The sequence below is a fragment of the Rhinolophus hipposideros genome, assembly GCF_964194185.1.
Source record: "Rhinolophus hipposideros genome assembly, chromosome: X".
In the NCBI taxonomy this organism is placed as follows: Eukaryota; Metazoa; Chordata; class Mammalia; order Chiroptera; family Rhinolophidae; genus Rhinolophus; species Rhinolophus hipposideros.
The window spans coordinates 88,291,774-88,360,220 of NC_138046.1; the positions used below are offsets into that span (position 1 = coordinate 88,291,774).

General features: G+C 47.3%; 2 protein-coding genes across 3 annotated transcripts; both read right to left on the reverse strand.

The window, feature by feature from the left end:
- Nucleotides 1-22,434: 22,434 nt before the first annotated feature.
- On the reverse strand, nt 22,435-35,677 carry SUV39H1 (SUV39H1 histone lysine methyltransferase; the record flags this gene model as incomplete). Of its 2 annotated transcripts, XM_081043529.1 has the most annotated exons (6): nt 22,435-23,867; nt 24,592-24,721; nt 24,803-24,949; nt 30,996-31,658; nt 33,253-33,398; nt 35,451-35,677. In XM_081043529.1, 6 exons carry the CDS (start codon nt 35,467-35,469, stop codon nt 23,734-23,736), a joined length of 1,239 nt encoding a protein of 412 aa, XP_080899655.1. In that variant the 3' UTR covers nt 22,435-23,733. The 2 variants fall into 2 exon arrangements, with proteins under 2 accessions (XP_080899655.1, XP_080899654.1); XM_081043528.1 differs by lacking the exon at nt 35,451-35,677 and having other exon boundaries at nt 33,253-33,435.
- A 4,147-nt stretch (nt 35,678-39,824) lies between these two features.
- WAS (WASP actin nucleation promoting factor) lies at nt 39,825-46,844 on the reverse strand. Its single transcript, XM_081042880.1, has 12 exons — nt 46,497-46,844; nt 45,991-46,131; nt 44,922-45,008; nt 44,717-44,819; nt 44,563-44,604; nt 44,416-44,469; nt 43,566-43,740; nt 42,556-42,598; nt 42,201-42,354; nt 41,579-41,994; nt 41,209-41,323; nt 39,825-40,125 (listed from the first exon to the last, which is right to left on the reverse strand). Exons 1-12 carry the CDS (start codon nt 46,626-46,628, stop codon nt 40,070-40,072), a joined length of 1,518 nt encoding a protein of 505 aa, XP_080899006.1. The 5' UTR covers nt 46,629-46,844; the 3' UTR covers nt 39,825-40,069.
- Between the last annotated feature and the right edge of the window lie 21,603 nt (nt 46,845-68,447).

Genomic DNA, 68,447 nt, shown 5'->3' on the forward strand with positions numbered 1-68,447 from the left:
TTGGTTGGCTGAATCTCTGGAGATGAGATCACTGAGGTACGTGCTTTCTGTGCCCCATGGTGAATTGTTTGAGCTGTTTGGGGGTGTGGGTCCTAGGATAAGAGTTGTCGGAGCTACTTGGGGTACGTGTCCAGTCTGAAGGACTATAAGGTATTAGAAGTCTGTGGGACAGGATGTGAGATCTCTGTTTTTCAGTTTCTCCCTCATCATGAGGTCTGTGAGTTTGGACGGGTGGATGGGGCAGAGGGAGTGGTCCTTGGGCAAAGCTTAAGGCCTCAGAATTGTTTTGTGCTGTGCCCCATGTGTGAGAGCGCTGAGCTCTTTGGGACACTGTGTCTCAGGGTGTGAGGTCTCGGAATTGTTTTATGTCCTGGGTCCAAATGTGAGTTCTTCATCATCTTGGAATCCAGTACCACAGAATGAGATTGCTGAGGAGTGTGTACTTCTCTTTGGCTCAGTGTAAGTTTTCTGAGCTCTTGGGGTGTCCTTTACCCAGCATGTGAGCTTTTTGAGCTCTTTTGGGATGTGGGTATAGGGTTGAAGTTTCTGAATTTGTGAGAGTCTCTGTCAAGGGTGTGAGACCTCATATCGCTTGTGAGTCGAAACCCCATCATGTGAGATCTTTGAGCCATTTGGTGGGTGTTTCCAAGTGTGAGGTCTCTGCTGTCTGGGTGGATCTTCGTTACAAGACTGAGCTCTTCTATTTATTTCTGGGTATATTTATGCCTGTGTAAGCCATGGTGTGACATCTTTAAGATGTTTCAGGGTCTGTGTCCTGAACTCTGAGGTGTCTGAGCTGTTTGGGGCCTCTGTGCCGGTGTCAGTCCCAGAGCTGTTTCAGACTGTGTTCCAGGGTGTGAAGTAACTAAGCTCTGAATTCCAAATTCTATGAGGTGATATCCTTGAACTGTTTGGGATGTAAAATCTCTTTTCCTTTCAGAAATGTCAGTCCCAGGGTGTGGTGTTTCTGTCTTATTTAAGGGATTACTTTCTTCATTGGGATGATCCCTGCCTTATTTCCGGTGTTTCCAGAATTATTTATGGGGATGTGTCACAAGATGTGACATCGCTATTTTCTTGGCAGTCAGTATCCTGGAGTATGAGCTCTTTGAAACGTTTTAGAGGTCTGTGTCTAGCGTATAAAGTCTGTGAGGTGTTGAGTACTGTATCTGGAGATCTGCGAGTGGTTTGAGATTCTCGGTCTTAGTCTGCAAGTTGTCCAAGCTCCTGTGGATCCTGATTTTCATGATGTGAAGTCTTTGAGTAATTTGGGTTTTGTTTCTAGGCATGAAGTTTCTGATCTTTTTGCTGGTCTCAGTTTGAGAGTGATTATGTCTGATCTAGGAGGGTCTGTTTCCAGCGAGGTTACTGAGCTGTATCAGCGTCTCTTTTCCAAGGTGTGAGGTGTCTGTGTTTTGGAGTGTCTGTGTTCTTGAGTATGAAGTCTCATAGGCTATTTGGGGTTTGTTTCTAGGGTCTGAAATCTTTGATCTATTTATTTATTTAATCTGTGTGCCAAATTGTAAGGTTTCTGAAATATGTCTAGGTCTGTGTCCAAGGTTCCAAATAGTCTAAGGTGTGAGGTCTTTATGTTGTTGTGAAGTCTGTGTCCCAGGTTTTGCGGGGTCTGAGATGTTTAGGGGCCTTTGTTACAGGGTATTAAATCTCCACACTATTTGGAACCTTTCTTCCAGGGCGTAGGGTCTCCGAGTGTTTGAATGTCTATGTTCCTGAGTACAAAGTCTTATAAGCTATTTAGAGATGTTTCCCAAATCTAAGGTCATTGTACTATTTTTGGTTCTGTGTCTTGTCCCAGGCTGTAGGTTCCTGAGTTGTTTGGATACTTATGCACAGGGTGTCACCTTTCTGAGCTGTTTGGGGTCAATATCCCAGGGAGTGGAGTCACCAAAGTGATTATGATTTGGGTCCCAAAGTTTGTGTCACAGCTCTGTGAGTTGTTTGGGTGTGAGGTCTCAGAAACACTTTGCAGAGCTGGTGCTCACCTCATGTCTTTGTGCATTTTTTCCTACTTGCTCCTCCCGCCCCATTAACAGCGCGTCTTTTACACCGTCCTTCCAGCCAGTACATGTGTGTCGCCTTCATTCTGTTTGTGTCTAGCTTCTGTTTTGTGGTCTACAACAATAGTGCAAGGTCTTTGTCCAGATTTTTTATGTATACACCTGGTGGTGAAGTCTCTGAGCTGTTTTGGGGTCTGTGTCTATGGTATTAGATATGAGATCTGACAATTAAGTTCGGGAACTCATCCTAGAAAAAGTGCTACATACCTCATTGCTGACTATCACTATGGTCACCTTCAAAGTACTCCCCTTGGGAAGCTATGCACGGACACCAGCTCCTAGTCCACCCTTCAAAGCAATTTTGGAACTCTTTTTCTGGCATGGGCATCAGAGCTGTCGTCATATTACCCTTGATGTCCTGAATGTCATCAAAATGTCTTCCTTTCAGTATTTCCTTTATCTTAGGGTAAAGAAAGAAGTCACTGGGGGCCAGATCAGGTGAGTAGGGAGGGTGTTCCAATACAGTTATGTGTTTACTGGCTAAAAACTCCCTCACAGACAGTGCTGTGTGAGCTGGTGCATTGTCGTGATGCAAGAGCCATGAATTGTTGGTGAAAAGTTCAGGTCGTCTAACTTTTTCACGCAGCCTTTTCAGCACTTCCAAATATTAGGTTGGTGTAAAAGTAATCGTGGTTTAAAAGGTTAAAAATAATTGCAAAACCTGCAGTTACTTTTGCACCAACCTAACAGTAAACTTGATTAGCTTTTTGTCCAGTTCGTATAAATTCATAACGAATAATCCCTTTGATAACAAAAAAGGTTAGCAACATCATTGCAACAAGTTCGTGAACTTAATTGTCTAACCTCGTATGTAAGCTGTTTGGCGTTTGTGTATCAGTGTAGAAGGTCCCTGAGGGTTTTTTGGTGTCCCAGGTTGTGAGGTCTCTGAGATATTTGTAGGAATCTGTGACCAGAGGGTGAGATCTGTGAAATAAGAGATTATCTATGTCTCATTATGAATTCTCTGAGCTTTATGCCAGCCTTTGACCAGAGTGTGAGGTCTCTAGGCTGTTTTGTGGTCCGTGTCCACATTGTGAGGTCTCCAAACTCTTTGTGCTCTGTGTTCAAGCATGTGACATTCCTGAGCCATCTGGGGTATGTTTCCCCTGATGAGGTCTCATTCTGTTTCAGTGCCAGCTAGTACTCCATGGTATAACATGAATCACCTTTTTTTCATTTACCATTTTCCTCCTAGGTGTTTGCTCCCCCCATTCTTGTTCACACAGACCTGAGCATGTGCATTACCTTAGAACACATATTTAGAGGTGGAATCACCAGGTCAAAGGAGGCATTTATTTAACAAACCCCTTTTTAAGCAGCTATTGTGCACAGGGCAGTTTTAGGGGCTGTGGAGATATGGGGAAACTAGAAATGCACATACACCCAGGTGGTACTGACATGCTAGTGGGGAGGGGTTCCTGTTTTTTATTTTGATAGATGCTGCCCCACAAATTTACATTTCCATCAGTGGAATCAGGGGAATCAATGCCTGTTAATGGACCAGGGCACTGCAGCAAGGGGTTGGACACCTTGGCCTGGTTCTTGACGACCATCAGAGTATGGGGCTGGGATGGTACACTGGGGGACATGTGGAGGGGAGTCGGGGATGGAACGTGGTGGGGGGAGGAAGACATAAAAGAGTCCATTCAGTCGTGTTGAGGTGAACCGAAGATTGAATGATTCCTGGAACAGTGACATGAAACAGCCCTTCCTAGGTCGCACACACAAGGAGAACGTGAGGGGTGGGGAAGAAGAGTTAATGGCATTGCTCTCCAGGACATACCTTAGTGCGATGCAGAGATGGAACAGCCCACTCCGGGAGGTACCACGGGAGTAGGGGAGAGGGATCGTATATTTTGGAAGAAACCACTTTATGTGTGGGGACACAAAAAGTCTCATCCCGCGCGTGGATCGGTTCCCACCCCAGACGGAGGAGAGAATGGTGCTGCCTCGACCAACCCCACCCTTGGCTAAAAGCCGTCAACGTCACGATCCCGCCCGGTTGGTTGGCTTTGTTCACTCGAATCAACAGCGGAGTGGGTGGGGTGGAAGGCCGTGGAGCGGTGATTGGCTTCGGGACGGGTAGGGCGGGATTAAGTCCTATACCGAGTTCTGATCGGTCGCCGCGAGAGGCCTGTCCAACCTCTTCCAGGGTAGTGAGAGTTTCCGTAATTACTTACAGGCGACCAGCCGGGTCCTCCGGCTCAGCGCTGCCATTGGCTGCTGGTTCGGCGCAGGCGCTATGGCTGCTGGGCTGGCGTTCGAGGTTGCAGAGGCAGGGCTTTGGCTACTGGAGACCACAGGTTCGAATCCTGTCTAGGAACTTCAGTTTGCACGCCTGTAAAAGAAGCTGACATTATTAGCTGGCACAGAATGTGTCGGGTAATCTTTTCTATTATCTTCTACCTATTCTTTCTCTTTTTAAAGCAATGCTTATTGCATCCCATTATATTAATTTCATGACCCACTCACCGTTCACAACCGCACTGAGAAAAATTCTCCCGAGTTCCTGACAGCTGTATTTCAGGCAGCCTGCGGGTCTGAGTCCCGCAGAGATGGTTCAAGGTGATCTGATCTCATGATCCTCCTCCAAGCCATACCCACCTTCCCCTGGAGAGGATGGCCTGGAGGTGTCCTGCCCACTCTGGACCAGGCCGGACTAGGGGTGTGTGGAGGTGTGTGTGTGTGGAGGAGTAAGGTGATGGGGTGCGCGGTAAATAACTAAAGAGAGATGCATGATTTCATGCTTTGGGCTGGAGGGATGGGTGGCAATGAAAAGGAGAATTTGGCCAGGGGAGCGGGGGTGGGGGGGGAGACTTAACTCAAAGGAGTAAACTTTCTAATGATGGGATTGTAAGCATCAGGCAGGGGAGGTGTTTGGCTGAGTGTATAGGTAAGTGGGAAGAAAGTGGTTCTCAAGTCAGTTAACTCCTAAGGTGGTTATTACACACTAGGTGCAGTTTGGAGGACTGTGTCCAGGATGGGAAATCTCAGAGTTGTTTTGGAATGTCAGTTCAGGGTATAACATCTCAGCTGTTTGGGGCCAGGGGTCTTTGTCCCTGGATGTGCAGGCTTTTTTTCTTTTTTTCTTTCTTTCATAAAGTTTAATTTCATTTTTGTTTTATTGGCATTTCTCTGATTACTAGAGTGGCTTAATACTGTTTTCTGAGCTTGTTGGCAAGATGTATTTAAGTTTTATAAATTCCCTTTTATGTCTTTTGATCTTTTTTCCTTTTAAAAAATTTAAAATCATTTTAGACTTAGAGAAAAATTGCAAAAATTGTGCAGAGTTCTTGTATACCCTTCGTCCTGTTTCCCCTAATGTAAAGAATGCACATACCCATAGTACAATTTGAAAACCAGGAAATGATACTATTGTTCCTGAGCTGTCGTTTACCTGTTTGGTGTCTGTGTCCCCGAGGCTGTGGGGCCAGAACGCTTGTGGGTTCCGTGTCACATGCTGCAGTGTCTCTGAGCATTGGTGTATGTTCCAGGATGCTCGGTCTTCCATCTTTTTGGTGGTCACTGTCACAGAGAATGATGCCTTTGACCTATTAGGGGATCTCTTCAGGGCATGTCTTCTCTGAGCTGTTTGGGTTTCCGTGTTCAGGGTATGAGGTCTCTGAGCACTTTGGGTGTCTATGTCCAAAGCTGTGTGTACTCTAAGTTTTTATGGGTCTCTATCAGAGATTCTGAGGTCAGTAAGTACTTTTGGGTTCTGTGCCTAGGGCCAGGTTTCTCAGCCTCAGCACCACTGACGTTTTGGGCCACAAAATTCTTTGTTCTGGAAGGCATTGTAGGTTGTTGTGTTAGTTTGTTAGGGCTCCATATCACAAACTAGGTAGCTCAAACAATAGACATTTATTTTCTCACCATTCTGAAGGCTAGAAGTCCGAGGTCAAGGTGTCAGCAGGGTTGGTTCCTTCTGAGGGCTGAGGAGAATCTGTTTCATGCCTCTCTCTTAGCTTCTGGTGGTTCGCTGGAGTCTGATGTTTCTTGGCTTCGGCTGCATCACCCCAATCTCTGCCTTCATCTTCACTAGGCGTTTTTCCTGTGTGTGTGTGTGTGTGTGAGTCCAAATTTCCCCTTTTTATAAAGACACCATTCAGAGTGGATTAGGGGCCCACCCTACTCCACTGTGATCTCATCTTATATCTGCAATGACCCTATTTCCAAATAAGGTCATATTCGGAGGGGTTAGGACTTCAACATATGAATTTTGGGGGGACAGGAATTCAATCCATAATAGATGTTTAGCATGAAAAAGAAAGGAAAGGAGGGCAAGAGGGAGGGAGCAGCCTCCAACATCCAGGAGCTATCTTGGCACTCACAACTAGGCCATGTTATTCTCCTGTTAGACATAAACAATCTCACAGAACAGTAACCCCAGATGAGGTTACTCTGAGACCATGATACAATGAGACAAAGCAAACCTACTTTATAATGTTGTCTAAGCACAGACGAAAACAAGGTCACCGTTCCACTCACAAGATACCAAATATCCACCTCTGTTGATTAAAATGAGTGACTGCTGCTTCTTTACCAGTGATCGCTTTATCCTCACCGTCGTCTGCCCTCCCTGTAGGTAAGATTTATTGGGGCATCCAGTCATAATATTGCCCTCACTTTCTGACAGCATCTAATCTAGAGTGAGCCCCCACTTCCTTAGACTCTCCCCCAAACCACTCAACTGAAGCCCAGGGCCTATAATCACTTCTAACACCCTCTCACTAAGACATGGCACGGTTCCCCACGGCGCGTGCGCTTCCTCACTGCAATGAATCATAAACCCACTTGTTCAACTACAGGTATGTTCTTGGGGGGTGTTTGGCTGAAGGGCACTGATAAGCAGCTTCTTTGATCTCTACTCACTAAATGCCAGTAGCACCCTCCCCCCCGCAGCTGTGACAACCAAAGTTGTCCCTAGATGTTCCCAGATGTCCCCTGGCGGCTAGGGCATGCGGCTATTTGAGTCATTTGGGGGTCTTTGACGTTTGTGTTCTCTGAGAGGTGTTTGGGTCTGTGTCTCAGGATGGGAAGTCTCTGGTGTGCGTCTGGGTCTCTGCCCCAGTGTGTGAAAGCTCTGAGCTCTTTGCATGCTGTATCAGGAACGAGTGACCTCATCATGTACCCATATCCCGACGTGAGGGGTGTGTGGCACCTGCCCCCGCCCTAGCCCTATGCCTGTTCAGGAAGGCAGTGAGAAGTGCGAGTCACGTGACTGGATGTGACCTCCTCCACACTGGCCACAGCAACCCTGGCTTCTGCGTCTAGACCATGAAGTTTAGGGGGCTGCTTCCTTCAGAACCTCTTCTTGCCTGTTGTTCTAGAAGTCACTGTCTCCTTGACTCCGTTCGCGGACATGGTATTGTTGAGAGGCACTTGTTGGGTTTCCTGACACCAGCCCTGGAGTGGAAACCGTGTATCAGGCTGTGGACGTTGGGAGTCCATCTCCCCTCGGGCTTCGTTCATGCTCCGTGTGGTTCATACCTAGTGCACATGGGTTTTACGGCCTGGTAGACCCTCTTTGAGAGCCCGGGACCCCCAGGTCCTGGTTGGACGGTAGGAGAGTCTAGCTTTTTGGATCGTCTTTCGAAGCCTTTACTTGACCTGCTGAGGTTTTACAACATGCCATCCACACAGCTCCACGCCCCGAATTTCAGCCCCATCCCCCTAATCACACATTCCTTCTGAAAACAGAATTCAGGGCTGGGGGAGGGGATGAGATCCAGATAAATGCCATCTCGGGTCAGGGGCCCGTGCGGGTCCGAGGCTGTCTCAGCTGAAATGTTGGAGTCACGTGGACATGTTGTTTCACAGAAATGTGTGTTGGGTTCAAGAGAGAGTGAACACTCTCCAGAATTGTGTCTCCATTTCTAGTAAACCTGCAATTTGACGTCAGCTGTTCTCCTGAGAACATGTATAACAGGCTGTGCACCGCCAGGCAAGGGTGCACGGTGAGCAAAACCCTTTTTCCTCTTAGGAAAAGTGTAAATCTGGTTCGAAGAGAGACAGGTTTGTACATTGATGCAAGAGGCAGGATCTGAGCTCTGGAGAGAGGCTTTGGGGGAGGTTGCAGGGCCTCAGTGGGTCCAAGAAGCCTTAAGAGAAATTTAAAAAATTGTTTGAACTAAATAAAAGTGCAAAGGAATCTTACCAAACCTGTGGGATACAGCAAAACAGTGCTTGCTTAGAGGGAGATTTAACAGGCATTTGGGCTTCCACCTTGCTCGTTCTTGGATCACTCGCTCTAGGAGAAGCCAGCGACCATGTTGTGAGGACACTCAAGCAGCCCCACGGAGAAAGCCACATCCCGCACGAGGGAGGCACTCCCGCCAGAAGCCAGCACTGACTCGCCAGCCACGGGACGGATCCGACAGGGACGCGGGCCCCAGTTAGATGGCTGCCGCCTGAGAGGTCCCAAGTCAGAACCGCACAGCTAAGCATCTCCTGAATTCCTGGCTCCCCACTACTGTGTAAGATAATGAATGTGCACCGTTCTTTTCAGCTGCTACCTTTCGGGGTAATCTGTGGTGGTCCTGAGGTCTTTGAGAGTCTCTGTCCAGGGTTCGAGATTTCTGAGCTTTTTGTGACCCGTATCCATATTGAGGTGTTTTAGGTACTCTGTTTCACATTTTTCGATCTCTTTGAGTTCTCTCTCCAGGTTTTCATATCTTTGAACTATTTGGGGTTCTATACCCCTAAGTGTGGGGATGCTGGGCTGTTTTCTGTTTATATCCAGAATGTGATCATAACTGTTTGGGATACTTCATCCCAGGGTCTGATGTCTCTAAGACATGCTTTGTCCTTGGGGCCCGTCTTTGGAGTCGGGGAGCTCTCTGGCAGTCGGTGTCCTGGCGGTGAGAGCATCGAGGTGTTTGGGAGTCTGTGTCTCAGGTTTCACAGCCATGGGCTCTTTGGAGGGTCCTGTCCAGGTTTGGTTTGTTTTTTGAGGTGAATGGATTTATAAGTCCCAGGAAGAGACATCACCGAGATGACCGGAGTCTGCGTCCAGGGTGTTAGATGTCAGAGCAGTTTGGGCCACTGACTCCCTGGATGTGACGTCTCTATGGCGTTTGAGAATCTGTGTCCAGATATTGATATTATTGATTTTGAGGGTAGGGGGAATCCGTGTCCCAGGGTGTGAGCCCTCTGAACTGTTTCTGGCTGTACATCCCAGGACGCAAGGTTCCTGAGCGGTTTGGGGGTGTATGTCCCAAATGTATGGGGTCCCTGGTATGCTTGTGGCTGTCGCAGTATATGAGGTCTCTGTTCATGGGTGAATGCACAGGTAGGAGGTATATGAGCACTTTGAGTATATGTCTGAGATCGTGAGGTCTCTGATCTGCTTGTTTCCCAGGATGAGAGATTTCTGATTTGGTTGTAGGTGTAGATTTCAGGCTGTGAGTTCTCTGATCTATGTGGATGTGTGTGTCCAGGCTGTGAGGTTTCCTCTCTGTTTGTGAATCTATGTCCCAAGGTATGAGGTCTCGGATCTGTTTGTCATTATATGTCCCAGGGTGTGAGGTCTCTGTCTCCCTGGCTGCATGTCAAGGGTATGAGGTTTCTGATCTGTTTCTGATTTTGTGTCCCTGGATGTTAGAGCTCTGATCTCTTTCTGTGTGTATGTGCCAATGTGTGAGCTCTCTGACCTGTTTGTGGGTGTGCGTCCCAAGGTAAAAGGTATCTGAGCTCTTTGTGGATATATTTCCTTGGTTGTTATACTTCTGAGCTTTTTTGCTGGTGTTTTCTGGGAGTGTGAGTACTCTGATCGGTTTGTTGTGTGTGTGTTATAGGAGATGAGGACAGTTTGGTCTGAGGGTATCTGATCCAGAGTATGAAGTCTCTGCTGTGTTTGTGGGTGTATGTCTCCGGGGGTGAGATGTTGAAAACGTTTGTGAGTGGAGTTCCTTGGACGTACAAGTAAGTTCCCTGAACTCTTTGTGGGTGTATATCCCAGAATGTGAGCTCTCAGCTCTCTCTATCCCTGTATACGTCCCAAGATGTGTGGTCTCTCTGTGTGTGTCAAGAGGATGAGCTCTTTGATACTTTTGTGTTGATATGTCTCAGGGGCTGAGGTCTCTGATCTGTTGTTTTTTTCTGGGGGGAGGGCAAAGGGGGAATTTTGCATAATGTGAGTCCTCACGTTTCTTTCTGGTGATATGACCTAGGGTGTAGGTCTCTAGTCTCTTTGGGTGTGTATATCCCATGGTGTGAAGTTTCTGAGCTCTTTGTTGGTGTGAATCCCAAGGTGTGAGGTCCCTGGTCTGTTGGGTGGTACATTTCCCAGGATGTGACGTCCCTGCTCCGTTTGTTGCTGTACTCTAGTACGTGAGTCTGTCTTCATTGATGTATGTGTCAAGGTCTGTTTGTGGGTATATTTCCTGGGGTAGGAGGTCTCTGATCTATTTCTAGGTGTGTGTCTCAGAGTAAGAAGTCCCTGATATGTCTCTGTATGTAAGTTGTCTGATCTTTTCCTAGCTGTAGCAAAAGTTTGAGTTCTTTCATCCCTTTGTGGTTGTAATTCCCGGGCGTGATGTCTGTGTTGTGTTTGTGACCGTATGTCCTAGAATTTCAGGTACGTGGATTATTTCTGCAAGCATGTCCCAGGTTGTGAGGCCTCTGGTCTGTTTGTGGGTGTATTCACAATAGTGGGAGGCCTCTGGTATGTTTGCGGGTATACATCCTGGAGTGTGAGGTCACTGATCTGTTTGTGTACGTAGGCCCCAGGATTTGAAGGCTGTGATCTGCTTGTGACTGGAATGATCAGTGTGTGATGAGAATGTAAGTTCTCTGATATGTTTGCGATTGCATGAACCTGGCTGTGAGGTCTCTTGTTTTTTTGTGGGTGTGTGTCTCAGTGGGTGAGCACCACGAGGTCTTTTTGGGTGTGTGTCCCATGGTGTGAGGTCTCTGATCGGTTTGGGGGTTTATTTACTGGGATGTGAGGTTTATGACTTTTTTGTCATTGTATGTCCCAGGACGTGAGGTCTATGACTGTTTGAGTGTATGAGGTCTCTTTCACGGGTGCACATAAAACATCTGCGTCTGAGGCCTCTCAGCAGTTTATGGATTGATTTCCTAGAGTTTGACATCGGCATCGCCAATCTGTTGCGAGTATGGTGTCCCATGATGTGTTTCTCTGATATTTTTGAGGGCGTCTCATCTAGTCCTCAGTGTATTTCCAAACATGGGAGGTCTCTCCGCTGGGGGAGGGTGTACGTCTGATGAGGCAAGGCCTCTTATTTATTTGCAGGTGTATTTCTAGGATCTGCGCTCTCTCCTCTCTATGGAATGGTATGTCCCAATTTGAGAGGACACTGCTTCGTTTCTGAGTGTGTTTCCTGGTATGTGAGGTCTCTGAGTTCGTGTCTACTGCAGGATTTGAGTTCTCTGGTCTATGTTGCAGGTGTGTCTCAGGTTGTGAGGTTGCGAATATTTTCATGGGTGTATATCACAAAACGGGAGTCTCTGATCTGTTTGTGTGTTTTTGTCAAGGGTGTAAGGTGTGATCTGGTTGTGTGTATATGTCCCAGGACGGAAAGACCACAGCTGTTTGCCAATGTTTGTCCCAAGTTGTGTGAGCTGTTTATGGGTGTATGTCCCAGGATGTAGAGTCTCTGATCTGTTTGGGTGTTTGTCCAGGAAATGAGATTGCTAATCTGTTTTGGGTATATGTCCCAGAATGTAAGGACTCTGATGTCATCGTGAGTCAAATTCCCATGATTTAAGGTCTCTGATCATTTGTAGGGGTATGTTCCAAAATGTGTGTTTCTCTGGTTTTTATGGATGTTTGTCCCAGGTTGTGAGTTCTCTCATCTGTCAGGAGGGTTAATTTTCCAAGATTTGAAGTTTCTGATCTGAATTTTAATGTTCCAAGATTTGAAGTTTCTGATATATGTTGCAGAGTTTGAAGTCTGTGGTCTTTTTGTGGGTTATGTGGTCTTTTTGCACAGGCTGTGAGGTCTCTAATCTGTTTGTGGGTGCATATCCCAGAATTTCAGCTCCCTGATCTGTTTGATGGTATATGTCACGTGGTGTGAGGGCTCTGAACTATCTGACATTTGAAGTCTCTGATCTGTTGGTGGCTACATGTCCAGTTTGTGAGGTCTGTAATCTCCTTATGGGTATATGTCCCAGGATGTCGATTCCCTGATCTGTTTGTAGGTAGTGTCTGATGGTGTGAACTGTCTGGTGTGTTCACTGCTAAGTGAGCCAGAGTGTGAAGTATCTGACTGAGTGAGGGTGTCTGCGCAGGATGTGAGTTCTCTCACCATTTTGCTTTCAGCATGCCCTGGGGGTTGTTTGGTCTCTGGCTCCTGGTGGATGTACATCCCAGGGTGTGAGTTCTCTGAGCCGTTAGGGCGTGCGTGTTCCGGGCTGTCACTTCTCTGAGGTTTGGGGATGTACTTCCAAGCATATGAGATTTCTGGTTTGTTTGCTGATATACTTGTGTGTCGATGCCTATATATCTAATATCTATATCTGTCTGTCTGTCTGTCTGTCTGTCTGTCTGTCTCTCTCTGTCTCTCTCTCTCTCTCTCTCTCTCTCTCTACATATATATATATATATATATATATATATATATATATATATATATATATACTTATATATATATGTATTTATTTATTTGTTTACTTATTTATTTGATCTGAAGATGTGTATGTCCAGGCTGTGAGGTTACTGGACTCTTAGTGGGTCGTTTCCCCTGGTTTGAAACCGCTTTGGGAGTTTGAAACCTGTTTGGGAGTGTGTCCCAGACTACAAACACTCTGATCTTCTCATGAGTGTCTGTTGCAAGCTCTCAGGCCTCTGATCAGTTTCCGGCTCGTTTTCCTATCCTCTGAGGCCTCTTACTTGCTTGTGGATGGATCTATACTGCAGGATCTGAGATCTCTGATTTGTTCGTAGGGATCCACCTAACTCAGGTTGTGAGGTCTCTGATGTTTGTGGATCAAGCTGTCAGGATTGTGTGCTTAATCTGGGTGTATTTCCTCCATATAAGGTCTCTAAGCTGTGTGTAGTCTCATGGTACAAGGTTTGAGGGCTGGGGTCTCTCTTTGGTTGTACTTCTCACGTCAGGCCTTTGACGTGTGTGTGAGTGCCTGATCTCTTTGTGGGGGTTTATCAAGGGTGTGAGGTCTCGTGATTTTACCGTTACATGTCCAAGTTTGTGAGGTATGATGTGTCTGTGGGCTTAGGTTGAAGAATGTGTTTCTTTTTGCAGTGTGTGTGTGTGTGTGTGTGTGTGTGTGTGTGTGTGTCCCAGACAGTGAGTTCTCTTATGTGTTTGTGAGGTTAATTCCCAGTGATTAAGGACTCTGGGCATTTTTTGGTGTATATGTCCCAAAATGTGTGTCTCTCTGTTCTCTTTGGATGTACGTTACTGGGTGGGAAGTGTCTTATCTGTATGACAATGTGTGACTCAGAATGTGAGCTCCGTGAGCTGTTTGTACACGTATGTCTCTAATGACTGAATAACAGCACCCCAAAGATGTCCACTTCATAATTCCTGGAATGTATGATTATGTTAACTTACGTGGAAAAGGGACTTTGCAGATATGATTAAGCTAAGCGTCCTGAGATGAGGAGATTCTCCTAGATTATTTGGGTGTGCTCAGTGTCGTGGCTAGTGTCCTTATATGAGGGAGTCATGAAGGCAGGAGTCAGAGAACATGATGGAGTGACACAAGCAGAGTCAGAAAAGGTGATGTGGTGACATAAGCAGAGATCAGAGAAAGATAGAAGTAGAGATGGATAGAGAGTGAGAGAGATTTGAAGATGGAGGAAGGGGCCACAGGCTCAGGAATGAAGGTTCCTGGAGGAACTGGATTCTTCCCTAGGAATGCCGAAAGGAAATCAGCTCTGCTGACACCTTAACTTCTACCCTAGAAGACACCTTGTCAATCTTCTGACCTGAGGAAATATAACAATAAATTTGTGTTGTTTTGTGACAGTGAGATTGTGGTGATTTGTTACAGCAGCAAGTCCAGAGCCCTGAGGAGAAAAAAGGCCTGCACCTTCAAGAAATGGAATACATGTGGTCTTCTTTTCTAAGAAAAAAAAAAGAAGAAGGAAAAGAAGAAGGAAGGAAGGAACGGAAGGAAGGTGGGAGGGAGGGAGGGAGGGAGGGAGGGAGGGAGGGAGGGAGGGAGGGAAGGAGGGAGGGAGGGAGGGAGGAAAGTAATTGTTGTGATGCCTCTACCTGGCTGTCGGTGCGCATCCCCGGATGTGAGGTCCACATTTGTTTGAGTGTGTCCGGTGCTGGGAGGCGTACGTCTGTGTGCAGGTGTATGAACCAGGGCATGAGGTCTCTGATCTCTGTGATGGTGTGTGTCCCAGAATGGGTGGGTCCAGCTGTTTGGGGGTGTATATCCTAGGAGAAGAGGTCTCTGATCTGATTTTGTGTACAGGTCCCAGGATATGAGTTCTCTGACCTGCTGAGGTGTATGTGTTTAGAGTGAAAGGATTCTGAGTTCTTTGTGGTTCTATTTCCCTTTGCTTGAAAGCTCTGATCTGTTTCTGGGTTTATATCCCAGGACGTGACCTCCTGACCTGTTCGTTTGTCTCTGTCCGGCGGCGTGAAGCCACTGGTATGTGTGCTGGTAAAGGAAGCGGGGAGTGAGTGAAGCAGGGTGTGTGTCCCATGATGAGAATTCCCCCATCTGCTTGTGGGTATTTGTGGGATAATGGGAAGTGTCTGATCTTTTCACTGGTGAATACACAAGGGTGTGAGGTCTCTGACTTGCCTGAAGGTGTTTTCCCAGGAGGTGAGACCTCTGATCTGTTTCTCAATGCATGTCCTAGGGTGTGAGATTGGATATCATGTGACTGCACAGTCCAGAGTGGGAGGTCTCTGAGCTGCCTTTGGGTGTATGTTCCAGGTTGTCAGAAGTCTGATGTCTTATGGGGATATTGGCAAGCATTTTTGATTTGTTTGCTGGGATATATGCCATGAAGTGAAATTTGTATCTGTTAAGGGGTGTGTGTGGACGTATCTGTATCTATATCTATTTATATCGATCTACCTGTGTATCTATGTAGCTATATATCTGTATCTAGCTAGCTAGCTATATAGCTACATATCTATTAATCTATGTATCTATGAGATTTCTGAGCTTGTTCTGTGTGTGTGTTTCGGGATGTAAGGCCTCTGATCTATTTGGGGGTACATGTCCACACTGACAGCTCTCTGATGTGTTTCTGAGTGTATTTCCATGCATATTGTTTCTGGGAGGATCTCAGTTCGTGGGTGTCTATCCCGTGATGTGAGCTGTCTGATCTCCTTGAGTCTGTGTGCCCCAAGATTGCAGGTGTCTGTCTTTATCTGGTGCATTTACCAGCATGTGAGAGCTGTGATTTGTTTGTCGGTCCGTGGTGCAGGATTGGACGTCCCTGGTGTGGCTTGGGTTGTATTTCTCAGATCAGGTCTTTGATCTGTTTGTGTGTACCTGTCACATATGTGGGTGTGTCATCTCCTTGGGCGTGTTTGTAAAGGGTATGAAGTAGAAGTCTGTTCTATTCGTGATTATGTGTCCCAGTTTGTGAGGTCTCTGATCTGTTTGTATGTGTATGTCAGAGAATGTGGGTGTTTTCCTGCTCTTTGTGTCAGAGGTCTGTTTGGGGGGGTCCTAGAATGTGGGTCTCTGTTCTCTTAGTGGGTGTATGTTCCAAAGAGTGAGTGCTCTTATGTCTTTGTGGGTTTGATTCCCAGAGTGCGAGGACTCTAGCATTCTAGGGTGAATGCCCCAGAATGTGTGGCTCTCTCATCTCTTGCATGTATGTCCCAGGGTGGAAGGTCTCTGATCTCTTTGGAGGTGCATGACTCCAGATGTGAAGTCTTTGAGCACTTCACGGGTGGATGTCCCAGGATGTGAGGTTTCTTTTTGTTTGTGCACGTATGTTCTATTTATTTAAATAATGGATCACCAAATATGTCCTCACCCATTCCTGGGACTTCTTAATATGTTGTCTTACCTGGAAAAACGGACTTTGCAGAAACATAGTAGGTAAACATCCTGAGACGGGGCGGTTATCCTGGGAGGGCCCATGGTCATCACAGGGGTCGTTAGAGGAGGGAGGCAGAGCCTTCAGGATCAGAAAAGACTAAGCCACCATGACAGGGAGGGCCATGTGATGATGGAAGTGGAGTCACAAAATGTCCTTCGATAGATGAATGGATAAAGAAGTTGTGGTATATATATACAATGGAATACTATTCGGCAATAAGAAAGAAAAGAAAAGATGACATAGGAGCATTTGTGACAACATGGATGGATCTTGAGAGTATAATGCTAAGTGAAATAAGTCAGACAGAAAAAGCAGAGAACCCTATGATTTCACTGATATGTGGTAGATAAACCAAAAACAACAAAAGAACAAGACAAACAAATGAGAAACAAAAACTCATAGACACAGACAGTAATTTAGTGGTTACCAGAGGGTAAGGGGGTGGGGGGTGGGTGATGAGGGTAAGGGGGATCAAATATATGGTGATGGAAGGAGAACTGACTCTGGGTGGTGAACACACAATGGGATTTATAGACGATGTAATACAGAATTGTACACCTGAAATCTATGTAAATTTACTAACAATTGTCACCCCAATAAATCTAATTAAAAATAAAAATAAACTGCTTCTAACAACAACAACAACAACAAAAGGTGATGTGGTGGCAGAAGCAGAGGTTAGAGAGAGATCTGAAGCTGAAATGCTGACTCCTCTGATCTCTCTGTTGGCTGTGCCACAGATGGCATGTCTGCCATCTGATGTATTTGCTGGGTGTATTTTTCAGCACGTGGAGTGTCTGACTTGATTGTGGATATGTGTTGCAGGATTTGAAGTCTCTGACCTGTTTATTTGTTTTCTATGCTCCAGGATGCGAGGCCTCTGAGCTGTTTGTCCGTGTATGTTGCTGGATGGAGGTCTCTGACCTGTGTGGGGGCACATGACCAGGCTGCAAGGTCTCTAATCTTTTGGTCACGAGCCCTCTGATCTGTTCGGGAGCGTATTTCCCTTTATGTAAAGACTGCTCTGTTTCCCTGTGAGATGTGCAGGTTTTTGAGGTGTCTGATCTGTCAGTGGACATCCAATGATGTGAAGTCTTTGAGGAGTTTGTTGGTATAGCCCAATATGTGTGATTTTTCTGAGCTGTTTGTGGGTGTGTATTCTAGAATGTGTCTTTCTCATTTGCCTGTGTATTTTGACAGTGGGAGGTCTCTGATCTGCTTATGGCCGTCTTCCCAGGATTTCATCTGATATGTTTCTGGGTGGGTGTCTCAGGATCTGTTATCTGTAACCTCCTTGTGGGTGCAGTCCCCGACGTGAGGTCTGATTTGTTTGTCATTGTTATGTTCCAGGACGCAAGGTTTGTGAATGGTTTGTGGGTGTGTTTTGCAGGATTTTATGTCTGTGATCTATTTGAGGGTGTGTGTTCTAGGATGTAAGGTTCCTGATCTGTTTCAGTGCCTATTTCCCAGCATGTGAGGTCTGTAAACATTTTGTCACTGTATGTCCCAGGATGTGATATCTCTGATCTCTTCATGTGTATTGTCAAGTGTTTAAGGTCTCTGATTTGTTTCTTGCTGTTTATTACAGCATGTGAAACCCCCAACTGTTTTTGGATATAAGTCCCAGGGTATGTGTTCTTTGATCTGTTTGTGGTTATATATCCCAGGGTTTGAGGTCTCTAATCACTTTGTAGACGTACTTCCTAAGATTTTGAAGTGTATTTCCTAGAATGTGTATCTCTCTGGTCTTCTTTTTTATGTATATCGCAGGGTGGGCAGTATCTGATCCCTTTGCAGGTATACATACGTCCCATGGAGTACGCTCTCTGCTGTTTTGCGGATGTCTTAGGATATGAGGTCTGTGTTGTGATTGTGGGTGTATTGTGCTAAGACCTGAGTACTCTGACCTCTTTTGGGGTTTATATCGTGGGATGAGAGGTCTTTCATCTCGTTCTGTATGTATTTCCAGCTTGCAAGCTCTCCTGTCTGTGGGTGTATGTCCAAGGCTGTGAAGTCTCTCATCGATTTGGTGGCCGTGTCCCAAGATGTCAGATTTGTTTGTGGCTGTATATCCGGATGTGTGATCCCTTGTAGTTGTATGTCTCAGGCTGTGATGGTCTGGTTTTTTATATGTTTGTCAACAGTGTACGGTCTCGGATCTGTCTGGCTCTGTGTCCCGGGTGGCCAGGTTTTGACCTGTCTTTCCTTGTCCCAGCATGTGAGGTGTCTGAGGTGTTTTGGGTTTATGTTCCACGATTTGAGTCTCTGGTCTCTTTGTGGGTATAGATTTCAATATGTAAGGTCCCTGATCCATTCTTTGGTTTATTTCCCAGGATGTGAGTGCTCTGATCTGTTCGTAGGTGTATGTCTCGGCATGTGAGGTATCTGAAATTTTTACATGCATAGGTCACAGGGATTGAGATCTGTGGTCTGTTTGTGGGTATATGAGGTCTGACAAGTTCATGAACCTGTTGCAACAATGTTAATAACCTTTTTTGATATCAGAGGAATTATCCCTTATGAATTTGTACCAACCAGACAAACAGTTCATGAAGTTTACTATTTGGAAGTGCTGGAAAGGCTGCGTGGAAAAGTTAGACGATCTGAACTTTTCACCAACAATTCATGGCCCTTGCCTCACGACAATGCACCAGCTCACAGGGCACTGTCCGTGAGGGAGTTTTTAGCCAGTAAACAAATAACTGTATTGGAACACAGTTATTCTCTACTCACCTGATCTGGCCCCCTGTGACTTCTTTCTTTACCCGGAGATAAAGGAAATACTAAAAGGAAGACATTTTGATGACATTCAGGACATCAAGGGTAATACGATGACAGCTCTGATGGCCATTCCAGAAAAAAGAGTTCCTAAATTGCTTTGAAGCGTGGACTAGGCGCTGGCGTCAGTGCATAGCTTCCCCAGGGGAGCACTTCGAAGGTGACCGTAGTGATTTTCAGCAATGAGGTATGGAGCCCTGTTTTTTAGGATGAGTTCGCGAACTTACTTGTCAGACCTCGCATGTCCCGAGGTGCTATTTCTCTGAAATATCTGTGGTTGTATGTCTCAGCTTGTGTGGTTTTTTCATATTTCGGTGCATATGTCACAGGATGTGAGGTCTATTCTTTTGGGGCGTGTCTTTCCTAGAATTTGAATTCTCTGAGCTGTTTGTGTGTCTGTCCCTGGCTGTGAGGTCCCCGATCTCTTTGTCAGTGTATGTCCAGCATGTAAGGTCCCTGGTTTGTTTGGGTGTGCGTGTCCCGCAATTTGAGGTCTCTGAATTACTTGCTATTGTGCATCCAGCATGTTAATTCTCTGAATCATATTTTGGGATCTATACCCTAAGTCTCGGAAGAATTTCTGAATCTTGGAATCAAGGGTTCTGAGCTTTTTCTGGCCTACATTCCAAGGGTGAGTTCACTGAGCTGTTTGGGTGACTGTCCTAGAACACGTGGTCCCTGAGCTCTTGGTTTGAGAGTTCCTTGACCTGTTTGGGATATATTTTCAGGTGTGAAGTCTCTTTCTCTTGGGAGGTCTCGGTCCCACGGTGTGAACTACCTGACTCATTAGGCATTTTGTTCCAGGGTCATGGTCTGTGAGCTCTCAATGGTGTGTGTGTGTGCACGTATGCATGCCAGTTAGTGAGTTTTCTGAGCTGTCTGGAGGTCTTCATTCAGTGTGTGAAATCTCTCAGTGCTGTGGTGGTCTGGGTGCGGGCTGTGCAGGGTAGGGTGTGTCTGAACTATTTAGAAGTCTCTCAGGTGTGAGGACCGATGTGTTTGAATGTCTGTGCTCAGCGTGTCACCACTCTAAACAGTTTTGAGCCCATGTCCTAGGGAATGAGTTTTCTATGATGTTGTGGCTTTTGTCCTTGGGCGTGATTTTTCAGAGCAGTTTCAGGATCTGTTTCCCAAGTTCGACATCTTTCTGTTATTTCAGCCCTCTGAAGTGCATCCGAGTGTGAGCTCTCTGGTGCCTGCATCCCTTAGGGTTGAGGTCCCTAACTGCGAGGGTCTGTTTCCAGGGTTCGAGGTCTCTCAGTCATTTGGGGTTCTGTTACCAGTTTGTGATGTCTCTTGGCTACTTGGGGGGGGGGTCTCGCTAACTTGGAGCATTTTGGTATTGTATGTCTGATGTGTGAGGTGTCTGGAAAACCTGTGAGTCTGCTTTCCAGGTCGTGAGGTTAATGCACTCTCTGAGGGTGTCTGTCCCATAAGGCGAGGCACGTGAGCTACGTGGGTATATGTAGCCAGATGTGCTGTCTCTGAGCTGTTTTTGTGTCTGTCTCCCAGGTGAAAAGTTCTCTGAGCTGTTTGAGAGCCCGTGTGCGTGACGTGAGGCTCTTAGCTGTGTGGGTCTTCGTTTAGGTTATCAGGTGTCTCTGCTGTTTGTGAAGACTTGACACCGAATGTGAGGTTTCCAGGCCGTTTGGTGATCTGTGTCCCTGAGTGTCAGACGTCTGGAATCTTGCTGGGTATGAGTACAAAGGGTGAGTTCCATGAACGGTTTTGAGGTCTGGGTCCCGGGTGTGATATTTCTGAATCATTTGGAGGTCTGTGTTTAGAGTGTGAAGATGCTGAGGCGTTTGGGGACGTGAGCCTCGGCTGTGAAGTTTCCAAGCTGTTTGGAGTCTGCGTCTAGGATGTGTGATGTCAGAGATGTTTGGGTCTGTATCAGAGTATGAAGTCTCTAAACTATGTATAGGACTGGTGTCCAGATTTTCAGGTCTCTGAGCGCTTCGATGAATCAGAGTGAGGCCTCTGAGCTGTTTGCGGATAAATCTCAATGTCTGAAGGCTATAAGCTATTTTTAGGACATCTGTGTCCAGCACATGAGAGCGTGAGGTCTCTGGGCTGCTTTAGGGCCTGTGTTCGTGTGGGACTTGGGGGCTCTTGCGTGTCATGTGCAGGGGGAGGTCTGAGCTGTCTGGTGGTCTGAAAAGAGGGTGTGAGGTCTCTGACTTGTTTGTCTAGCTTTCTCCCAGTGACTTCTCTGAGAAATTGGTGGGTCTCTATCCCTGGCTGTGAAGTCTCTGAGCATTGGTGGGGGATGGGCTGTAGTCATAATTTCAGGTGTGTGTTATAAAACGCAAGATCTCTGAAGCGTTGGGATGTCCTACTCTGAACCATTTCGGGGTCTGTGTCAAAGTGTGAGGTCTCTGAGCTATACATAGATGTTTCTCATGGTCTGAATTCTCTGAACAGGGTCTGTTTCTGGGCCATGAGATCTCGAAGCTCCTTGGGGTCTGTGGCCAAGACTTGAGGCTGTGAGTTTGTGGCACCACGTTCTAGGGAGTGAGACCTCTGGGATGTTTAGTGCTCGAGTTTCCAGGGTGTCTCTGAGCGATTTGGGGGGGTGTCCAGGGTACAAGAGTTCAGAATCATAGGGATCTGTGTTTGGGCTGTCTGTGTCTGGGGTGAGATGTCTCAGCTGTTTGGAGATCTGTCCCAGGATGAAGGCTCCACATAATTGGGGTCTCAGTTTCCCTGGTTGTGAGGCCTTTGAGATGTTTGTTCATTTCTATCCCAGGAAGTTCTCTGATGTGTTTGGGGTCTGTCTGAATCCCAGTGTAGGAGGCGGCACTTAGGTCTTGGAGCTCTTTCAGAGTCTGGGTCCCCTAGTTTCAGTGCAGCCTGGGTTACTCAGGGCCTGTATCCAGGTAAGAGACCTCTGAGCTGTACAATATGTACCCTAGATGGACCTGGGGTACCCGAGGTATATGATCTAGGAGTGGTTTGGAAGCCTCCGTCCTAGGTGACCCAGGTGTAGAGGTCTCTGAGCTATTTAGGATTCTGTCACCTGGGTCAGGTCTTTGAAATTTTGGCCATCTGTGTCACTGCATGTGAGGTCCCTGAGCAAAAACAAAGGGCCGAAGAGGCAGACTCACATTCAGGTTGAGGGATGATGAAAACAGGTATATTTGAAACGTCATCTCCTTGTTTTCCACTTTCTACCCTGGCACAGGCTAGGGGCTCAATAAATATTTGCAGAAAACATAAATATAATAAAAGCAGACTTCTCTTTGAATGGAGTAGGCGGGCTTTGGGTTCAAAGCATTTAAGAGTGGGGAGGGTCCAGCTAGAACTGTGTATTTCTGTATTTCCACTCTATTTACTTCTCAGGTTACTTTTGTTTGTTTATGGCAAATGATGATGGTTTATCCATTTGGATAGCAATGGGTTTCGTTTGCTTTTTGGTGGATGATAGTGCAAGTGGTACACTGTGGGGGGGTATTCTAGTCAAATGGCTACAGTTTGAGGACCACGTCCCTGGGCACCCCAGCTCCCAGCCTCATTCCCCCAACCCCCCTTCTACGCGAGGTCTCAATGCCCACACTTTGGTTTGTTCAGTCACAATTCATTTTATTGGTGCCCACCCCAGGATGGGTAGGGCCACAGAATTTACAAGAGACTCAGATTCAGTCCATGCCTGAAAGTGAAATCTGGGGGTAGGGGGTAGGGGGTACAGACACACAGACAGCCACACATCTGGCATCTGGTAGCAGGGCACAGTCTCACATAGGGGCACTGTGGGCACAGGTAGTCAGGGAAGGCTTCCTAGAGAAGACCTCACAGGGGAAGCAAGGGGCGAGGCAGCCATGAGAGCCTTCGCCTTCTGTACATCTGTGGGCAGGGAACTTTTGAGGCCAGTGAACCCACGGTGAAGACCAAGGGCTGGGGGCCTGGAGCTGGCAGGCGGCAGGGCTTCCCTCATGGGTAAGCCCGCCCCACCGCCCATCCTTGGCCTGCACTTGGCCTTCTGCCACACAGGCCCTTTTCTGGGACCCACCACCAGAGTTTTCGAGGCTTCCCTGAGACAGTCCGCGCAGACCAGGCGCTCCGCCCAGCCCACGCCTGGCGCCTCACCACTCCCCGTCGCTACAGCTTTGTCCTAAGTGCTATCTACAGCATGGCTGGTCGTGCTTCCCGCTCTGAACAGTCCCAGCAGCCCGCACCCCAGGCCAGGGTTCCCAGGACCCTCTGAGGTGCCTTAGGCGCCTTCTGTGCACCCCAAAGGCAGAGCTCAATCCCAGTCCACCTTAAGGGCTGGGATCTGGAGTGCCTTCCTTTCATTGGTCAGTGGCCCGTGGGCGCCCACACCCCTTCCAGTGGGTGTCTACTTGTCAGATGCGCAGCGGGCATGTGAACGTGAGCAGGAAGCAGCCTCAGTCCCTAGCCCCGGGGAGCCCCTTGCTTTCCTTAGCACAAAGTTTCTGTGGCAGGGGAACCAAGAGGGCTGGGCAGCCTGGGCTCTGACGTCAGTCTGCCCTCTGGCGGATTCTCCACTCTCGGGGCAGTAGGGAGAGGGCCCACAACAGACCGACCCCAAAAGCTCCAGGCAGATTAAGCAGGTGCAAAACCAAGTATTTTTCTATTCTGGGGCTGGGTTGGGCTTGCCCCTTGTACCTCCTTCACGGGCCAGGGATCCCACCTGCAGAAGTCCCGGTGCTGACAATTGACAGGGAGCGGGGATTCCCGGAGTGAGTCCTCACTACAGTCCCCTGGCCCGGGGCAGGTGGGGGTGGGTGGAGGCAGGCAGGAGGCCCTGGCAGTTGTTCCTCAACAGGAGGGGCGCAGTGGGTAGTAGGTGGGTGGAATGGGTGGCTTTAGGCCCCCACCGTCAGTCTGGCTTCAGACTTCGAAGGGCTAGAAGAGGTATTTGCGGCAGGATTCAGTCCCACACTTGCATTCAATACGGACCCGCTTCTTGGGGGAGCCGGGGAGCCCGGCCAGGCCAAAGTTGGAGTCCATGCGGGTGCTCTCCATGTCCACGGGGTCCACTGTGGAGTCACAGCCAGGGAGGGCGGGAGGGGGGAGGGGACTTGTTAGAAGGCCTAGGTGCAGTGTCCCGCTGCCCCGTTACCATGAGACCCAGGGAACTTGGGGGCTGGGGGCAGGTCTGGGATGTGGGTCAGGAGGGGGTCGTGGAGTTGGTGGCCTGGGGCTGGGGCCAGGGCTCAGTACCAGAGGGTGCTCAAGTGTTAGGAAGATGGCCAGGGGTTGTGGGGGGAGTGGGGGCTCGGGAGAACGAGGCTGCCAGGCAGAGGTCCAGGAAAGACGGGTCACCTGGGCATCCAGAAGGGCATCTGAACTCTCCTGCCAAAGACCCCCCCTTGAGGGTCTCAGAGGTGCCTAGTTTGTCAAGTAGGGGACTGCTTGGAGGCCACAGGGTGTCCAGAGGCTTGGAATGAGGAAGGCCAAAGAGGGTTAGGAGCGGGGAGCATGGGGGGACTGGGGAAATTCAGACAAGACTGGAGTCAGGAGAAGTGTCTTCACTCTCGAGCCAAATATCCTCCCCCAGGAATCTTAGGAGAAGTTGGTACGAGTGTCTCAGGTTGGGGTCCAGGGGTTGGGAATGAAGGGACCCCCCCAAGGGGCGGGCAGGGTTCCAGGAGTCGAAATGGGAACTGGGAGTCAAAAAGAGCATCCTAAAGTTCCTCGGGGAAGGGTCCTCCTGTCCCATGTCACTCTGTGCCCCTGCCCCCGGTCCCTTGCCCCCCCCACCTTGCATATTGTAATCAAATGTGAGCTCCTCGCCTGCCCGGATGGTTCTTGTGGCAAAGAAAGCGATGCGGGGAAGCCGCTCATCAAGGTTGTCTATGAAGACGTTGTACACCTGCAGGTTGGGGTCACACTGGGACAAAAAGAACAGCAGGAGGGTGAGGAGGGGCCCAGCCTGCGCCTCCCGCCCCCCGCCCGCCTGCGGGGTACCCACACTGTGGTTGACGAAGTGGGAGATGTTGCCGTAATAGGCGGCATCCACGGTGTACACGTCCTCCACGTAGTCCAGGTCGAAGAGGTATGTGGCGCCCTGGCGGTCGTAGATCTGACCCCGACGCTCTGCCTCCTCTGAGGTAATGATCTGGGGAGGGGGTTGGCCAGGAAGGCTCAGGAAAGCCAGCAGGACAAGAGCGAGGGAGCAGGGAGGCAGGCATGGGCACGGGCCCTCAGCCCTCCTCGGGGCCGGGCCTCGGCGGCCCACCGCCCATCCCTCCTCGGGCCTCTGGATGGTCTGGAGGGTCTCCCAATAGTGGGGGGAGACAGGCCACAAGCTCCAGTAGTGACACAGATCCCCCCCCATCGTGAGAGACCCAGGGCGAGACCCAGACCCAGAGAGGAGAGTGGGGAAGAATGAGGCTGCTGATGGGGGGCAGGCGGGCCTGAGGCCCTGCAGCACCCAGCGCGAGAGGAGGGCCTGCAGGCCATGCACACAGCAGGGGGCAGGACATGGAAACTGCGAAGGAAGGGCCCTGGGCCGGCAGGGAAAGGGAGAATGACGGGGGCAGAGGCTCAGGCAGGAGGCCACAGGCAGAAAGTGAGAAACACAGACAGAAGCTTAACATGAAAGACCCAGGTCGGAGACAAGACCAAGACCCCTTCGAGTCTCAGGCTGCAAGCAAGAGGCGAAGGCCAACAAGGCAGAAGGAGGATGACAGAGGAGAGAGGAGCTCGGGTGAGAACCCCTCCGTCAGCCCTGAGTCTGCACGGTGCCAACAACTGGTATTGAACACAGCAGGAGGCATCACTGCTGTCCTAGTCAGCGCGCGGCCGCTCCGCCATCCCAGCCCTGACCTGTCCTTGCCCCCCAAATGCTGTCGCTCCTCTCCGCATGTCACCGCAGCCTGTCCTGTCTCTCTTCTCCATAGCTCATGGACCCCCTCAGACCCCCTGCGGCCAACCACAGCCTTCTGGTAACCCCCAAGTATAGCGAGCGTGCCTGTATCTGGGTGAGGGTCCCAGGGTACCCAAGACTGCCCACTCCTCAGCCTGGGGTCCCTCCAGACCAGGCGTGGCTCATTCTCCACTCCCGGGTTCCTGCCTGCCCCTCAGACACATGCACACGACAGACTCCCAAGAAATGCTTGTATTCTGCTGCGCCCAGCGACCTGTGCTCTGTGCAGCTGTGGTCCTGCGGGCACCTCGGACACTCGCCCCTCCCTTACCCCTGCTTTTGGCCCTCTCCCTTCACTGCACACCCACGGCCCATCACCAGCCCCCTGCCAGACACTGGGTCCGCCCCACTGGCCACCTTCCTTTTTCACCCTCATTCCAGCCCGTGGCCACGCTCTTTCTACTTTTAAATCTGTCCTCTTCCGTCTTGACCAACCTCCATCTGTGCCGGTCAGAATAGCCACGCTAGAGTCCTGTCTCCTGCCTGCCTCTTAGACTGTCACCTGCAGCCTCTGCTCCCTGCTGGATACTGATCGACAACACCTTTAGAAGACCAAGATGTATCCCTCGGGTCGCTCTGCTCACTGACCCACACTCCAGCTCTTCCCTCAGGAACCTGGCTCCCTTACACCCCAAATGGTTACTCGTTCACTCATTCATTCAGTGACTTTTGATGAGGCTTACCCTGTGTCTGGTCCCAGCACTCAAGAATCAGCATCTGCGGGAACCAAAATTGGCCCTGGCCCTCGGGGGTCACTTTAGTAGGTGAGTCACAGGGACCAAGCTGAGTCCTGTCCCTCACAGGTCAGTCTAGTGACAGAGAGGGACTCAGGCACCCCCAGTGCTTAGTTTGGGAGGTAATGGAAACGAGACACCTCTAACGCAAGCTGCAGATCATAAAAGGGCTTTGACACTGGGCTGAAGAGTGGGGACTCTCGTAAGGGACAGCAGCGTTCTGAGGAGAAGGAAGGTCAAGGCCAGCTTCTCTCCACCTCCTGGAGAACGCATGCCTCCTGTGGCTCAGCTCCAGCAGATGCCCCTTCTCTGTACCCGCTGCAGCTGCTCTGAAGCCCTGGGGTCAAAGGAAAGCCCCCGCTGGGCTCAGGAGCCTACTGGGTAGAGTCTGACCCAACTGCTTCCTTTCAGCCCCCAGGCTCCCCAGTCTGCTCTTCTGGCCTGTTCTGCCCCTGCCTGCTCTGCATCTCACCAGGAGGGAGTCGCACCGCATGCCCTCCCGGCACAAACCATCCCTTCTCGCTGCCGCTGGGCCACCCTGAGAACGCGAGGGCAAATCAGTCCATGCCCCCCCACCCCCGCCCTCTAGTAGCTCTCCCCAGTGACTGGAGAACATGGGCTATGAGTTGGCAGCTTGGAAAGGGCGCTGACATGAGTGGGAATCAGAAGATTCAAAGGCCCTTTGCTGCTCTGCCTCCTCCTGGATATGGGATCCTGAATGTTCTCTCCCTGTGCCTGTTTCCTCAGCCAAAAACAACAGAAAACAACAAAACTCCACCAGGTCTGGTAGGGCACTAGTTTTAGACAATTGTTTTTTTTTGTTGTTTTTGTTTTGTTTCCCACTTGACTAGCTTAATGACTCTGAGCACTTTACTACACCGCTCTGGGCCTCAATTTTCTCATCTGTAGAATGGGGATGACAATGCCAACAATCCTAGCCTGATGGGCTGTTAAGAGTCAGCCAGGGCGGGCACAGGTGGCTCAGTTGGTTAGAGCACGAATTTTGGGCAACGGGGCTGCTGGTTCGATTCCCACATGGGCCAGCGAGCTGCGCCCTCCACAACTAGAATGAAGTCAATGAGCTGCCGCTCAGCTCCCGGGTGGCCAGATGGCTCAGTTGGTTGGAGCGCAGGCTCTCAACCACAAGGTTGCCAGTTCAATTCCTCAACTGCCGCAAGGGATGGTGGGCTGTGCCCCCTGCAACTAACAACCGCAACTGGACCTGGAGTTGAGCTGTGCCCTCCACAACTAAGATTGAAAGGAAAACAACTTGACTTGGAAAAGTCCTGGAAGCACACACCGTTCCCCAATAAAATCTTAAAAAAAAAAAGATTCAGCGAGATAAGGGACATGAAAGGTGTTTCTGGTTTGGTTTTAGTTCAGACACCAAGCAGTGTTAGGCAGGGTTGAGTCCTGTATCTTGTCGAAATCTAAGATGCTCCCTTATTTTATCTGCCCTTTCCCAAGACAGGAAAAACTGCTGCTCACTAAATGATGATATACCATCATTTAGTTAAACAAATGGAGACTCACCGTCACTTCAGAGTTGTTAAAATACGAAGAAAATGCATGTTTAGAATGGATAAAACAGGCTACTGTTCTCTGTTGGGTGAGGGTGGGGATGTTTTGAGGGCAGGTGCAAAGGTGCAAAGGAGAGGAAGGACGGCTTAGGTGGCGGGGCTGTCCATGCAGAGGTGGAGGCAGCAGAGAACAGTGTCCAGGCTGCGAAACGACAGCTTGGGAACAGGGATGGGGCATGTGCCCTCCATGATGTAACACCAGCTAGGGTTTGGGACAGCATAACGTAATTAATATTTCTGCAATGAAACTTATGAACGTTCACACCAAGTGGGATAAAAAAGCCTATAAATGGGTCCATATCAGGCCCAGTTAGGTTTTATAGCTAGATGGGTTACAAAAACTTGTTTTCTGAATTTTGGGATGTAATGGCTAACATTTCTTGAAGACTTACTGTATACTGAACACTGTTTAAGTGCTTCACACACAACTCATTTAGTTCTTGTAACAAGTGTATGAGATGGGTGCCACCATGTTTCCCCGAGAATAAGCCCTAGCTGGACAATCAGCTATAAATGCGTCTTTTGGAGCAAAACTTAATATAAGGCCCAGTATATTACATTGCATTACATTATAGTTACTATATTATATTATATTATATATTATAGAACCAGTCTTATAGTAAAATAAGACTTGGTCTTACATTAATTTTTGCTCCAAAAGACGCATTAGAGCTAATTGTCTGGCTAGGTCTTCTTTTCGGGGAAACACGGTATTGTCATTCCCATTCCACAGATTAGAAAACTGAGACACCAGGAAGTCAAGTGACTACTGATGAGTGGTGGAATTGGGGTTCAAGCTTGGGGGGCCAGGCCCCGGGTTCCACCTCCTGCCCACTTTGCTGTGCTGCCTGCTCATGGGGGATACAGGAAGATGAGTTGGCTCTGGCAGGGTTTGGGGGCCTCTGTTGCCATCAGGAGGCTCCACAGGTTTAAGGGTGTTGGAGGCGGGTTTGGAAGTTGCTGAATGTGGCATCAGGCCAAGAAATAGCTCAGAGAGAATGTGGAGAGTGGGAAGAGTGAAGACAGGGAGCCAGGGGGTCTCTGGAAATCCCAATGGTCACAGCATAGGAGTAAGGACACTAGGGAAGAGCAGCCAGGAAGGTTCTCAGCCCAGGGGACTCTGGGGTGCCTGGGGCTGCACTCTTCCTTCCCCTCCCGTCAGGACAGTAGAATGAGGTTGGAGATTCTACCTGCCCTGGACTTCCTCTAGGACTGTCAGGCTCGTGTGGGGTCGGGACACCTCCTCCTCCAGACAGTCAGGGGCTCTGGAGTACGCATATGCACTCCTCCAGACGGGGGACATCCCTCCGGGATGTTAACACCTCCTCTCCATTGTCAGTGTCCCTCTGAGGTCAGGACACTGAGCGTGTGGACAATTCCTCCAGGCTGTCAGAGCCCTGATCTCCTTGACTGTCCAATCTCTCTGGGCTACACACACTTCTTGCTCCTGACAGTCAGGGTGGTGTGGATGTGGACACTTCCTAAGCCAGACCAGCAGGATCGTCTGGAGAATGGAGAACTTGCTCTCCTCGAGATCGCTCTGGGATGTGGACACATCTCCTTGCAGTGTCAGGACCCCGCTGAGATGGGGCCATGTGCTCCTCCTTCCAGACTGTGAGGTCCTTTGACGTGTGGACATTTCCTCCACCAGACCACCAGGAGTATCCGGGGTATGGACATGGCCTCATCCAGACCGCTGGGCTCCTCTGCAGCGTGGACTGCTCTGCCTCTAGACTGTCTCTTCCCCAGGGGGCTCCAAACAACCCTCTCTACTTTAGAGTTCGTCCGAGCAAGAGTCTCGCCTCTCTATCAGTGTCATTACTACAGCGTGGACATCCCCAGGCCAATTTCTGTCACTTCCCAACCATAGCAACCCCTAAGAGACCTGTGGAAATATGGAGCAATTTTGGGTTGTCCCCATGACAGGGCATACTCATGGGTTTACGTGGTCCAGGAATGTTAAAGGTTCCCCAATACATGAGAGGGGCCTGCCTAACAAAGAACTGCCCGACCCCAAATGCCCACTGCCTCCCACCGTAGCATGTGAGGCTTGCCATTGCAGATACTTGCTAGTTATTCACTCAAACCCCGTTTGTTTTCCATCTGGGCACACGGCTACATCTCACTTCCCAGCCTCCCCTGCACGGAGGTAAGGCCACTGACTCGGTTCCAGCCTTATGGGCAGAAGTGAGGTGCGTTGTGTCCAGGCCTGGCCCATTAGAAATGTGCCCTTCTCCCCCACTCTCGGCCCACGCGCCAGGCCAAGCTGAGGAGCAGAGGCAGTTCCGAGGCTCCCAGGCGTGGCAAAGGCACAGGAGGGACAGCCTGGGTGGCCGTGTGGAAGGACAGCGCTCAAACGCCCGTGGCGGGCTGTGACAGGAACAGACAGACTTGTCATGTGAAAGCCACTAAGGTTTGCGGCTTGTGAGGTACAGCAGCTAGACTGCCTCCAACAGCTGGCCTTTCCCCCGTGTCCGCAAGTCTGAGGAGGAGCAGCCAACCTCCGCAAGGCATGCTTGTGTCCTACCCCAGACTATTCCTTTGTGCAGATTAGTAAAAGGTGCTCCTTCCAGGCAGACACTGCTCGGCAATAATCTGGACCATTGTAAAAGGAGAAGAGGAAGTGCCTTTTCAGGTGACAAAACCCTGTGCAGACCACACTGCCCCCGAAAAGGAACGCTGCCTGGATTTCCGTTCCCCCTCTCCTCTTTGCTAGGTATCCTCATGAAGTCAACCCAGTCCAGAAGTGTTTCCACGTGCACTTAACTCCCAGCTTGGAACCTGCTGCCCTGCCAGGGCATCCCCGGCACTTGTGTTCAACACCCCCCAACACCCTCCCCCGGCGATGGCGGGGAAGCTGCAGGCACACCGTGAGGAGAGCCGGGCACACACACGGGGGAACACACGGCCCCGTCTCCCTACCTCTCCCACGTACTCCATGACGAAGCTGTTCTTGCGGATCTTCTCGAGCGTGCGGACGCCCCAGCCACGCCCGTCATCCGTGCGGAAGATGCAGAGGTCGTAGCGGATGCCCTTCTGCACCACGCGGTTGGGGCATTCGTACCCGCAGCTGCAGCGGGAGTTGCACTCGTAGATGGGCAGCCCGGCTCGCAGCCGCACCTGGCCCTGGTCATTGTAGGCAAACTTATGCAGTGAGGCCCCAGGGCAGCAGCCTCCCACAGGTGCCCACAGACAGTCCTGGCACTCGCAGCCCACGGCCACCTGGTTGAGGGTGATGCCCTCCCCAACACGGTACTCGTTGATGTACACAAAGGCCCGCGGGGGGCCATCCAGGTCCACCTCGTTCTCCACGGTGATGCGTCCCAGATGGTTGCGCTTGGCATTGAGCTCCTGCTCCCAGCGCCGGAGCGCCCGCCTCTGCTTGGCCTTTTGCACCAGGTAGTTGGCCAAGCTTGGGTCCAGGTGTCGGGGTGGCTTTGACCGGTGGTGCCGCCGGAGCAGCTCTCGTTCTAAGTCCTTGTGGAACTGCTTGAGAATGCGCACACACTTGAGGTTCTGCCGTGGCTCCCAGGTGCTCTCTGACTCTGGGTAGCCACGCCATTTTACCAGGTAATACTCCTGTTCCTGTTGGTGGAGGCAGGATGGTGGGGGCACCATAAGTGGCGAGACCCTCGGGCCATCCCAAAGCCAGTGGGTGACACCCAAACCACTCCCCACCCTTGCCTGGAATGACTTCATGCAGTGGGTAAAAAGCACGTAATAAAGTCAGGATCGCTAGGTTCAAATCCTGCTCTCCTTACCGTCTAAATGACAACTTTTCATTTAATCTCCCAAACTACTCCCTGCTGTTTTCCCCATCATCAGCTCCTCCTTTCTCACTGTTCAGGCCTCAGGCCTTGGAGTCATTCTTGATTCCTTTTTCTCACTCCCCACTTATCTACCCTCAGCAAATCCTGTCAGCCCCACCTTCAGACTCCATGCAGAATCGGACCACTTCCAACCATTGTCATCGCTGGCCTGGACTTTGGCAGTCGCCTCCTTACTGGTACCCCTGCTTCCACCCTTGTCCCTATAGTCTGTTCTCTACAAAGCAGCCAGTGGGCCCTTTTCTTCCTGAGAGGCAGCTATAGAATAGTTTGACTACACAGATTCTAGCTAGTAACTACACAGTAACTAGTTACAAGTTCTGAACCTGCCACTCCCGAACTGTGTGGCCTTGGGCAAGTTATTTAACTTTGCTGGGCCTTAGTTTCCTCATCTGTAAATAACGAAAAAAAAAGTTAACATTTTTCTAACATTCATTATGTAGCACATACTGTTCTAAGCAACTTACAAGTATTAACTAATTTAATCCTCACAATTCTATATGAGGTAGATACTACTGAGCATCCCCATTTACAGATGAGGAAAATGAAGTACAGAGAATTTAGGCAAGAATACTGGGGCTACACGGCCAGGATTTGAACCCACGCCTGCTGGCTCCAGTCTGTTCTCTTAACTATCTTGCCATTACCCCTTCTGGCCACGATAACAGTTCCCATTTCAGTGTTGCTGGGGAAATTAAATGAGTTTCTGAGGGGAAGTGCCTGGCACTCTGAAAGTGCTCAAGAAACGTTAGCTAGCCTCATCTCCACTCCTCAGCTCAGCAGCTCAATCAATCTTTGCAGTTGGTTTGTATTCTTAGGGAGGTAGGAGGAGACACTTATTTGGGGATTCATCCTGGCTCCTGCCTCCCTCAGAAAGCCACTTAGTTTCCCCACCAGTAAGATGAGGATGAGAAGAGAGCCTATTAATCCTATTTTTTTAAGATCAGAGAAGAAAAGGGTACTAGACTTAGCAGAGGGATCACTTCATAAATTATATAAATGCCTAACCACTGCATTGTACACTTGAAACTAATATAAAACAATATTGAATGTCAACTATAAATAAAAATATATACATATGTATAGTCCCAGGATATAAAGTACAGCATAGGGAATATAGTCAACGGTATTGTAATAGCTATGTACAGTGTCAAGATGGGTAGTAGATTGTTGGGGTTATCACTTTATAAGGGGTGTAAATGTCTAATCACTATGTTGTTTTATACACCGGAAACTAAGATAGATAGAGAAAATTCCCTTCGGAAACAGATGCAGGCAGTGGGGGGTAAGGGGGCAGGAAGCCAGCTTCCTTGAGACACCCCCAGCCCCAGCCATGGTCACCCCAGACTCACGCGGATCTTCTTGTAATCGCACAGGTACTCGACTTCAAAGTCATAGAAATTCCTCTTGGAGATGCCGAGAGCAGGGCAGGAAAGCTTGGCCAAACGGCACAGGTCCTGTAGCTGATTCCAAGAAGACTTGCAACACACACTACAGCCTAAAATAAGGGGGCCAGAAGAACAATTACTGGGCATCCTGGCGAGCCCAGGGATCAAAGGGTACCCCAAATCCTTCCTGGCACTTCCAAAGGACTGCCTCAGAGTCAGTGAAATTTAATCCACAGGCCTTCCCAATACTTAGACCTTTATACTACAAAAATGTGTCACTGCCTTCAACTGCAAGGCTCACTGTCCAAAGCTACTCCTGGCGGCAGACCTCAAGGTAGGACCTGCTGCATGGATTGTCCTAAAGGAATTCCCAGAGCTTCCAGCTCCCTCTATTCCATTCCTAAACCTGCCTGAAAACCTGCCTAGCGTTCAGGACCTAATCCTCCTCCTCCACACTTTGCAAAAGAACCACCTCTCCACCCGCTCAGTAGGGTGTAGTGCCCCAAGGGCCTAGATGGGATGGGGTTAAAACCTCCAGGGCACCAAACCTACGGGAAAGACTAGTCCACAATCCTTGATCTGAAATCCCCGAGGCCAGATGTGTTTTGAAATTGTTTGTTGTTGTTGTTGTTGTTTTTTACAAGTGTAGTTCAGGTATTTCCCATATATTACCTAACACTGTCAGTGTGGTCAGGGCCTTCAAGCCATAATCGAGCACTTTAATAATTCTGAAGCAAGAGTCTGAATTTTCACATTAAATAGGAGAAATAAAGATGCAAGATAGCCGCACTGAACAGTTCCTCCTTACAGTCTATAGTTTTTCCACTGAATGGTGCCAAACTTTAGTTTTCAATGCTTTTTAGATTTCAGAATTATGAATAAGAGATTGTAGAGTGGTATTAGATTACAGGAAGCCTCCTTAAAGATTAGTCGGGGTGTCTTAAACCCACACGGTATATTTTTTCACATTGCATTTTGACTTTCTCTGTCTCATCCACATTTCTGTGAAGGGTAAAGCTTGCCCAAAGGAATTCAGAAACAGGCAAAACAGTAATAGGTTAGAGACAATAATGCTTTTAATTATACCTGGAATATTTCTGGGGCTACCAAAAATTTTCAAGACAGATTTTTTGTTTAAAGCCTTCTGATTCAAAGACTCAAGGCACATTCTTAATGTGCTTTAGAAGCCATTTTATCAGATTATTTCACAGAACACTTATTCCAAACGTAGTCAGTCCTCATCCTGTATTTTCTACCTCCCATTACAAAAATCAAACATTTAAACTCATGACGAAATGCTCTAGATGTCAATCTAAAAATGTACAAGAGCTTTGCAACATTATTTCGTGTGCACTCCCCCCCACACACTGAGGCAGGCCTAGTGGAGATTCGGCCTGTGCCCACGCTTTCCTCTCTCTGTGACGTCTCTCCCTTTCAAACCCCTTAACTTGCATTTGAAACCCCACTAAAGTGGTCGCAGCTCGCATCTCCAGCTGCTGGTGCCCCACTGACCACAGGTGGACTCTCCTACCCCGCAGAGGTCCTCCTCACACTTATGGAACCCATTATTCCCGCAGCTTTCCTCACCCAGAGGAGCCCACCCCCCAACATACTGAGAAAGTCACCCCTTTTTCCCTGCACACGAGGGAGTCCAGCTCTCCCATTCGGGAAGCCCCCTGCCCATCTTCCTGGGGGAGTCCTCTCTATTATAGACCCTTCCCCCATCAGGCTGAGAGGAAATACTCTCTCCCCCAAGATTCCCCTGTCCCCCCACTCTGAAAAAGAGGTCCATCCCCTTCCGGCGTCTCGCGTGGACACCAAGCCGGTAACGGTCACCGAAGGCTGATTTTCCCGCGCGCGGGCGCGGCCTCCCCTACAAGCCCCCGCGCGTGCGCGCGCCGTCCGGTGGCGATGGGAGGCGCGCGCCCCCTTCCCGAGTCCCCACTTCGTCCCGCGCCCACCGCCTTCCGAAGCACGCGCCCCCTCCCCTCAGCCCCGCCCAGCCCCGCGCGCGCCAGGCCCGCGCTCCCAGAGCCCCAGCCTTTCGGCGCCGGGCTTTCAGATCCGTGGCTTCGGACGCCAGGGCCCCGAGCCGGCGACGCGACCCCTCCAGCCCACCCGGTCCGGCCACCGGGCCCGCGCCGCTGCCACCACTGCTTCACCTTTTAAATTTTCCGCCATCTTTCCCCACGGCTAACGACATTCGGGCCTAACCGGCCTCGCGAGAAGAGAGCTCGCGCGGGCGTGGCCGAGAACGCGCAGCCTATTGGCCGTGCCGTACCGCGAGCAGGGCCCCCGCGGACCAACCGGCAAGCCGTGACCGGACCCCTCCCGCCACTCTGCTCGGTCTCGAAGGCGGGTGCTCGCCGGCGTTTTCCCAGCGTGCGTCTGGGCGGTGGCGGCGGCGGAGGTTGCTGGAGGCCCTGACTGTCCACCAGCCTGTCTGTCACACTGTCAGCCAATCCCGTTGTCAGTCAGCCAGACGTGGGGGGGGAACCTCTGTTCTGTCAGAGCCCCATTATCACCTCAAGCAGCCCGTCACCACACTTTAACCCCGAGCAGGCCGTGACTCTCCTCCCGGGTGAACTATGGCCCCAGACTGCTACTCAGTCTCAAATCAGCCCCGACTCAAATCACACAATGGGTCAGTCACCACAACTGTCTAGTCAGACCCCGCCCCCTTTCATACCGTCAGTCACCAGCAACAGCCATCCGTGCTCTCGGGCCAGCGGCAAGTCCTTTGAGGCCGACATACAGTGCTTACTAACAGCTACACTGCTGGTCAGCCACGCTGTCATTGCCTGAGATTGTGTCTTCTTCACACTGGCAGTCACTCAAGCATCAGTCTCTCCGTCTATCCTTGCCTGGCATCTGCTCTGAATGCCCCTGGGGAAGTTATCTCGCACCAGGCTCAGGCAGCCCTAACCACCAGCCATGCGATTAGGTCTGACCAGGCTGGCTGGCATTGTCGGCATCTCTTGTAGCTCTGACAGGCAGTCACACTATCCACTGTTAGTTGTCCCTGACTGTCATTCTCCCCTCGTTCCCGCTATGATCAGGCCGTGACTCCCTAAGAGAAAATAGTCACAGCAACTAAAGGTAACATTAAGCCTCCACGCCACCTGTCAGTGGGTCAGCAGTCTGTCCTTTCTCAGGGAGGCATGCCCTCCATTGGACAGTCAGTATCCTCTGACCCATCCGGGCAGTTGTGATTCTAACCTCAAACAGCCATCAAGTCAGGCAGCTACGCTGATCTTTCTGTTGGTCAGCCAGCCTGTGACTCGTTCAGTATGCCCCTAACCCTAACCCTATCAGTCACGTAGCCATTCTCACCGACTGAGTACTTGTTCTGTCAAGCGTGCTGTGATTTGGTCAGGGCGGATAGTCAGTCACCAGGGTGCCTATCAGACAGCCACAGACCTGTCCATCGGTCAGCCTGAAATCCCCTCAGGGTAGCCTTCCTTTACATATTGCCAGGCAGCGTAACATCCAGACACGCCCTTGGGCGGGGTGTGATTCCCAGCAGTAGTCACCCATTCCTGGCGTCCCACCACCCAGGTGGGCAACAACACCATGGGTCAGCAGTCAGCCAGCTGTGTCAGTACCTCAGGAAACTTCCTGTCCTCTACACGGTTGGACCACCAGCCCCAGCCAGTCCAAAGCAGGCTGTAATTCAGTTAGATATTCAGTACCGCGCAGCATAGGGAAACCACACTGTCAGTTCCTCAAACTGCCCCGCTCCCTGTTGGCCCACAAATTATGTAGTCAACCAAATGGTTATACAGTTAACCAAACGGTTATTCTGTCTGTCTGCCAGTCCAGCTGTGAGCTACTTGGAGAAATAAAAGTTTCTATCAGCTCCTGCTTGCCATGAATGGAACAGTCAACAGCATAAGTCCCACCATGGATTCCCCTTCCTTCCTTTATTCCTCCTAGAAGAGAGTCAGATGCCGGTAGTCAAATGCCCCTACTCTTTCCAGACAGGCAGGACCCTCCCACTCTGAGGAGTCCAGGAAGCCTGCCCAACCCATGAGAATGGTTTGAAGCATGACCTCTTTCTGTCTGAATCTGGAGAGGTGATGTGGGGGTCTTTGGGGAGCATTCCCTTGGATCTCCCCCAAATAGTATAACAATATCGCATAAATGCCTAGATTCTGGTAGCCCCACAACCTGGGTTCAAATCCCAGCTCTACCATTTACTAAACTTAGGTAGTTTCTTCATCTACAAAACCTCAGATGAGTGACCTTGGAGTGGGTATCTCCTGCTAACCTGGTAAATGAATCTTTCAAAAAGACTAGCACCTTTGCAGGATACCTCAAAAGAGGCCACACTGTTATTACTGTGTCCTACTCCCAGCCATGTGTCTGTTTGTTCGGTGTTAATTAATGCCTAGTGTGTATATTTCCTTGCCCAGTGCTGGGGCCAATACAGGGTTTTATTCATTACATGCCACACAAATTTGACCTATTTTTGTTGTAAATCCCATATTGGAGTATAGCACACATACAGAGAGTACACAGACCATGTGTGACCAGTGGAGTGACCCCAGGTCTGTGCCTTTTACCCCAGGTCTGTGCCTGCTCTGTGCTTTTTCAGCAGCAAACATACATGTGGAACCAGAATGCAGATTAAGGAACGTCATCGCCAGCCAGGGCGCCAGAAGCATTTTTTTTAACATCTCTAAAATCAGGCTGCATCTCTCATGCACTGGTGTGTCATAATTTAATTGGCAGTACTTGTTGTCTTTCTTAGTGATACAGAAAATAATGGTGCATTTTATAATCAGTGGTGACTCAGAATCAGTGACACCCAGGAATAACAACAGCAGCAGCAACTAATGTTTATACTTAGATGCCTACAAGGAACTAGGCATTTAGCAGATACCATCTATTTTAATTCTGGCCACAGCTGGTGAAGTAAGTTTTTCTATCCTCATTTTAAGGACTGAGGAAACAGGCCCAGAGAGGTCAAGCAATTTGTCCCAGGTCTGTGCCTGCTCTAGCTGGTGCTCCTGGGGATTCAGAAGTTGTGTGCTATAAAGTTTTCTAGGACAAAGCCTGCCTAAGGGGTCCTTGAACACTGATTTCTAGGGCTTTGCCAGGAGGGTGGGGATGGGGGTAAGTGATATGACAAGACCTTCCTAGACTCAATGCCCACCTTGGAGACTTGGACGGGGGTGGGAAGTTGAATAGAGGGTGAGGAATAATGAAAGAATTAAAGGGAACCTGAGACTCCCTCCTTCTCCAGCTTCCCCAGCTTTGGGGGAATTTTTATGGGGCAAAGCCACATCTCCGACCTCACCACCCCAGCTGCCCCCACCACCTGGCTTTTTCTTTTCTTCCCCTAACCCCCCAACCCGCACCTTCCATCTCGCAGATGGAAGAAGCCTGCCTTCTCTGGATTCCTCCTCACCTTTATCTTTCTCCCCTCTCACCTCCTCCTCCTCTAAAGTTAGGCTACCTGAGATCTTCAATCCACCAGGTTCAGAAATGGGAAGGAGTAGGCACTGCGACCCTAGGTTTTAATGTACAGGAGTTTGTCATTACTCCCTTGGAAATACCTTTAAACACCAGGGACAGTTTTGAGTTGCTCCTTTTTTTTCTGGAGAGTAAGTCCTGGAGGAGGAGAAGGGGAGACCCAGTGGGATCCAAGCTGGAAATCTGTTACATATTGTTACCCCCATTGTATAGATGAGGAAACTGAGGCTCAGAAGTGAGGCATTTTGCCTGGGTTCTAGAGCAGATCTATCTAATTAGTAAGTCTTTGCCTCTTCCATTGTCATTGGCCAGGACTTGGTTTGCACTGGGGACTGGGCAGAACCAAATTTTAATATCGAGAGAGAGGGGGATTCTGCCCATCAGGATCCTGGGTGAGTTGTTATGTACATGGAGAGTGGGGAAGTCTGAACATCTAGTACACTCTTGATCTAGTATTGTGTTGATTAAATGGTTTTTAAAAAATATGTAAGTGAATGAAAAAATAACTCTCACTCATTCACCACACCTGGCTCATGCCAAGCTTTTCCCCACCTCAGGGCCTTTGCACTAGCTGTTCCCTGTGTCTGGAATGCCCTTCTTCCCCCAAATATTCCCCTAGTTGACCTCTCTTTAGGTCCAGCATAACTGCTACTCCTCCAGCTGGCTTTCCCTGAGCACTGTTATCTAAATGTCATTTCTCCTCAGCATGTAGTACTTATGATTTGTAACTATCTTTGGTTTCCATCTGATTCTTTCTCTTTTCTGTCTCCTCCCCTAGAATGTCCACCCCAGAATGTTGGTCCCACAAGGGCAAGAATTTTAGTCAATTTTTTTCCAATGCTTTATCCCCAGTCTCTAAAGTAGTGCCTGGGAATAAATGTTTATGGAAGAAAGAAGGACAGAAGGAAACAAAAGCTAAATGACTGAGAGAACAAATGAATGAATGGATTGTATACGTATATGGCTAAGTAAATGAAAATGGGATAGATGAGTAAAAGGCACCTTGGGTGAAAAGGACCCCAAATTCCCACATTTGTAATGTATACAAACTGAGATTTAGAGAAACAGAAAGACAGCTATTTTATTTTTGTTTAAAAATCCTTGAGTGAGGAGAACTGAGAAATGTTGTATAAAAAGGGCCCTGGTTATTGCTAAGGCGAGTGTGGGAGCCAGTCAGTGGTAATAGCATTGGAAGGATTGATGGGGAAGAAATACACCTTGGGAGCCTGGAAGCCAAGAGAGGAAAGCAGCAAGCAGGGGCTGCTAGGCGAGGTGGCGCAGAACAAGTGGGGATGGTGGTGACTCAGTCATCCCATTCATCATCCTCATCATCATCTCCGGCCTGGTCCTCGCCTTCGTCTGGAGGGAGACAGAGTGGAATTCAGGATGAGCAGGAGGTTTCAAGAGCCCTGGGGGAAGGGGTTTCCTACGGCCCGGGAGATCAGGACTTAGGGCCCTGGGGGGGCTGAGGTCTCCTGCTAGGAAATCAGATCTGGGACCCATGCGTTGGAGGAGGATGGGGCCTCCTCAGAGGAGGGAGAGTTAGGGTTCCTGTTTGGGACAAGATAGGGATTATTATTGGGGTCCAGCTTCTAGTTGGAGTTGAAGTTAATAGTTATTGTAAAAAATGTGTGGTTAGTTAGGATATTATTGTCACACAAAGGGTTAATGTTAACACGTTTGTCACTTAATGGGGTGAATTTAAATATTATTAGCGAAAGTGGACTAAATTACAATATTATTGTTTTACAGCGGGCTAATGTTAATACTGTTGCTATATAATGGGATTAATGATAATATTGTCCAAAGATGAGGTTCATTATAGTACTGTCATGTAACGGATCCATGTTAACCTTGTGGACACACTCTATGGTTAATGTTAATATTATTGGCAAAGTTGGAGTTAATTATGTTACTGTCACATAAAAGTTGACGTTCATATTATCCTCACATAATTGTTGTTTGGTGACAATATTGTTGACACACTAGGGGATTCATGGTAACATCATTGCAAAAAGACTGGGTTAGTTATCATTATCACACAATGAGTTACTGTGACACGGAATTAGGGTTAATGTGACTGTCGAAGATGGGGTTCTTTATAATATGATCATCACATAATGGGCTGATGTTAACACTACTGAACAAATGGGATTAATGTCAATAATGTGGATGTACCTTGGCGTTAATGTTACTATTATTGTCAAAGACAGGCGTAACTATACTATTGTTATGTAATGACGGCGTTAGTATTGTCAAAAAGGAGATTGATACAAGAGTCATGTTAGTAATATTATCATCAACAGATGGGGCTAATGTTACTATTGATGGAGACTGTTGGGGTTTTTTAGGCCAACACTAGCCCTAGGAAGCAGGGGCACGGCCCTGGTAGGATGGGCTCAGGGAGGGCAGCCGCGGTGGCAGAGGAGGGCAGAGTGTCACCTGAGGAGTGGATGGCTTTGCTTCTCTTCTGCATCACGTGCATCAGCGCCCCCACCAGCCCCTCTGAGCTCTGAGGGGGCGGCTGCAGTGCAGAGCTCTCTGAGGCCCCAGGGGTCTGCAGCAAGCAGAGAGCAGCACAGGGGCTCAGGGAGCTGTGAGAGCACTTCTCCCTGCCCCTTCCCACGTCCCCACACCTCCCAGTCCCCTTCAAGGCTCCAAGCCCACCGCTTCCACCAGCCTCCCAACCCTATCACTGAACCCCCAAAGCCTGGAACCCCCATGAGTCTCAGCCCCCAACCACTAATATCCTGACTTGCACAGTACACCCCAGAGACCCAGACCCCCAGTCCTTCATCCTGTTGGTCCTCACCTTGTTCAGCTGAATTCCCTGCCGGATTTGATCCAAAAGTGCCCCCCGACCCCCACCAGGGCTCAGGCCCCCCACAGTCCCCAGAGAAGGAGGGGGTGGGGGAATGGCTGGCCCATCCCCAGAGCTGGGTGGTGGTGGTGGTGGTGGTGGCGGTGGTGGTGGCGGTGGCAGTGGTGGACCCCCAGCTCCAGGGGGCGGAGGGGGCGGTGGCCCAGAACGTCCTGTAGCTGGAGGGGGGGGTGGTGGAGGGCCCCCTCGGCCCGGGTGTGGGGGTCCCCGTGGAGTTGGTGGGGGTGGAGCACCTCCCAAAGGAACAGGGGGCAATGGACCAGATCGGCCCTTGTTACTCCCCACAGTAGGGGGCCGGGGGGGCTGGTTCCCTCCTCGGGATGGTGGTGGAGGTGGTGGAAGTGGCTCTGAGTGGAGAAAATGACATATTGCTGTTATTACAGTTTTGTTCCAAGCTTCAGTTTTGCTCATTTGTAAAATAGGTACCCAACTGACCAACTCCCGATTCAAGCAGTAGAAGGGTTTCCATGAGGACTGAGTGACTGCAGTGTATCTTTTAGAAATCAGCTATCTGGGTTGGAGAAGAAGGGGCTGTCCAGAAGGGGGTACTCACCCTGGCGCCTCATCTCCTGACGTACAGCTTCCAGCCCGCCCTGGTCCTCAATGAAGTCATAGATAAGTTTGGAGGTCTCAGCATCGGTGAGCTGGGCCTCACTGATTCCTGCCCTGGAGAACAGGCTCCGCAGGTCCGGGTCCAGATTGTTCACCTGCCCGGGAGGAAAAAGCCCAGGGCAGGAGTGGGCAAATAAGGTGGAAAGGAAAGGAGCATGGATTATCATTGGGTCCATCCCAGAGAAGGATCTGAAACAGGCATGGGAAGAGTGGGGTCTGGGAGTAGGTCTGATTGGTAGACTACAGAAGGGTAGGTGGGAGTTGAGTGGGGTCCAGGGGACTTTGCAGTTACTCACGTCAAATCCATTCTGAGGATCCCACCCCACGTGGCTGACATGTCTATGGGAGGTGAAGAGACCCCAGTGAAGCCCCAGTGCCCTTCCTTCCCTCCCTTCCTAATGAAGCCCTCCTGCCCGCTCCTGCCCAGAGGGACTCTGAGGGGCCAGAATTAATGAATAAGCCATAAGTGAATGAATGGATGAATGAATGAATGAATGAGCACAGTAGTGATGGAATTAGAAGGGGTCCATAGTTTGTGGTGTCCATCTGTCTACCCATCCCTTTTTCCACCATCCATTTGTCCACCTAGCCATTCACGTTCACCTGTCAGACCACTGATCTATCATACATTTGTCTCGCTACTCATCTGCCCACACACATCTGCTTACCTGTTTGTCTATCGATCTGTCCTCACACACACTTGTCCATCTACCCATGCATCTACCTAGGTGTCCACCTTGCCATCCATCCACTCATTTGTCTCCATTCAACCACATACTTCTGTCCATTCATCCACATGTCTGGCCACCCGTCCATCCCCATCCACCTTGACTGTGAACCCGTCAGCCTATATAGCCATCTGTCCACACACTCATCCACGCACCCATCTTTCTACTCACCCACTTCCCATTTACCTATCTACCCATCCATCCAACCGCCTATCCATTCATTCTCCAACCCACCCATCCATTTCATCCATTCGTCCATCTACACGCCTACCTACTCACCCGCCAGCCCAGGATAGGACTAGGGTGAGGCAAGGGAGGTGCCTAGGGTACACTCACTCTCAGAGTCGTGAACTGTACTTGCATGACTGCCACTGACTGTCTCCGTAAATTTTGCAACCTTGGTGCCTCACTTGCCTCTCCCTCGTCCCGGCCTTTCACCTACTCACCCCTCCACTCATCTGCCTACCTGCCCACCCCTCCATCTGCCCACCCTTCCATCCACTCAGGTCTCCTCCTGCCCACCTGTTCATCTGCCCCCCTCCCAGGGATCTGTGGGCCCACTGGGGAGAGGTTCTTACTTGAATCCGCTGGGTGCGCCAATATCAGCCTTGCTGATCTTTTTCTTCCCTGAGCGTTTCTTATCAGCTGGGCCAGGCACAGGTGCTGGGAGCCCACGGTATCGTGAACTCGTAATGTCCGGGTTCTGGATGTCCACTGTCACCAGCCCCAGGGACGGTGGACCAGCTGCTGGGCCTGTGGGGAAAATAGGGTGACTAGACTATTGATCCACTTACCGACCAATCAAAGCACAGGAGCGAGAGACAGGAAGTATGTTGGGGGAATCTCTGTGTGTGCTTGATGATCATGGAGGGAGTGGGTGAGGGGGTCCAAGGAGGGTTTATGGAAAAGTGGGTGGGTGGGTCCCACAAACCATTCATACATTCACTGATTCATTTAGTTGTTCATTCACTTATGCTTATCACTTAAGTATTGACTCATTCATTTACTGGCTCACTGACTAATTTATTAAATTATTCATTCATTCACTCACTCATTCCTTCCTTCTTTCATTCATTCAATCATTGCTTTTTTCATTGATTGAAATTTTATGTCACTTATTCAATTATTTAGTGTTCAGTTCATTCAATCACTCACTCACTCACTCATTCGTTAATGTACTCAGTCATCTATGCATTCATCCACTTAGCCACACACCAATTCACCTATGCATTTACACACCCACCTATACATCTATATATCTATCTATATTTTCATCCTCCCATCCGTGCATCCCCCCACTCAACCATCTACCTACCACCAATCCATCCACCCTTCTACCACCCATTCACCCACTTATCTCTGCACCCACCAAATTACTCATCCATCCACACCCTAACCACCCAGGGACATGGAAGAATCAGCACTCACCCCCTTGGTCTCCACCTGGGTGGAGGGGCAGGGGTGGGAGCCCTCCTCTTCTCTCTGGGAAGATGGAATGGACAGAGAGCTATCGCAACCCTGCCACGGGTTCCTGGGCTAGCCCATTATTACCCCTACTTGCACTAGAGGACTCGCCTTCACTGGCTGGTGCTGGTGGTGGGGGTAGCTGGCGTCTGTCTGTGGAGAGACAGGTTAACTGGGAACCAGAACCATGAGAGGGGCTTTTCCAGCTCCCCACTCGTGCATTCACCTCTGCCCAACCCCCTGTCCTCCTCCAAGACCTCCTTACCTCCACTTTGCCTCTGAGACCTTTTTTGTATCTTCTCCTGTACCAGGGCCTGGAAGGCCTGGGCCTCACCCTCGTCTGCAAAGTTCAGCCCCGCTTGGCAGTCCTGCGTACGCCTTGGGGTCAACAGCCTCCCAGGCCCATCCCCCGCTTTTCCCATCTCCTCCCCACAGCCCAACTGAGGCCCAGGGGTTGGGTGGTCACTTACGTCTCCAGCGAAGGTGTGGAAGAAGGGGGTGGGAGTGGAGTAGACCAGCTGTGAGTACAGCTCCTGTTCCCAGAGCAGCTGGCCTGCCTGGAGAGGTGGGGAACACACTGGCACTGAGACATGTAGGGCAGGTCTCTGTTATCTGGGCAGGGAACCTGTGTCCAAATTTGGGGCCCCAGGATCTGATTTGGAGGTTTCCAATTCGGCATCAGAAGAGTTGGGGGTCTAGGGGTCAGATGTGGAGGATTGGGGTACAGTATGGGAGTTACACACTGCAGTGAGATCTTTGAATTTGGGGTTTGGGGTCCTAGCTGTGGGACTTGGGGGCTTCAATTTGAGGATTTGGGGCTCCTGTCTTAGGAAACTGAGCCCATTCTAGACTCCATCCCATACCCGCACGATGGGGGCCTTCATTTGGGCAGGCAGGGCTCCAGTATTTGGAATTGGGGTTGAGGTTTGTGGAGCAGAGTTTTATGGCTTAGGATTTCGGTATTTGGTGGTCCTGGGATCTTGATGTGGTCATGCTGAGTTCATCTTTATGGGTTTAGAAGGATGAATGGGAGGTATGTGTCCGGGGAGTTCAGCTTGGGGTTTTTGGAACAGATTCAGGAATGCTAAGGTCCAGGCTGTGGGTTTAAAAGGACAGATTTGGAGTTCGACCCAACGGCATATTCAGGTTGGGGATTTGTGGAATAGATTTATGACTTAGGAGCTAGGCAAACATCTGAGGTTCCAGAAGTTTTGATGGGGGATTCCTGAGACCCAAAATGTGGCTCGAGAGCAGATTTAAGGTGCAGGTAAAAATACAGTTCTCATTTTTTGGGGAGTTTGTGGAACAGATTAGACTTAGGAGGTATGCTAATACGTGATGAGTTATGGATGGTGACATGGAGACTCTGGAGTCAATGATCAGACTTAGAAAGGCAAACCCGAGTCTGACATCTGGATGAAGTCTTTGGCTCTGGGGTCCAGGGGTTCACTGATCTGTCCAAGGGTTCAGGGCTATGGACCCAGATCTTGTTTGTGGGTTGAAAACTGGTTTGCATGTCCAGTGAGGAGTGGGGATCACCTGAAGGCCGTAAAGGCGGATGAAGTATGACTTCTGGGGGTTATCCTTCACGAAGCACACAGCCCCACAATGTTCCTTGGTCCAGCGCTCAGCTCCACGGGGCAGCGCCAGGTACAGCTGAACAACTGCAGTGGCCAACGTCTGGGAAGGGAGAGCGGAGATCAGTGCAGTCTGGTCACGGGCAACCAGAGGGTCTGGGAGCCAGACCTGGTCCTTCCTTACCCACGGCTGTCATAGCTCCCAAGGAAGGGCCACAACTAGAGAGAAAGTGAACAGACATGGAGATCTCTCTGGGATTGGTGAATGGGGATAAATGGATTCTAGGAGAGGAGACGATGGAGAAGGAAAGGAGGAGAAGAGGGGAAGAAAGGGGAGGAGAGGGGAAGAATGGGGAAGATAAGGAGAGAGGAAAGGGAGGAAAGGAGGAGACGGGGAGGATGGGAAAGATGAGGAGGAAGAGGAGGAAAGGGAGAGAGACAGGGAGGGCGAGGTGATCCCCAGCTCACCCAGCATTTCCGTCCGAGCATCTCGAAGAGTCTCTGGTTCTCATGGTCACGGAGGAGGGTGGAAGGTATGTTCTGCTGAACCGCCGATGCTCCACGGCCCCCAGGCTTGCCTCCCGCAGGGCCCCCACTCATGGTGCCTCCTGCCCTTGTCCTCTCCAGCTAGGCTCTGAATGCAGGGTAAGAAGAGGAACTTCCGCAGTGAGCAGGGAACAGGAAGTACAAAAACCACAAGGGAAACAAGTCCTCCAGGGGCCCCTCGGTGGGCCTGGCCTCCTCCTCCCTAGAACAAGTTTGGACCCTCTACCAGACTGGGGCCCTCCTCCACTTGACTGCTTAAACTCATTTTTTGGGCCAGTTCATGTCTTCCTCCTGCTTTCTTACTCTCTGGGGCCCATCTCCCTCTGATTGGCTGACAGCAAGAGCCAGGCCACTACAGCACTTCCGCAAGGCATGCTACAGCGGTGGGGAACAGTCATGGGGCGGGGCAGCCTCCTTCCTCCCCACAGCACCCAGTTAGCCTGGGCCTAGGGTTCAAGGCCCCTAGGGCTGAAGGATTACTGTGCTAAATCGTTTCCTTTAATTACACAGTGAGCACCTGGGATCCCATCCCTCTCCTGAGACCCCCCAACAACACAGCTCACTTCCCCACCCTTTACCCCTGCCTCCCCGCAGCTCCCAATTTACTTTCTACTTATCACCCCTTTTTGAAGAAAGGAATTTTATAGGATATATGAATGCCTAAATATTTTATTTCATTTTCAGTGCTTTTGAACTTTTGAAGTATGTAATCTTCAGAGATTTGCTTTCTCTCCACTCAATATTTTATTTTTATCTAACCAACGTTCATGTAGTACTGAACATGTATGCCAGGCACTGTTCTGACCCCTTTGTAAATACTCATTTGAATCCTCTGAACAGCCTGTGGGACACACACTATTACCGTGTCCATTTGACAGAGGAAAATGAGAGAACTGAGGCAGAGTAGTTAATTGATTTTCCCAGTAGCCCCCAGCTAGCAAGTGGGAGAGCCCAGATTGCATGCCAGGCAGGCTGGGTCCAGAGGGCACACTTTTCATCACTATGCTCCACACCTTCTGTCTGTTACTAAGATTCGTGTTTGCCTGTAGCAGTTATTCATTTTTTAGTATATGAACTGCTATATAATAGTCTATTGGGTGACTGCACAACTTGTTTATTCGCATTTTCCTGCTAACAGATATTTAGGCTGTTTCTGGCTTTTGCTGTTGGGAGCAACGCTGCTGTGTTCGCTCCTGTACACATTTCTTGGTCACGCAGGCATACCCTCTCAGGAGGGGAGTCAGGGGGCTGGAGAGTTTGCATGTCTCTAAATGTACCAGATAATGCCAGACTGTGCCCAAGTGAATGCTAGCTTATTCCCACTCCTCCCTGGGCCTCAGTCTTCCATGGGGGAGGCGGGGGGACGCAAAGCTCTCAGGCACACATAGAGCAGTTTGGGGGAGCTGAGCAGGTCTGGGACGTGACTGCCATTCCTGGGTACCTGAAGGTCAATAGCACATCTCAAGGTGGGACCCACAGTCCTGCCTAGAAACCTGCTGGGCTCCCCATGACCACAAGTTCAAAGCTTCTCTCCTAAGCCTAGGTTCAAAGCCCCTTCTTTTGTAGCAATTCAAGCCAACTTCTCTCCTCTCCTCCCTCACTGTTTAGTTTATGGTGCCAACAACTCATCAGGTGATTTCCTACCTCCAGACCAAGGGCACCTTCCAGCTTGTCCATTAGGGCAAGCCCCTGCTTTTCCTTAAAACGCCACCGCATTCATTCATTTTAACACTACTCATTGAGCTCTAAGTGCCAAGCATATACCCAGTATCTGGCACAAACTAGACAGTACATAAAGGAATGAATGAGGGATTAATGTCTAACTGGTTGAGTGTTTTCTGAGCTTTTGCTAAATGCCTTTCATGCATTAACTCATTTCACATTCACAGATGACACGAAGCACTACTGTCACCCCCATTTTACTGGTAGGGAAGCTGAGGCCCACAGAAGCTTAGCTTACTTACGATCCACAGCTTGTGAGTGACGGAGCAGAGGCCAGTTATGTGAGCTCCGAAACTGAAGTGCCACATGGGGGCCAATATAAAATTCTTCTGCTCCTTCTCTGTCTTTTGTTCTCCTCCTCCCTACTCCTTCTCTCTCTGACCCTATATCTGTCCCTTTTAAGTCTACCATCAGGGGGCCTTAAAACTCTGCCACATTTGCTGGTTGCTGTTTAAATTAACATTTAAAAGCTTTATATTTTCTGTTCTTACTTCTAAGTGGCAGACAGGTTTAAAATTTTTCTCTAAATAAAAGAGCTAAAGTAGATTTTTATTTCAGACCCTGAAATAAACTCAATAGAATGAGTTTCTCCATCTTAAAATAGTGCTTAATCATCTTAATACCATTTTTTCATGTTCAGATTATTAAATTACTCTGTTGATCTGCATTAATAATTTGGAGTTGGTTTATTTTCATTTTATTGTCATGAGTCCCCATCTATTCTTGCTTTATTGCGCTGAATGACAGTATTTGGGGAGGCGATGACTTCAAAGGTTACTTGCTCTCCTGGACCTTCAAATAGATTTAGAAAGAACAATACATTAGTCCAACCTTTCTGGCTGCTCTCAGCTGGAGAGTGGGTCGAATACAATTCAGTCCACCACAACTGGGAGCAGAAGTTCTAACTCACTTCTTAGCAACCCAGTGAATACCCAGAAACCCCCAAGAACTAGGATGAGCAAAATAACTTACATTCACCAATGTTCCCTCACCACCTCCCTCTGCCAATCCCCCCAGGGGTTACAGATGGAGAGTCACTTCTTGTTTATATCCTGTGCTTCTTTTGCTTTATTTTGAGAGGATATTGCCTACAAGATCGAGCCTCAAGCCCTAAGTAGGTAAGAAGACAGAGGGGGTGTCTCTCATAACCGAATCACCCACTGTGTGACTGAGTCCATGGAGGAGATATAGGCATTGGGAGGCCGCTAAGACCAAATTGATGTCAAGATGGCAGAATTTTCATTGCCACACCATCCTTCTCCTCCCCTTACCTTCCAGCCCCTCACAGTCCTCCATGTCCATGAGGGCTACTTCCTGGGGACAATCCCACCGTAAAGAAACAGCAGTTCTCAACTCTCCAACCCAATGCTCCCTTTTAACAAGAAACCTTTGGGCAGGCCTCCTTTTACCATCCTGGAATGACATTCATGTATGTTACAAGTCTTGGTGGTGTGGGGCTGTGCCCCAGCTTTTCGGGGCCCTGCCCATTCAATGCTGAGGCACTCCCATTACTCTGACAATCATAATCTGCCTACCAGGCATTCCCAACACACCCCCAGAGCAGGAAGGATCAGGATCCTTGTCTGTCTTGTTCATTGCCATATCCCCACCATCCTAGCACAGGACCCTGCATGCAGAAGCTCAACCAGTATTTGTTGAATAATCATTGTACAGTCTAGATTTCTATGCTGTGATTTACTGTCCTCTTCCCACAAGGCCCCTCTGTCATCTCTTCACCCCCATGCCTAGGGGAAGGGGAAAGAAAAACAACTCAGCTCCAGAGTGTGCAGGGGCCAGCCCCTCCCACAGAGATGTTTACATTGTTCACTAATGCTAAGGGCAAATGGGCGCTTTAGGAACCCTCAGGGAAGGGGCTGATGTACGCGGGATGTCATGCGGGGTCTCAGCTCCTGCTCCCCACATAAGGACACAGGACATGGTGAGGCCAAAAAGGAACACCCACGGAGCCATAGGTAGGGGAGTCGTACCACTATAGTCTCGCTGGCGGCTGGGTTGGAGACACAGGAAGCAGGAGACACATGATCCGCAACCTGCTGTCCACTTCTCTGCCCTCCAACCCCACTTGCTAACTGCAATCCATGCTTGCTAGCATAGCCATGGCAGTTATATTAGTGGCTAACGGCTAACGGGTAACAGCTGATGGCCAACTAGTCACAGCTGATGGCCATCTACTACTCGAGCCAGCACCTTTCCACATGAGGCCAAGAGCCAGGAAACTGCTCTCTGGGGCTCTGTCCCCACAGCTGATTTCTAGTCCTGGTGGGGGTAGAGTGAAGACAAGGTAAGCACAGAAAAGTAGAGACACCTGCAGAAATAAGAATGGTTCAGTGGTTAGAACCACAGATTCTAGAACCCTGTAGCCTGGATCTGGTACTTTCCAGCTACTTAGTCTGGTAACCTCTCAGTGCCTCAGTTCTCTCCTCCATAAAGTGAAGACAATAATAGCAGTTAAGGTTGTTGACTAAACGAGATAACTCATGTACAGTGATCAGGACAGAGTTTAACATGCTAATTACGTATTGTTGTTTTTATGAGATAGCTAAGTAACTTGGACACATGAACTATCATCCCTTCAGCCTACCATTCTCTCTGTGTCCTCTCCACCCTCTCCTCACCCTCCTCCATCAGACTTTCAGGTGCCACCACCATTGGCAGATGGTCAGAGACCCAGAACACATGACCACCTTCCCACTACTCTCTCTACTTCCCCCTGCTGCAAAGCCCATCTCAGAGACCCATTCCGTGGGCCTGGCCAGACTACTCCAAGACTGTGATATGTTCCTGGAGCCCTTCCTGCCAACCTCGGAGGTCTCACCCATCACATTTCCCACCCTACTTCCCCCACCTGCTCAGGAAATCACTGTGTCAGCCAGCCCTCTCCTTCCCTTCTAGATTTGTGGCTGCTGGCCAGGGAGCCAGAGGTCCCCTCCTAGTCCCTTCACTGCCCACACCCTCAAAGTCACCACCAACTCTCCCTAGATGGGTGTTCCCTACCTCCCTGCACCCCAATATTTGACCCCAAGTGTCCATTACCCAGCCTGTGACATGAGACGTGTCCACACATGAGCATATGATCCTAGGGGTGTCTACTCCCCAATGTGTGTAACATCATGAGTGCCCAAACCCCTGTGTGCACGACTCAAGGCGTGTCCACTTCCCAGTCTGCATGTCCTACGGGTTGCCTGTGAACCCAGGATGGTTAATGCAGCAGCCAGGAATGGACCACAGCGGGCGTAGGAAGAAACGCAAAATGGAACGGTCCGCCCAGGATCGTACCACTGGGGAGGGGGCGGTCATTTTGAAACATACCATTTTGTTTGTGGGGGAGGAATACTACGGCTGCCTCATCCCCTAACGGAGAGGGTTATGTCGCAATCCCGGTTGCCCCAAGACCCCCACCCCATCCTTCGGATTCCCACCCACCTCGGCGGGCCTCACTCTCTGTGGTCACACCCTTGGCCTCTCGCACATCCGCCATCTTAACCACTTTCACACACACACACACACACACACACACACACACACACACACACACACACGCTGCGATTGTTGTCAACACACTGGAGCCGGCAATTGGCTCAACGGTGGGAACAGCCGGCTGGGGCCGCCGTGGGATCTGATTGGTGGATGGCCACATTCTCGACCTTACTATTCTTTAAGGATACCCCCGCCTCCGAGAATGACATAGGCCCGCCCCCGCTCCCGTTCGCCAGACTCCCATTGGTCACGGTTCTGGGCATGTGCACTGGATGACAGACCAGTGTGTTGGGCCGCTGAAGAGAGGCTTTGGGGAATTTGGGGTGGTGGAATCAAATATCACCCCAGAGGGTCAGATTTTTCACCTGTAGAAGTGGTAGAAGGTGGTGTTTATTGTTGGGGATTAGTGAGATCACATCAGGGCTTGGCGCCCGGTGTGCTGGGTGATGCAGTCACAAACCCAGTAGGGTTTTCATGCCTGCACGCAGTGATTCTTGGCGTTCGTTCATTCTCTAGTTACCTCAAAACAAAAAGCGTTCTTTGAGTTTGGGTTTTAGGAAAACTGTTGGAAGGTATTTGTGGGGACAGAGCCCCAGAGAGCAGTTTCCAGGCTCTCGGCCTCACCTGGAAAGGTGCTGGCTCAGGTAATAAATGGCCATCAACTGTGATTGGATGGCCATCAGCTGTGGCTAGTTGGCCATCAGCTGTAAGCAGTGAGCCATTGGCCACTAATATAACTGCCTGCAGCTGCACTGGGGAGTGGGAGTCGGTTGGTTAGCAGAAAACTAGACAGCAGGTCACATGTCGTGTGAATCCAGCCTCCAGTGAGACTATAGTGGTAGGAACCCCCTACCCATGGCTCCGTGGGTGTTCCTTTTTGGCCTAGCCATATCCTGCGTTCTTATGTGGGGAGCGGGAGCTGAGACCCCCACAGGCCTCCCCGCATGACAGTATGATAATAAAATTAAATTCTGTCGCAGTAAGACAGGCACAGTGGGGTGTCTGGCTCTCCCAATACCATCAATGCAGCGAACATCTGTGGTTTTCGGATTCAGTGTACTAAAATTATTAATTTTACTCCTCCTGAGTACAAAGTTTACAGCAGTTAAAAGCCCTAACAGTGAGGCCTTTCGCAAAGTGTGTTTAAGAGAATAACAGTTTGCCCAGTTTTCAGTGCACAAAGTGATGGTTTTGGAGCCTTAGGCCTGGTCAGACAGGACAGGATTGCTGTGATTGACATGTGTTATTTAATACACATCATAGGTGATATAGCTAGTTACCTACTTTAAAGTTTGCAATTTTCACATTATAAATATATAATGTTATAAAATATATAAATGTCTATAAATAAATACATGATTTCATAGGGTTCTCTGCTTTGTCTGTCTGACTTATTTCACTTGGTATATAAACCAAAAAGAACAAGACAAACAAATAAGAAACAAAAACTCATAGACACAGACAATAGTTTAGTGGTTACCAGAGGGTAAGGGGGTGGGGGGTGGGTGATGAGGGTAAGGGGGATCAAATATATGGTGATGGAAGGAGAACTGACTCTGGGTGGTGAACACACAATGGGATTTATAGACGATGTAATACAGAATTGTACACCTGAAATCTATGTAAATTTACTAACAATTGTCACCCCAATAAATTTAAAAAAAATAAAAATAAATAAATACATGATTTATAGGGATATAGATATAGATTATATAAATGGAGCTGTGGGGCCCCAGTTCACTGCCCTAGACCAGTCATATGCATAGAGGCAGGAGACTGTTGATAATTGAACAAGGTGCCCCCAATTTTAGGAAAGTCTGAGTCCTGAGCCCCCTGGCTTCACCTTAATACGCTTGGAAACTTCAAATCTACACCAAGGGTTGCCTCCACTGCTGAAAACACAAGCCAGCCTTTGTATCAGTACTGATCCTGAGGAAGATTGTTATTTTAGTGCGTGTATAGGCACTTGGAGTGCTGGGTAGAACAAATCAAAGGTTCAGTTAAAGTGTGGACACTTTATCATCACTGAATGTTTCTGATGGTGGCTGGGTTTGCAACAGGTATACTTCAGTTTAGCATCTCCATTCAGGGGCCGTAGTTAGTGAGGGGTGCAATTTTTTTGGGGGGGGATATTGCCCTAAAGTATGGTATAATCCAACGTGCAATAAGCTATACAGTTTTGTTTTTTACAGAAATCCACCCAAAAGTGATACAAATAAAGAAGACAGGGGAACAAAATAAAAGTTTTAGCCTATGAATAAAGGGATGAACCTATTGAATAAAACAAAATGGTTTTTTTTTTTAAAAATAACCTCCAATAAATATAGCTTGCATTGTATGTCTGTGGACCTTTAAATTATACAGATTTCTCATCATCACCCCCAGTTTAGACCTTGATTACAGACAACTTGAAGAGAAAAAGAGGGTTGTTGTTTTTTCGGGGGGGAGGTGGGGGCTAAGTTTGGCAACTATGGGAAAACACAATGTATTTACAATCTTATGATCAATGGAGCTTTCAAAATATTGGGTGATAAATGTGTACATATGCATAGTATTAGCATAGCTTGTGTGAGTGCTACACGTTGTTCAGGAAGTTTTAAAAACTTATTTATTAACTCATGAAGCTCAACAACAAAAAAACAAACGACCCAATTGAAAAATGGGCAGAGGACCTGAAGAGACATTTCTCCAAAGAGAACATACAAATGGCAAATAAACATATGAAAAAATGCTCAGCATCACTAATCATCAGAGAAATGCCAATAAAAACACAATGAGATATCACCTCACCCCAGTCAGAATGGCTATCATCAACAAGACACATAGTAACAAGTGTTGGAGAGGCTGTGGAGAAAAAGGAACCCTCATATGCTGTTGGTGGGAATGCAGACTGGTGCAGCCTATATGGAAGGCAGTGTGGAGGTTCCTCAAAAAATTACGAACAGATTTACCATATGACCCAGCAATCCCTCTCCTGGGTATCTACCCAAAAAATTTGAAAACATTTATACATAAAGACATGTGTGCTCCAATGTTCATTGCAGCTTTATTTACAGTGGCAAACACATGGAAACAACCAAAATGTCCTTCGATAGATGAATGGATAAAGAAGTTGTGGTATATATACACAATGGAATACTATTCGGCGGTAAGAAAAGATAATATAGGAACATTTGTGACAACGTGGATGGATCTTGAGAGTATGATGCTAAGCGAAATAAGTCAGACAGAAAAAGCAGAGAACCATATGATTTCACTGATATGTGGTATATAAACCAAAAACAACAAAAGAATAAGACAAACAAATGAGAAACAAGAACTCATAGACACAGACAATGGTTTAGTGGTTACCAGAGGGTAAGGGGGGGTGGGGAGAGGGAGATGAGGGTAAGGAGGATCAAATATATGGTGATGGAAGAACTGACTCTGGGTGGTGAACACATAATGGGATTTATAGACGATGTAATACAGAATTGTACACCTGAAATCTATGTAATTTCCCTAACAATTGTCACCCCAATAAATTTTTAAAAAAGAAAAGTAAAAAAATCTTATTTATTGTTAATGATGCTCTTCTCTTAAAATTGAAGCAAAATCTTTTAAAGAATTTTTTCACTTTTTAATTTTCTTTGATTAAAGACTGAAAGACATTTTGCCAATGTTTAAAAAATATTCGGGTGCCCAGGCATGGGGGTAAGCTATAAAGTGGGGTGGGGGTGGGGGCAGGGCTGGGCTGAAGGGCTCTGGAGCATTTCTGGAGACAGGGATTAAAAAAAGAAAGAAAGAAAGAAAGAAAGAAAATGTTTTCAAAGTTTTTTTTCTGCTCAATTAGTAACAGTCTTATCAAAAACAGATGAACTCCTCGTGTAAAATTTGAATTACAAAGAGTTATAGCAGTGCCGGGTGTTTGGCAATGAGTGGGACCAGGTACCGTACAGAATCTCTGTTTTCTCCACAACACTCTGAATATCGGCTTGCGATAGCCCTGAACACCCTAGTGGTTTGGGTTTTACAAAGAGTAACAATAGATGCCAGGCTACTGTACTGTTAGTGGCCAGACGGCTTCTGAGCCTCATCCTAAAGATTTATTTTCCCAGAAGAAATAAATCATGTACCTGAAATCAAAACAAGTAAATGGAGTAAAACATCTTATAATTGGTTTATAACTAAATGCATTTGGGTAGATTGTTTGCAAAGATGATGTTATGGGCCAAATTGTGTCCCTCCAAAATTCATGTGTTGGCTCCCTAACCCCTAATGTGACCCTATTTAGGGATGGCGCCTTTAAGGAGGTAATTAAGGTTAAATGAGGTCATAATGGTGGGTCCTAACCAGATAAGACTGGTGTCCTTATAAAAAGAGGAAGAGACACCAGAGATGCAGGGCAGCCTCCCTATCTAGAGGCGGAATTTATTTCTTCACCCATTGAACCTGCTGTTATGTGAACTCCAGAGCCTTCTGCTTTGGCCCTAGTGGAGCCCTGCCCGGAGCCCTCCATGTGAGGAAGATAGTCTGGCATGCTGCAGGATGAGAGGGAGTTTGCCAGAGAACCAAGACGTCCCTGCTGACAGCCAACACCAATTGCCAGACACGTGAGTAGGCCATCGAAACTTCCAGCCCAGCCCACTCTCCTTAAAGGAGCACATCCTGTCCATGCAGCCTGCTCGTAGTGCATTCACAACACAGCTGTCAGTCATTTTATCCCATGACTTCTTCACCCAAGTCAAGACCTCTTGCAGACTAGGCTTCACAAAGTTTCCGCACTGATTTCTCTCCATTCTATTTTCAGTGTAGTCATTGACTTCCATGCGCAAACGGTCCTTGAGTGGCTTGTTTATTGCAATATCAAGAGTCTGGAGACAGGCAGTCATTCCTGCAGGAATCATTATTTGATCTATTCTTCTCTTTGCAAGGAAGTTCATGTCTTTAGCGTGGTGAGTGCTGGCTAAATCCCAGACCAACAGACCTCTTTGGCCATCTCGCAAAACAAGTGGCAGCATTAAATCGACCCACTTCCTTTTAACTGCTTGTGTGCACCAGGCTTTTTCGGTTTCAAGAACATAAATGCCTGAAACACGTTCAACCTTATCTTTCTTGCCCTTAGTGATGATTAGAGGTGGGGCTTTCTTTCCATCCAGACGAATTGCCAAAATACAGGTAACACGTGCAGGCTGGTAACCAGTGGAGGGAATGTAGATTGACGAGGCACCCCTCTGGTCAATTGTTGCTTGAGATCCATGGCCCATGAACACTGCAGTTTCATCCATAGCCATCATGTGAGAGAGTTGGTATTTAGAAGTCAGGACTGGAATGAAAGTGCACGTTTAATAACTTCAGTCCTTCCAGCTTGAACAGGGTTGTCGATCTTAGAGACGGTTCATATCGCTGAAGGAAGCCATCTAGCCAGTGTTATGATGCTTTGAATTCTTCTGGGGATATTTCTAACTGTGGTGCCATAGCAACGGCAAATGCTTGAATATCAGCCCTGTGCACAACCAAAGTCTTTGCTCTCCTGTCAGCAATCCATTCACAGATGATGTCTTCTAGGTCAGGAAATAATGGTTGCTGACCCGATCCACACTTGCGCTTCTTAGCATTTCCCTCGTCCACCTGTTGACTGAGGTTATTGTACTCTGCTCGCTATTTTCAGATCATTCGGAGATCCAACTTCTTCTCTTTGCAGAAAGCCATAAGATTCTTGCCCCGGGAGTCCTCCATGATTCCTTTCTTGTACTTGACAGAATAGCTCTTTCTTTTTGCACTCACCTTGTCTGGGGGTCAAAATATTATTCCCTTTAAATCTATCATTAAATCAAGTGTTAATTGAAGACTCACAAGACAGGAGTGGCAACAAAAATGATGACAGTTAAGAATGATGGTCCACACAAAAGCGACGAAAAATTGCAGGCACCAAAATTCAGAAAACGTTTATTTCACACGAGTGCATTAAGTACGTCCATTACAACACATGACATATTGAATTATGAAGATTCATATTGGACACAACCACGTCTGTTTGTTATCAAGTGCGCACGTTATTCGTGTGTTGTGTCTGTAATCTGATTGGTCATTCAGCAATAAGTCTCGAGTTCATCTGTTTACATAGCTGTTTACCTCTTGTCCAAAGGCACCTGCTTGGGTATTTACAAACACTTAATTATAATTTATATTATCATTTATTTTAAGTGTTAATGTCAATAATATTATTTATTTATATTTAATTAATATTAATAGTATTATTCTATAATTCAATACGTCTGTCGTGTGTTAAAACAGATGTACTAAATGTGTCCATCTGGCTTATGACCTTAACTAGTGCTTATTTTTTGGGGTAGGGCTTATATTACGAGCATCCTGAAAAATCATGCTTGGGCTTATTTTCCGGTTAGGTCTTATTTTCGGGAAAATACCTTACATTTGAACAATATTGCCTTGCAATATTGACTCTCAACCTCCAGTCTTTAGTTTCCTCAAAGTTATTCCCTGTGGTCAAGTGGCATTTTTCATTTTGGAAAGTGATATCACAGTAATTCTTATACATCTTTATTGAAATAGGAAACTGAAATACATTGCCACTTTGTAGAGGGAAAGCTGAACCACAGGCTCAGAAATTTCCAGACACTCAGTTAATGAGCTGAAAAGGCACCTAACAGTTACACAACCTTTACACAGCACTTCTTCAAACAAACGTGAGTCTATACTTTATATGCGCACTCACAAGCAGATCATGGAGCCATGGAATGATGGGGGATCTCAGGGGAAAAGCCCAATATAATATTGTGGCTTTATGGAAGAGATTTGGTAGGTGACACCCCTAGCTTCGATATCCGATTATTTTTCTAAAATAATTCAGTGAAGTTATCACACAAGAGTTCAGGATTCAACCTTAGGCAGGAGAGGAACATTGAGGAATAATGCAACCATCTGCTTTCAGGCAACCCAGTTATGCTGAAGAACCAATCTAAAATTTCTAGAATGTGTTAGATCTGTCTCATCAACATTCAGCCATTCAACAAATATTTTCTTTAATTTTTCAATTACAGTTGACATTTAATATCATTGAAATTAGTTTCAGGTGTACAGCATAGTGGTTAGACATTTATATAATTTAAGAAGTGATCCCCCTGACTAGTCTAATACCCACCAGGCACTATACAGTTATTACCATATTATTGACTATATTCCCTATGCTTTGCTTTACATCCTCAAGACTATTTTGTAACTACAAATTTGCGCTTCTTAATCCCTTCACCTTTTCACCCAGTCCCCAACCCTCCTCCCATCAGGCAGCCATCAGTTTGCTCTCTGTATCTGTGAGTCTATTTCTGTTTTGTTTGTTCATTTATACCATTCTTTAGATTCCACATATAAGTGAAATTATATGGTATTTGTCTTTCTCTGCCTGACTTATTTCACTTAGCATAATACACTATAGGTCCATCTATGTTGATGCAGTTGGTAAAATTTCATTCTTTTTTGTGGCTGAGTAATATTCCATTGTATATATGCACCACCTCTTCTTTATCCACTCATCCGTTGACGGCCACTTAGGTTGCTTCCATGTCTTGGCTATTGTAAATAATGCTGCAGGGAACATAGGGGTACATATATCTTTTTGAATTAGTGTTTTGAATTTTTTCAGATAAATACCCAAGAGTGGAATTGCTTGGTCATAAGGCAGTTCTATTTTTAATTTTTGAAAAACCTCTATACTGTATTCCATAATGGCTGCACCAATTTACAATCCCACCAACAGTGCACTAGGATTCCCTTTTCTCTTCATCCTCAACAGCACTTATTTATTGATTTATTGATGATAGCCATTTTGACCGGAGTGAGCTGATAGCTCATTGTTGTTTTAATTTGCATTTCTCTGATGATTAGTGATGTGGAGCATCTTTTGATGTGTCTATTGGCCATCTGTATGTCCTCTTTGGAGAAATGTCTATTCAGGTCCTCTGCCCATTTTTTAATTGGATTATTATTATTTTTTTGGTGTTAAGTTGTATGAGTTCTTTATAAATTTTTGATATTAACCAATCATCGGATGTATCATTGGCAAATATCTTCTCCCATTCAGTAGGTTGTCTTTTCATTTTGTTGATGGTTTCCTTTGCTGTGCAAAAACTTTTTAGTTTGACCCAGTCCCATTTGTTTATTTTTTCTTTTGTTTCCCTTGCCTGAGGATACACACACACACACACACACACACACACACACACACACACAAACAGAGACACAAAATAATATTACTAAGAGACATGTCAGAGAGTTTACCGCCTATGTTTTCTTCTAGGAGTTTTATAGTTTTAGGTCTTACATTTAAGTTTTTAATCAATTTTGAGGTTATTCTATATGGTGTAAGAAGGTGGTCTAATTTCATTTTCTGCATGTATCTGTCCAGTTTTCACAATGCCATTTATTGAATAGAGTGCCTTTACCCCATTGTATATACTTGCCTCCTTTGTCATAGATTGATTGATCATATAAGTGTGAGTTTATTTCTGGACTCTGTTCTGTTCCATTGATCTATATGTCTGTTTTCATGCCAGTGCCATGCTGTTTTGATTACTGTAGCTTTGTAGTATATAGTGGTACTTTATTTTTCTTTCTCAAGATTGCTGTAGTTATTCAGGGACTTTTTTGGTTCCATATAAAGTTTAGGACTATTTGTTCTAGTTTTGTGAAAAATGCCATTGGTATTTTGATAGGGATTGCATTGAATCTATAGATTGCTTTGGGGAGTAGGGACATTTAACGATGTTAATTCTTCCTATCCATGAGTACAGAGTACAGTATATGCTTCCATTTATTTGTATCTTCTTCAATGTCTTACAATTTTCTGAGTATAGGTCTTTTACCTCCTTGGTTAAATTTATTCCTAGGTATTTTATTTTATTTTATTTTATTTTATTTTTGGTGCAATTCAACAAATATTTTGAGTGCCAGCTCTGTCCTGTGTTCAGCCTGATGGCAAACAACATGGGCAGAACTGCTGCCCTCTCAGAGCCTCTATGTAGAAGGGAAGATGGGCAAGTCACCAGACAATTACTGATTACTTGGCTCCAAAGTGATGAATTTGTGATCAGTTAAGCTAATAACCCATCTCATTTTCCCCCCAGCTTTATTTATTGGGATAGAATTGATAAATAAAAATTGTATACATTTAGGGTATACAATGTGATGATTTGATATACAAATACATTGTGGAATGATTAATACAAACAAGTTAACACATCCATCACCTCACAGAGTTGCTTTGTGTGTGTGTGTGATGAGAACACTGAAGAACACTTAAGATCTACTGTCTTAGCAACTTTCAAGTATACAACGCAGTATTATTAACTACAGTCACCACAGTGTAGGTTAGATCTCAAGAATTTAGTTATCTGATAACTGGAAGTTTGTACCCTTTGACCAACATCTCCCATTTCCCCCACTGCCCCTGCCGCACCCAGCCCCTGGCAACCACTATCTCATTCTAAAGACATTGTTACATCACTGTGTCTTTTAAAATACCATTAATTGGACTGGCCGATTAGCTCAGCCGGTTAGAGCGTGGTGCCAATAACACCAAGGTTGCCGGTTTGATCCCCGCATGGCCTCTGTGAGCTGCACCCTCTTTAAAAAAAATTAATTAAAAAAATAGAATACAATTAATTATGTTTCCCAAACTTCACTAACTCAGCAAAAATGTGGGATTTCTCAATCTCAATATCCTGATTCTGTTTTGGGCACACAGTTGAGCATTTCCCTGCTTGAATAAATCTGATCCACTCACTGCCAGACCGTGAAATTTAGGACCCTAAAAAACACCAAATCTACCCTCTTATTAGAACAGGAAGCTACTGCTGGTGACATGAGGTAATGACTAGACTGACCAGAGCACCATCAGCCGCCCCTCCCCCAGCCTTGGAGTAAAGATTTCTTTAGTGCATGCAGCCTTGTGTCCACGAATTGGAACTTTCAGAAGCAATTTCCCTTTTGGTCTAATATATAACTTTTTATTTTTTAAAGATTTTATTGGGGAAGGGGAACAGGACTTTATTGGAGAACAGTGTGTACTTCCAGGACTTTTTCCAAATCAAGTTGTTGTCCTTTCAATCGTAGTTGTGGTGGGCGTGGTTCAGCTCTAGGTCCAGTTGCCAGTTATTAGTTGCAGGGGGCACAGCCCACCATCCTTTGCAGGAGTCAAACCGGCAACCTTGTGGTTGAGAGCCCGCACTCTAACCAACTGAGCCATCTGGGATCTCAGTGGCAGTTCAGCTCAAGGTGCCGTGTTCAATCTTAGTTGCAGGGGCACAGCCCACCATCCCTTGTGGGAGTCGAGGAGTTGAACTAGCAACTTTGTGGTTGAGAGCCCACTGGCCCATGTGGGAATCCAACCCTCAGCCTTCGGTGTTAGGAGCATGGAGCTCCAACCGCTTAAGCCACTCGGCCGGCCTCTAATATGTAACTTGCAAAACACAATTACTTGGTGTCTGATGGCCTACCTCTGTACTAACCACCTGCTGGATTGGTCAGCTTTCATTGATAGCAGAACTCTTGGTGCCTTCCTAGTCCACTCTTAGTCTAATCCGCTCAGTTTGCAAAGCCAAAGTGAATTGGATCTCAAATTGAATCTTTGCCCCCAAACAAGAGCTCTGTCCCTGCTTCAAAGCAGGGGGAATGACCTGATGAATGACTCAGGCATCTCTACTCCATTGGATGTCTATTGAACATCTACTACATGCCAATATTCTGCCAAATGTTTTATATACATTCTCTCCTTTTTTTTTTTTTTTGTTGAGAGCCCACTGGCCCATGTGGGAATCGAACCGGCAGCCTTTGGGGTTAGGAGCACGGAGCTCTAACCGCCTGCGCCACTGGGTCGGCCCATACATTCTCTCCTTTAACCTCTCACAACAAATCCACAATGTAGATACTTTTGTTCCCATTTTACTACTAAGGAAACTGAAATTCAGAGACTTTAGGTGACTCCTTTGCTCAAGGACATACAGCCATCACAAATAAAGCTGAGAATGTCTTTTAAAATTGGGCCCCCAGCATCCCTATCCCCTAACCTCATTCATCTATTAAACTCCTAGTCATCCTTCGGATCTCAACTGAGACCTCACTTTCCCTGGGACTTCTACCCTGACACCCAGAATTCAGGTTCTGTGCCTCTTGTTGTGCTCCCGCAGCCCCCTGAACGTACCCCATCACATTTACTACAAACTCGTGTGTTCCTCCTCTGTAATTGACAAATTGCCGGCCTTATTTCCCAGTTTCACGTGTGCAGAAGATGTCCATGAAATAGCTGTTGGGACAAATGAAATGATATTGGATATCACTAATCATCAAGAAAATGCAAATCAAAACTGCAATGAGATGTCATCTCACACCTGTTAGAATGGCTATCATCAAAAAGACAAAAAATAAGTTTTAGAGAGGATGTGGAGAAAAGGGAACACCGATTCACTCTTGATGGGAATGTAAATTGGTGCAGCCACTACGGAAAACAGTATGGAGAGTCCTCAGAATATTAAAAATTGAACTACCGGGCCGGCCGGTGGCGCAGGCGGTTAGAGCTCTATGCTCCTAACTCCGAAGGCTGCCGGTTCGATTCCCACATGGGCCAGTGGGCTCTCAACAACCAAAAAAAAAAAAAATTGAACTACCATATGACTTCTGGGTATTTATCCAAAGAATATGAAAACTCTAATTTGAAAAGATATATGCACACTATGTTCATTGCAGCATTATTTACAATAGCCAAGATATGGAAGCAACCTAGGTGTCCATTGATAGACAAATGGATAAAGAAGATATGGTAGCGCCGGCCCAGTGACTCAGGCGATTAGAGCTCCGTGCTCCTAACTCCGAAAGCCGCGGGTTCTATTCCCACATGGGCCAGTGCGCTCTCAACCACAAGGTTGACAGTTCAATTCCTCGAGTCCCGCAAGGGGTGGTGGGCTCCGCCTCCTGCAACTAAGATTGAACAGGCACCTTGAGCTGAGCTGCCTCCCAGATGGCTCAATTGGTTGGAGCGCGGGCTCTCAACCACAAGGTTGCCAGTTGGATTCCTTGAGTCCCACAAGGCATGGTGGGCAGCGCCCCCTGCAACTAACAACGGCAACTGGACCTGGAGCTGAGCTGTGCCCTCCACAACTAAGACTGAAAAGACAACAACTTGAAGCTGAATAGCACCCTCCATAACTAGGATTGAAAGGACAACAACTTCACTTGGGAAAAAAAACGAAAAAAAAACATGTAAATTAAAAAAAAAGAAGATATGGTAGGTTTAGACGAGGTCTGACAATTAAGTTCGCGAACTTGTTGCAATGATGTTGCTAACCTTTTTTGATATCAGAGGGATTATTCATTATGAATTTGTACCAACTGGACAAACAGTTAACCAAGTTTACTATTTGGAAGTGCTGAAAAGGCTGCGTGAAAAAGTTAGATGACCTGAACTTTTTGCCAACAATTCATGACTCTTGCATCACAACAATGCACCAGCTCACAGGGCATTGTGTGTGAGGGAGTTTTTAGCCAGTAAACAAATAACTGTATTGAAACCCCTCCCTGCTCACCTGATCTAGCCCCCAATGACTTCTTTCTTTACCCGAAGATAAAGGAGATATTGCAAGGAAGACATTTGGATGACATTCAGGACATCAAGGGTAATTTGATGACAGCTCTGATGGCCATTCCAGAAAAAAAGAGTTCCAAAATTGCTTTGAAGGGTGGACTAAGCACTGGCCTCGGTGCATAGCTTCCCAAGGGGAGTACTTCAAAGGTGCCTGTAGTGATATTCAGCAATGAGGTATGTAGCACTTTTTCTAGGGTGAGTTGGCGAACTTAATTGTCTAACCTCGTACATGGAATACTACCCGGCCTTAAAAATGATAAAATATTACCATTTGTGACAACTGGATGGACCTTGAGGGTATTATGCTAAGTGAAATAGTGACAGAAAAAGGACAAAAATCTTATGATTTCACTCATATGTGGAATATAAAACAAACAAAAAAAGAAACAAATGAACAAAGAAAACGAAACAAAATCATAGATACAGGAAGCAGACTGGTGGTTAACAGAGGGGAAAAGGGGTGGAGGAGAGAGAGCAAAATGGGTAAAGAGGGTCAATTGTATGGTAATGGATGGAAACTTGAATTCTGGTGGGGAGCACACTATAGTGTATACGGATATCGAATTATAATGTTGTATACCTGAAACTTATATAATGTTATTAACCAATGTTACGTCGATAATGAAAAAAAGACCTCAGACAAAAGAAATAGCAGTTGGATGAACGAGTAAATGAATGTGTAATTGATGCACTCCAAAGGTTTCCAGAATCCCTATAATCTCCCATCACACACAGTGTGCCTGCTTACTTAGGGGTCTCCGCCCAGTGCTGAGCCCCCTGGGGTGGAGGACAGGGGACAGAAATAATTGAGTTCTGCCTGGTGCGTTCACTGCTAGTTGGGGAGACAATCCAGAGAACAATTGAGGGTAATGCAGTGTGCCCTGGGCTGGACGGTGAGGTGGAGCAAAGGACTGAGGGAAGGAAAATCTACTGATGTCATCGGAGATGAGGCAAATAAAGTCTGGTTTGTTAAAATTACTTTCTCAATTCAAATGTGCCTGAGAAAAATCACCTGAATATAAATTATGCACTGGAGAATCGACCCTGACACCTTTAGAGTCAGATGCTGATGAATAGGATAAACACACATTTGACTTGTGAGTGCGTTAGTATTTACAAGTGGGTATTAATACAAGTGACTTAGTTTTCGTCAGTATTTCCAGTGCATTTTGCTCACTGCTTGTACCCTTCTCCCTGCTCTCACTTTCTCAAACCTGGATCCTCCATGGAACCTACCGTCCTTGGTCACACATTCCCTTCCCTCCAGACTCCCAGCTCGGGTCCTTGTTCAGCCAGTTCCCTCTTTGGACAGTACAGGGCTGAACTCCCAAGAAGGCTGGAAGCAGTTTGAGGACAATAACAGTGAGTGACTCATATTTCTATGCTCCCTCCACAGTGCTCGGGGCAGATCAGACCAAAAGATGGAAAAAGGTATATATGTGTGTGGTAGATAATGTATTGCTTCCTTATAAATGTGTGCAGCAATCTGTTTGTCCCAGAGCCTACTTCAGAGTTTCCTGATTTAATAGTTTCAGATTTCACTGCTGCAAGCATCTATAGTTTACCTCAGCCACATTCACTTCAGCTCGAGGCAAAATAGCACAGCTCTCTTCACCTGCTGTGCAGTCTGAGGGCAGGTGGATAAACTAGAGGAAAGTTTAGAGGGAGTAGAATTCGAACTTTTAAAAAATTGAATTAAATTGATTGGGGTGACATTGGTTAATACATTATGTAATTTCAAGTGTACAATTCTATAATACATCATTAGAACTTTGATGAAAGGTTTCTGTGTTTCAGGATATTGGAAATGTATGGAGTTTAATTCTTTGTGTTCTTTTTGTAATCCTGAAAGGAAAAGGACTATCCTATTTTTCATTTTACTTTTCCTTCTGTAATGTATCTTTTGTTCTTTGCTAATAAGGATAGATAATATCATGTCTTTAATTAGGGAATATAAAAGCCAAATTGGCACATTGCTTCAACATTGCAACTAGAGAACTAGAGTATAAGAAGAAAAATCCCCTTTGGATCAGTTGTTATGAAATTCTTAGTATACATAGATATAGGAAAAGATTGATACATATTTACTGTCCGTAGTTGTTCAAAATTGCAGGAAAGTCAGATAAAAGAGGGGTTGAAGGTATGGATTTGTGATTTGTTGGTTTGCATAAAAGGCCTGCTCAAGATCTAGTTGTTTGCTGTCTTAAGGAATTAGCTAGCCTTGGAAGGGGCAGCCTCTCCAGGATTAGCAAGGCTCCCAAATGTCAAAGCATAAAATACATAAGCCATAAAATACAGAAAAAATACAGAAAAAGAAAACATGACTAATATATAACTCCATCATAGAAGAGTAAAGTGATTTGTGCAGAGACCTCTAGATGTCTCAACTCAGCTTATTTCATTCTCACTTTTCCCACAGCAAGCTAGCATGGCAGATTTCTCTCTATCTCCCTAATTGCTAATAGATCTAATTCTCCATGAGTGTTGTGGCCTTCTGTTCAAAATGGATGGAAAATGCTTTGCAAAACCCAAAGTAGCTTTGATGCAGTTTCCAAAACAGAACTGGTGCTGCTCAGTGGAGAATGATCTCAATCAGCATGCCCTTCAATTTAGAGATTTCCACCATTGCTTTTCACTCACATCTCTGAAACTCTACAAACTATAGCTTTGGTTCTAATCAAATAATTTAAATATTGAAATTATGACTAAATAATTTTATAATAAACAAATGTTTCAGGGCCCGCTTTAAACCTCTTATATTTATGTTAATTGATTTAATCTTCACAGCAACCCTATGAGGTAAACACCATTATAATCCCCATTTTAAAGATGAGGAGGAGGTTGCCAGATGCGAGGGGGGTTGGGAATGAATGAGAAAGGGGAAGGGATTAAAAAATACAAATTGCTTGTTACAAAGGAGTCATGGGGATGCAGGGTATAGCATAAGGAATATAGCCAATAATACTGTAATAACTATGTATAGTGTCAGATGGGTGCTAGACTTACTGGGGTGCTAGATGGCAAGGGGTTTAGGGGCAGGGTGAAAAAGGTGAAGCGATTAAGAAATACAAATTTGTTGTTACAAAATAGTCATGGGGACATAAAGTAAAGCATAGGGAATATAGTCAATAATACAATAATAACTACCATGTTTCCCTGAAAATAAGACCTAGCCGGAGCAAAAATTAATATAAGACCTGGTCTTATTTTACTATAAGACCGGGTCATATAATATAATATAATATAATATAATGTAATGTAATGTAATGTAATATAATATAATATAATATAATACTCAGTCTTATATTAATTTTTGCTCCAAAAGACACATTAGAGCTGATTGTCCGGCTAGGTCTTATTTCCGGGGAAACACGGTATGTATAGGGCCAGGTGGGTACTAGACTAGTCACTAGTCAGGGGGATCGCTTCTTAAATTATATAAATGTCTAACCACTATGTGTACACCTGAAATTAATGTAAGATAATATTGAATGTCTAAATAAATAGAAAAAAATAAAGATGAGGAAAGTGTGGCACAGAGACATTAAATAATTTGCATAGCTAGTAAGCGGAAGAACTAGTATTCAAACCCAAGATGACTGACTCTGGAGCCCCACTCTTCACCCCCACATATTACTGCTGCAGGAATTTTGTTTCAACTGAAAAGAAAGGTTAAGAAGTTGCTAATCTCCTTTTCTTTTTGAAAAGATGATCAAATAATGAAAAGACAAACCACAGATTGGGAGAAAATATTTGGAAAAGACATATCTGATAAAGGGCTGTTATCTAAAATTTCAAAAAATACTTGAAAACTCAACAATAAGAAAACAAGTTAATTAAACTTATGGTAATAATTTTGCAGTGTATTCAAATATATCAAATTAGTATGTTGTACACCTAAAACTAATAGTCATATGTCAATTACATCTCAGTTTAAAACATAGTAATAAAATGTTTTAAAGAGAAAATGAACAATCTGATTAAAAAATGGGCCTGAACAGACATCTCACCAAAGAAGA

Bases quoted from the DNA above. Each gene is read 5' to 3' on its own strand.
- WAS (XM_081042880.1), bottom strand. From the start codon at position 46,628: ATGAGTGGGGGCCCTGCGGGAGGCAAGCCTGGGGGCCGTGGAGCATCG. The intron at 44,820-44,921 runs GTAAGTGACCAC...AGGCGTACGCAG, and splicing joins TCCACACCTTCGCTGGAGAC to GACTGCCAAGCGGGGCTGAA. The intron at 41,995-42,200 runs GTGAGTACCCCC...TTCTCCACTCAG, and splicing joins TCAGGAGATGAGGCGCCAGG to AGCCACTTCCACCACCTCCA.